This window comes from Thalia democratica, chromosome 4 (genome assembly GCF_965202585.1).
Source record: "Thalia democratica chromosome 4, ktThaDemo2.hap1.1, whole genome shotgun sequence".
NCBI lineage: Eukaryota > Metazoa > Chordata > Thaliacea > Salpida > Salpidae > Thalia > Thalia democratica.
Window position 1 is genome coordinate 35,445,114 of NC_139168.1, and position 72,089 is coordinate 35,517,202.

A 72,089-nucleotide genomic window follows, 5' to 3' on the forward strand; every position below is an offset into this window, starting at 1 on the left:
ACTGTAAAAAAGAAAATAATACAGCAAGTTTATTTTCTAAATGGTATCGACAAAATTTATAATAGTAATATATGTTTTTATTTTTCAATAACATTTCAAAGCAATATTTTGTAAGCATTAAATAAAACATAATTAAAATCGCGAATGGAACAGCTGTTTACCACTTCATATAAAGTTTTTCACGGCAGTAAGTTTTAAATTTAAAAAAATGTTTTTAGCCATTATGTTTGAATTAAAAGTTGTATTTATACAGAATAAAGGACTTTTAACAATTTTTATTTGTTATAAATAGACTATATTTCACTAAAAATAATCAAATATAAAAACTGATTTTTATATATTTTAAATAATGAATTTTTATTAATTCTTTTATTTTAACTGCATTTCTTTTTTTTTAATATCACATTTTTCATCAAGCAAACTATTAATTTAAGTTATAACTTAAGATAACAGTAACAAGCTTTTTTAAAATAAGTATTAAATCTTCAATACATTATAATAAAACAAATATTTAATAAGTATTGATGTAAGTTTTTTTAATTTATTGTAAGAACATAACGATAATAAGTTATAATCCTAAAGATTTTTTTAAGTGTTTAATAAAATTTTTCGGTAAAAGTAGAAAATTATGCCCAAAAGCCTTAATACATTTGTATAAATAAAGGCATACGATTTTTTTACAAGTTTTGCACAGCTAAAAAATACTATAACCAGACAAAGTAATTAGTAAAAAAATTTAAGACAACAAATTTTGTTATTTTAGTTTAAACCTTTTATCGACAATAAAATACGCAAAACATTTTATTTATTATATAAAAAATACAATGCTTTTGAAGAACTCTGTTAAAAGTAAAAGCTAAAAGAACGATTCATAAAACAACTTAAAATCGGGTAATATGAATTATACTATAAATTTGACCGCAAAAAGTTTCGTTGTACAAAATTTCGTTTTCATGACTTCGTACTTGCATTTCGGTCAACAATACCAAACTGTGTGTTTTATTTTTAGCAAAAATTACAAAAGAAAGCTAGAAACTACAAAATCTTAGCATAACTTAACTCTAATAAAAATCTTCTATGTATTCTTAGCAACCACTAAAAATTTTTCTACATGATTTCTTATCACTTTTCAGGCCGATACACAGGCATATGACGGTAAACAGGTCCATAATGCGCTGGGTGATTGTTGGCTAAAAGCATGCGCAAGCGAGACGGGCTTTGCCGGGGATACGGACTGGCATTTTGGCTGAAACGAGGTACTTGATAGTTAAAATACGGTCTGCTCTGATAGCCGTGAAAGCTGTTGCGAGGACCTCCACTGTACATGGGGGTTGGAGGTCGAGTGAAAAATCTACTGCTCATTGGGTTTCCATTGCGAATCAGGTTTTGTCTTCTGATCATGTTTTGTTGTTGCAATATTTCTCTACTAGGATACGGGTTTAAAATTTGATAAGCAGGTTTTGAGCGTGGATAGGCTAAAGGCTGGTGTTGTAGTTGAGTCGTTCTGTTTTTAAAATACTTTTATACTTTTTCAAAGTTATTGTACTTTATTTCTTTCATATAGGTTTTAGTAATTTATAAAATAAAACATAGCAGAGGAATGATTTTATGTATATTTATTTTATTAATAAGCTACACGGTTGAAAAATGTTTATACTTAAAATTAAATAGACAACGTTCAAAGCAAATACTACAGATTACTGTACTGATACAATGTTTTAAATGTTTAAGTGTTGATAAAACTTCGTGAAAAATTATTAACTTTTGTTTGTTATTTTTTAGTAGTACATGAATAACTAAAGTTTGTGTAATGTTATATATTTTTTATTTTATTTTATGCATAGGGCTAAAACTAGTTTAAAGTACAGAGTATATATCATAGTATTTAATATTAAGCTTAAAGCAGTATTTCATGAATCTAGGTAACTTAGCTTACTGGTTTAGATGAGATCGGGTTGTTTGTGCGTAAAAGTTTGCTGGTTCGGGTAAACTGCTAGGATATCTAAAATAACACATACAATGGAAAATTTGAGCTCCGTAAATCATATATAAACTTAAGTTCTGTAGAGCTGTGCTATTACATTTTTTTTTTAATAGTTTAATTGAAATTTTTTATTTGAATTACCTTAAAGCAGTGTTTGGTTTTATTTAAGTATATTTTCTCGGTTTTATTTCTAAAGAATTAAACACTATAAAAACTTTTTAAGCTCCACATCAAAAATTAGTATTATATAATATTTTTTCATGTATATATTCTAGAAAACGTGTTCCGAATTACACTTTCACTTCAATCTTAAACAAAAGAAAAGGCAGTTTTTTTAAAGTATTTGTAAAAAAGTATAGTTGTAAAGAATCTTGCACGTGTTATAAAACTATGTTACAATTTAAACTTCTAAAAACATAACTATTTTTCTTAAAGTTTTGTAAAGCATTCACTAGGTAGGTTGCTCTTTTCAACCATAAAATATTCTTTAAGTTTTGGCTTCACATGCAAACTATAAACAAAAAAATTAAATTGTATAGTACAAAATAACTGCTTAAATATTAAGTTTTTTAGTAGTTTTAATTTTATAGTAAGCTTATTTTTATAACAACTAAAGAAAATGTTTATGTTTAGAGAATTTAACTTAAAAACTAATAGAAAAATTATAATTTAAATCTTTACTTTTTATAATCATAAATATTTGTCTAGACAAGAATTTTTTTATATAAAAATGATATATTTTGATTCAATATTTTAATACCATTTATTGAGTTATTTATTACAAGGATATTAAAAAAAAAACTTATTTGTTAAAAAATTAAATTGAATGTCACAGAGTTTGATATAGTTTATAAATTCTGTATGACTTAAAAAAGTTATAACTTGATAAATGTTATAACTAACGAATTTTGTAGCTTCAACTGCGAACTACTTCTGCTTAGATCAGTGCTAGAAATAAAATTTAGTGAGTATTTTATTTTTAACGTATTAAAAACAAACTTACAAAAATTCCTTGTCGTGATAACCTAAAGCTGTATATGCCTCTTTTAAAGCTTCAGAAATGGGATACAGGCTGTTGGAGTTTGCTTTGTTCAAACTATCATTTTGTATATTTGTGTTGCTTACAATAGATTTGTTAACACTTTTGTTTTCTTTTACTACGTTTTCCTTGGTATTTTCATCCACAGATTTGTTAAATATAATATCCTTTTCGTCCACTTTTTTATTTATTGCATCTTGAACTGTATTCTTGCTTTTTGGAACTTTTTCTATAAAATCAGTTAAACTTGTTTTGTTTAAACTTGCAGAGTCTTCAGTTTGAGGTTTACATGTTTTCAGATTTTTAACTTCTGTTTCACTTGTTTTTTCTTTAGTTTTCATTTTTTTCTGTTTTGTATAATACGATTTGACTAATGCTACTATTTTATCTACTTAGTTTATTTACACAAACTGTTGTCTTTATAAATGATAAACTTTTAAAAACTTTCAAAAAATGCTACAAGTTCGCTATTTAAGATAATTTACAAATCATAATTCGGTCAATACTTTACTAAATACCGTTAAAATATGGTATTTATATTTAAGTATATACTTTCTTTTTTAAATGACATTTAAGTATAAATAAATGACACAATATTTAAGCAAAAAATTAGAAACCGCAAAATAAAATTATACAAATTTAAATAAATGTAATATTAACAAACATAAGTTTTAGTCATAGTACAACGAATATCTTATCATTCATTAAAATTCACATAAAACATGTAAAACATTGTAATTAAAAATAAATATATTTTTATTTACGGAAATAGAGTTGCTTGAGTTTAAATTTACTTTTACATTTATATAACGAAGATAACTGTTCAAAATATAGTTTTAATTGTTTGCTAACAAAAGATCCTAGTAAAGTAACTTCACTGGAATATAAATAAAAACAAATTATACAGTAATATATTATAACGAAATAATTATAACGAAGATATAAAGTCATAATAAGGTACTTCAATTATAAAGAATTAAAAAGTAAATTAAAAACTTTACAGTAAAAGTTAAACTCTAGAACTAAAAACAGTATGAAAAATGAGACTATTAAACTTTAGAATAGAATTTATTTTATAACTCTTTAGAGAAAATATTAAGCATTAGTACTTTAAATATTTTTCTAAACAAAAATATCAAAAAAAAAGAAATTATGTACAACAGTATTTAAAATTTAACACACATAAAGTATATATTGAACTCTACTTTAAAAGGTTAAGTTTTAATCTGAAATATTTTAAAAATAGAAATTTATCAATAATTTTAGCAAATAATTTAACCTTTAATAAATTTTATGATTTGAAAAAAATAAATAAATAAAGAAGATTGAGTTTTAAAAAGTATGTTTAAGAATTTGGACTCTACTATCAACTTATTTTACATTATTAAGAAATAAGTAATAATAAAAAAAGCTATAACATCAAAGTAAATAAAAACAACATAAAGCTTTAATTAAAAAAAAAAAAGCTATAACCTATTTAAAATAAGAGAAAAACTGTGCTTAAACTAAATGAAAAGTATTTAAAATAAGTATATCCTTTTATTTAAAACTATAAGTTTTTACAAATTTGAATAAATATCTAAATCTAAGACTTTAACCAAAGTAAAATACTAATGTAAACAAGCATAAAAACACTTAAAAAGGTGAATTTTTTTTTTGTAAAAATAAAAAAAACTATAATAATCATAAAATAAGTCAACCTATTACCAATTTCAATTTTTATCAATAATTTCAGCTTATAATTTAAATTATAACTTTTTTAACAAGATATATATAGAGATTATATGTTTATTTACACAGGTAAAATTTAGACTACTTATTAAAATTATTTACTACTAAACTGGTAAACTAAAAAAAAAACATATTACAACTTATTACAAACTAGACTGGACCAATGCAATTGAAACCCAATTAATATACTCAAAAAAAATTACTCAACTGAAAAGTAAATACTAATCTACTCCTTATAAATATTAAAAAATATATGTCCCTGTTCATCTTATGTGAACTCTATTAAATTAGTTGATCAGTTAATAAATTATCCTTCAGCTCAACCTGGAACCTTTCAAGATGACTTTTGTCTTTTGAATAAATAGGTAGGTCTGTCGAAAGCTTTTTGAGCTAGTGATTTATGACCATTACTGTTTTTAAATCTTAGTAAAAAAATGTTTTTGAGGACCTTGTTGAATGGCTATGTACTTTAGTTATATTTTTAAAGTAAAACTTGAAATTTACTGGTAATAATTTATTTATAAATTAAAAAAAAAATTTCCAACTCGTATTTGAAAATTTTTTCAATGTTTAATACTTATTTGATATTTTTAAACTACTTACACTCTAGTTGTTCTTTTTAGCTTTTATAGTGAATGCACCTCTGTACATTGATTTCATAAACATTTGTTTAACTAGTTCTGCTCCAGCATAACAGACCATACCATAGCAACTTTTTTTTTTATTTACACATAGATTTTAAAAGTCATAAATCTAATTTTAATATAATTTTTAAATAGTTAATCTACAAAATTAAACTTAGGTACGTTATTCATGATAATTTTTAAAGTATATATGTACTTTTAATTCAGTGAAAAATATTTGGTGTTCTTATTTAAGTCTTATATTTTTAACAAATTGTCTTATTAAAATCAACAAACTTTTTTCTTTTATATTTCATGCTTGTTTTACAAAAAAATAAATACTTTTTTATGATAAACACATTTAATATTGAGTATTCACTATACTTTTCACTGAACCTATTAAAAACAAAAAATTAAATATAGCAGATGTTTGTTAAAAACAAGTTTTGCTAAAAAAAAACTACTGCAATAAAGGCAAAGAAACTAATTTTATTCTAGTTTTGAAACTTAAAAAATAATTTAACAATCATAAAAAAGCTAGGTATAGTAGAAATCTGTATAAAAAATACGTTTTATAGTTGTTTTGATATAAACACATGTTATAACGAATAACAGAAGTTTTATAGCTACTGTATTTTTTATTGTTGTTTTTTTTACTAAATATATACCAGTCAGTAGTATAAGCGCTACAATATTTAGAGGAGTAATTAACTTTATGTTTCGCAAAAAAGCAGTTAAAAACAATATATTTTTGTTATGTTTTAAGAAGTAAATTATTGCAGTATAAAATATGAAGCTGAATAAAAGTAAATGATTAAAAGTGTTACAACAAAAATATTAAGTAGTTAAAAATTAAAGTACTATTAACTTGACTAAGCTGATATGATACTAAAAAAAATAACAACTGTAAATTTTTATAATATTTCAGTTTAAATGTAAACTTTAAGTATAAATGAATGCTTGTCAGAAAAAATATATCTATTCTAATCTAAAAATATATTAGTTTCACTTTTGGTTTAGGAATTTGTTGTACAATACTTTTTAATTTTTTGAAACTTGAAATATATTGTAGTTGTTTTAGTACATTTTTAGGTTTAAATAAATTTCCTTTTTTTTCTTTCAACTTAACATTTAAATCATTTCAAGTTTTTTAAGCGAAATTTACTTGCTCAGTCTATTTAAAAAAATCTTCTTATGAAAATTTAGTTTTGTATAAGTTGAATGTTTTGCACAATACCTACTCTTAAAAACTTTTTTACATACATGTTTACGAAGTTTTTTACAAGTAACTCTTCCTTATTGTACGGCTATGTTTTATGATAATGAGATGATGGGTGCTTTTCTTCTCTAAATTTTTCTAAGACATTAAATAAAACTTTTCTACGTGAAACCTTTATACTTGAAACGACTAAACATTTGAAAAAATAAATAGCTTTTTACAAACGTATATTGTTTTGTTTTAAAAAAATTAATGTACTAGTAAACTAATTGTTTAGAAAAAAAGGTTATAAATTGTTACTATTTTATTTTCTAGACATATTTCTGAAGTTAACTTGAAAATAAAAATACCTTATAAAAAAAACTAAAAGTAAAAATTAAACATGACTGAACTCGAAAGCTTTAAGTAGTGCAGAAAATATATTTTTTAATTACTGAAAACAAATACTAGTTCTTGAAAAACAAGTAATTATTAAAGCACTAGAAAATATAATGTTTTTAAATGCATACAACAGTGGATTTTGACGTTTGAACTTTTAATAAGATTTAAAACTTATAAATATATACTACACATATACTAATTAAAGAAAAAAAATCTTGATTAACTGCTTTGAATTTTAATAATTAGATTTAATCTTTTTTTTTTGTTCTGCACAGCTTAAAAAACAAAATTATAATTTAAAATGATTTCACAAATTAAATGTAATTGTTTTGAACTAATGTTATAAAGTTAAATTGTGTTACTACTTGTTACAAAAAATAAAAGCTAATTAGTACTTAATACAAAAAATACATTTGCTGATTTTAAATAATAAATTTCAACGTATAATAAATCAATTTAATTTAAATTTTTTAAACCTTCTAAAACAAGATACTAAAGTTAAAACTTAGACAATAATACTCGTCATTAGAAGTTTTAAACTTTAATAGTTTAAACTAAAAAGAAAAGTACCTATTATTGTATATAACATTTAATAATGAATTTGAAAATTTATTTAATCTTTAATACAAAAAAAAGCTGTTATTGCTTTCTAGGATGTTTTATGTAACAAAAATAAATAGATAAAATCTCCTATAAAATTAACTTTTTTTTTATTTTTTATTGTTAAGTGGAATATTGAATTACACTGTTTTTAACTACTTAAAACAAATTATAGTTTAAAAAGACGTTTAATTATTGTCTTGACCGTTTATTGCAAAAAAAAAGCAGCTTTACAACTAAAAGCTAAATATTTTACGACTTTTTTTTGCAATGGCATAAAAATACTTTAAGTTTTTTGGCATGAGTTTTGACTTGTTTTCAGTATTTAAATGATATTTAGTTTTATACTACTAAAGTTTTTTAGTCTTCCTACAAAAACAAAAATTTTTTACAAAAACTTTTAGTCTTGGACAAGTCCTTAAACTTTATCAAAGTAGTGTACGACTCGAAAACCGAAAGGTTTTTTCTTACATCAGGTCCTTAGATCAATTATTTCTAATGCTTTTTTTTTTGTCGTTCTATAAACATTCAAAATTATTAAAAAAAGTGTTATTGAAGTATTAAAGTGGTTTTGAAACAGCATATCTAAACTCTTAAAAACTAGGCAAACAAAACAGTCATGTTAACTCTATCACAGAAGTAAAGAAATCAATATACAGTATTTTAGGTAAAAGTTATAGTACTTCTCTATTTTAAGTAGTTAGAAAAGTAGTTAAAAATAACGCTACTGCTAGTTTCATTTTAGACACTGTTTGATATGTGAAAATAACAAACTCTTAAGTTTGTGTCTTATATAAAACTAGTTACAAACTGTTCATTACCTTAGAATTTATTAAAACATTTATTACTTAAAGTATATGTACAATATGTAAGGTTTTAAAATCCGCAACTAACTGCAGTTGTTAGCAGATAACTTTTGTTAAGCTTTTAAAATCAAAAAGTATTTAATCAGAAAAAGTCAATTTGTTTAGAACTAACTTTGTAGTACTATTTTGATTTTTGTTTTCAAGTTTTACATTAGTTCAAAACATCTTTATAACTAATTTTATTACATTCGTAGGTGTATCATATTATTAAGATATATCTTAAGTTTTTTAGCTTCTAAATGACTAAGATGTTGATACATATTATAAAAAAAAAATTTTCAGTAAAGTTTTAAGTCTGTTATATTATATCGTTTAAAAACGAGCGTTAACTTAGCTCGATTAGCATTTTTTGAAAATTTTAAAAAATGTCCTAACTTTAGATCCAATTATTTTTCTTGTGTTTAAGCAGGGTTGCCACTCGTTTTTTCAAAAAAATTTCCAGGTTTTCCAAATTTCATCCAGATTTTTAAAAGTACACATTTTAGGGTCTATTTATAGTTTAGAGTTAACTTAAAGGTGAGAAACTGTGTTAAATAGTATAAAATCAATGAAAAGAAACTGCAAAGTTACTTTAAATATGTTTAAAAAAAAAATTGTTGATGATAAATTTTTTTTATTTATATGATATACTTTTTGAGTCAATTCAAAATTTTACTACTGAACATGTGAAAATTGTTAAAGTTCCAGGTTTTTCCAGTTTTTTTTTTTTGCCTTAATTGTCAAACTCCAGGTATTTCAAGGTTTTTCAAGGTTTTTCCAGGTTTCCAGGTTAAGTGGCAACCCTGGTTTAATGCTAACTAATATTTTTTTTAATTTTAGAGAGCGCTCCATTGACTTTAGTTTAAAAAAAAGTTCATTGGATTTGGGGTTGAATTTCTTATTTGGGTACTACTAGTTTTAAAGTTTCACTGATGAAGGACGGTTGTCAGAAATTAATTTGAAGAAAACGTGCAATAAACTGGTAGATTTTTAAACCATCGTTAATTTATTTTTTGTATTATTTGGGTACCTTAGAATTTATTTTTTTTTTTGGAATTTTTTATTTAACAAATGTTTTTGCCAAAATATATAGGCATTTTTTTATATTCTTACTTTGCTGTGTTCTCAAGAGTCGTTTTTTTTTTTTTAATTTCTTATATTTTAATAATATATAAAAATATGCCCAAATATAAACTTCAAAAACCATCAATTTTCTAACGGTCACTGTAACAAAAACAAAAACTAACTTATTTTAATACTGTTAATTATGACTATTTTAAATGATCCACGCTTTTTTTAATCTGAACTGTTTTTATGTAAGACAAGACCCATGTACGTTTTACTAATACTATCATTATTTGAACATGAAATCCCTCATATTTCTTTTATGAGGGATTTCATGTTCAAATAATGATAATGTTTAATAAACAATCATAAAAAAAGCGTGGACCATTGAAAGTAGTCATGAATAAGTTTTTTTTTTGCTACAGTGACTGTTAGAAAATTAAAGGTTTTTTAAATTTACAATCGGGCATATTTGTATATAAACTAACAAAATATTTTAAATTAAAAAAAAAACAAAAACAACGACCCTCGAGAACACAGCAGAGTAAGAGCATAAAAAAAAAATGAAAATTATATATTTTGGCTAAAACATCCGTTAGAGTAGAAAATCAAAAAAATAAAAAAAATTAAGGGGTCCCAATCAAAAATTCAAACCCAAATCAAATAATTTTTTTTTAATTGATGGCAAAGGAGCGTTCTCTAAAATTAATAAAAAATCTTAGTTAGCTTTAAAGATAAAGAAAATAATTGGATTTTAATTTTTTTTTAGATTGCAAAAAATGCTAATCGAGCTAAGTCAACGCTCGTCGTTTAAAATGTATACTTGTTTAAAACAGTTGTATTGGCTTTGTAGATTAAAAAAATGACTCAAATAAAACATCAGGTATGTAAAACTTTTATCAAACATTTACCCCTAAATAAACAAATGAATTTTTTGTATTGTTGTTCGAAAACAAGTATTTAAGAATTGTTGTATACTATAATAAAACTTAATGAAATCAATAATTAGTCACTGTTTACAAAGAAACGTTCACAACTAATTACTAATATTAGAAAATCAATAATAAATACTTTTAATGTTTTACTTAAGCGTTATTTACTCTGTATAACGTTATATTACTTCGAGCATACCAATATTTAGAAATAACTAGTCAAAATATTATAAAGCTAAATAAATCATTAAAAAAAACACAGTTAACGAAGTCTATCAAAAGTTTTTGATTTCTATAATTGTCATCAAAAGATATAGACAGGAGAAGTTGTTTATTTTGATTATAAAAGTAAATCTTTTGACAAATAAAAACGGTAAAACACCCTTTTTTTTCTAGCAAGAATTTAAGTTTGATAATAGTTCTTATTCTGTTTCGTTTATCACAATAATTATCTTAAAAGGTAAACTGTTAAAACGATTTTTATTTTTATTTTTACAAGTTATTGATAAATTTTTAAAAATAAATTATCTATAACCTTTAACTTTATTGTTTTTTTTCTAACTATTTTTTTGATAATTTATCTTGAAAGTTTGTGCTAATATTTTCATTTTGAAAAGACTAAAGTTTAGTTGGAACTTTCAAAAAAGCTTGCTACATAAATCTATTTTACTTTTACTTAAAATAGTTTATTTTATTGCAAATCGTGCTTTTGAATTGTTTATATTTTTGTATTTTCTTTTTGAAAAGTTATGCTGTTTTTTTGTTATAAGCCTGGTTTTTTTTCTACACCTTTTTTTTTAGAGAAAGTTTTTTTAGCACGCTTTTTTGTGACTGGTGGATACTCAAGGTTAAGTACTATACTTTTTATTCTAATACAATCTCTACTAATAACTTGCAATTTAGAAAAAAATCACTTGTTTGAACTCAAATAATATTTTTTTTAACTACAGATACTTAAATAGTATCAATAGAATTTAGTTTAGTAGTGATAAAAGCGCTACTTTTTTAAAACTTATACCTTTACCTTTTAAATTTATTCATATAAATAGTAAAGTACGTTTTATTTATATAAGTTTCAACAAGCACTTAAAATAGTTTTAGTTAAGTTTTATTTTAGGAGTACGTTAATGAAATACACGTTTTAACAATTTATTGTCTACTAATAGACACTAGTAAACCATTAAAATGTTATCTTATATTTAAATTTACATTTAACCATTTACTGAGCCCAGAATTTTTCTTTTACGGTCTACTTTAACTAATTTTAAAAGAGTAACAGCCAGCTGTCGTAATTTTAATTAAACACATACAAAACTGTAATTAAAGATATATTTTTCTCATGTGGATGGCATTTATCATACTTTGCGTCCCATTTTGCGTAAGTTTTCATCCGTTTTTAAGTCATTGAACCAGATGCAGATAAAAATGTTTATAGCATAGAAATATAACCAAATAGTCACCAAATTAGCACAATTGTTTACTTGCCTTTATATTGGCAGCAGGTATGTATTTATTTTCATTCATGTTCTTTTGCATTATTTCATTTTTAACTACAATAAACTTAAAGGCCACAGATACTCACTAATAGAGAAAGTGTACCTAATTTGTAGTGTACCTCAATCCAGAACATTTTTAGCTATGTAAAAAAAATATGATTATGTCAGAAGCGCGTTTTGACTAGTTTCCTGTGCAACCCCTAAAAAAAATTGAATAAACGTAATAAAATATAGTTTTCCTTTAAAATAGTATACAAGAAATTCATACCTATATGTTAGTAAGTTAGTTTTTTGAAATTAAGTAAAACTCGGTTTGCATTTTTCAATGAATTTCGTCAATACAACGTAGTTTTTAAGATTTTTGTAGGAAAAAAAAAGTATACGTTATATGAAAATGTATAATTACGAACGGAGCACATTTGAAAATAAAACCTGTCATATAAAAAAAAGCCAATGAAAAGAGTTTAAGAAAGCTATTTTGAATTATTTTACACTTCCAAGGGTTTCCTTTTTAATAAGAAAACTTTTAACAAATTCGTTTTCTTTTTTCAATCAGAGAAAACGCAGTTATATAGTTTGTATTTTTTCATCAAGTTGTAAATGATTGTTAATGTCTGCCAATAGTTGTTTGCGAAAATATTTTTTGTTTTTTGTTAAAATTTAATTTTTGGCTAAGCTATTATAACTGCAACTTTTTCACTTAGTAATTTATTTACATATGATTGAAAATATTTTATTTTATTAAGACAAGTTAATTACTAAATATGTTTAGCTCTTCGATTTTAGCTTATCATATATAAAAGATTTCGTAATACATGTTAGCTTTACAGTGTAAGGCAAATTTTAACTTTGTCAATAATAACAGAGCTCAAATTTATGCTTTAATAATTTTTTTTAAAGTTAAAAAAGTGGATTAATGTTCAGATTTCGCATTCTGTTTCACTGGTATTTGTAAATTGTTAAAAGTTTAAACACTTTCATGTTTCGAAAAATTTTAGACGTTTATGTAGTTTTCCAAAGTATATAGTTTCTAAAGTTGTAAAAGCTACTACAAAAATGTTCTGTTATCAATAAAATAAATTGTGCAACTTCACTTAGAAAAGTCTATTCACGCCTCGGATTTAAAGTAATAGTGAAGAAATTAATCTTTAAATGAACTAAATGGTCGGTGGTCTTAAACCTTTTCAAAAGCTGTGCACACTAAACTAGTGGGAAATAAATTTTGTGCACACTAGATCATAAAAATTATGTATTTATTTTAAAGATTATAAGTTTTTTTATTTTCTAAGTGCCTTAGTATATAAACAACTGTTATTATATGCTATAGTTATATTTTTCTCATAGAAATAGACAAAACAAAGGTCATCTAAAAAACCAAATTTTTCAGCTTACTGACTTTTCTGTGCTTAGTATAAAAAAAACTATGCACACTTTGACGACCACTCTGCTAGGTAATAGCGGCTCATATTAATTGTTCCGTTATAAAAACTAAAGGTAAGCAAAGTTTATTCCATTAGTTTTTACAAAATAAGATAGCTAACATAGAAAAGTTTAAACTAAGTTTATACTCGAGTTGGGAAAAACAAAAAAAAAAAAGTTTTTATCAAGTATTTTGGTATATTTGTTTTGTTTAAACACATTGCCATGAAAAACGGTTTTGTTAGACTTAGCAATAGGTGTACTTTCTGGTTTTTTAATTTTATTAGTGTATCATCAACTTTAGCTTAAGAAACGTTTGTTGAAATTAAAATCTTATTTAGTTAACTTTAAGTATGACAAGAACTTTTGAGCTTTTTTTATACATAGAACAAACCAATTGAAATTTTTTTTTTTTTGAAATCGTTTTTTCTAATAATATTATCAAGATAAATACCTTAGCTATATTAACACTAGATATACATTTGACTCAGTAATTGTTTAACTTTGTACTAATCCAGTTTAAAAATATCGCAGAAATTTTAGATTCAAGGTTAAAAATAGAAACTTTAGAGAAATCAGTTAAAGATTAAAACTTTTTACATTTTCTATTGCATATAATGTCAGTAAATTTTTCCACGATCATGTTTTTAGTCATGAATCTTTTTCGATAGTTTCAATTATTATTCTTATCATACGAGATAGCTTGCAACATAACTAGTCTTATAACAAAATACTTTTTCTTTTAACTGATATCTGAAAATCGAAAAAAATAAAAATATTTTTTTAAATAATTTCAGAAATACCCTATCTGTAGCTCGAATTAAACTTTTTGCAGTTATGCTGCAGCCAAGTTTTGTCTACGTTTTGAATTTTTCTAATTTAAAATAGTTCATGCAAGCTAAATTTTATTGACTAAAAAAGATAAACGTTTTCTGTTTTGGTTGCAAATGCTCTTTTTGAGCAACAAAAACGATCTATAACTTTCTATACTAGTTTTTTTTTCAATCATAGTAAAGTGAAATAAGTTATAAACATTTAGTTTATATTTAACTTTATTTCTCGCTTTTGATTTCTTTCTTAGCTTTTAAAGCTCTAACATTCGGATAAGAATTGGCCAACAGAGAAATATATCAGAGGTGAATATTTTTTTTTCAATACAAACAACTTTAATTTTTTCAACTTAAAAAATAATTATAAAATATCAAAGTTACATAGAGATATAAAAAAATATTTTGATATGAGTTAATCATTTTTATGAGTTTATTTTTTAAAACAACTCGTTTAACAAAAAGTATCTGATAAAGTTGCATCACATACCTTCTATTAGCTCTATAGCAGCGGTTCTTAACCTTTTTTCATGTTTTACCCTTTTTTTGAAGGTAATTACTAAATTTACCTTCTATACAAAAATAGTGTTTAATTTATAGAAAAAAGAGGAGAATTTTTTAACTTAAATCTTTTAAAACATAAAAATTTGTAAATTTTAAAGAGTCTGTTAAACTTAAAGAAATTAGAGTTAAATATTAACTAATAAGCAGTAATTTACGTACCTTGTAATAAAGAAAATTTACTCCTAAAATAAGGGAGTTTACCCCCAGGGATAAATTTGCCGAGGTTAATAATCGGTGTTTTAACGTCTTGTCCTGGACAAGACGTTAAAGGTATCAAGTGATGTACGACTCTATATCCGAAAGGTTCTTCGTACACCAGGTTCTAAGACCAAATATTTTGAGCGCTTTTTTTTGTTGTTCAATAATATAATAATGTTTTATAGTATGGAGTATGACCGATGAGTTTTTAGGCTACACCAAAAGTAGGGGCAACGACCTGTCCACACGAAGAGGCAGTTTTCCCGGTTTGAAGGTGGGTGATCGTTGGTGCCTTTGCTCTTTGAGGTGGAAAGAAGCTCATGATGCTGGAAAAGCTCCTTTGGTTGATATGAGTGCTACTAACAAGAAAGTTTTGAACGATGTGGAAAAAGATATATTGAAATTGTATGCTGTGTCATCAAAAAAAGTTGAGTTGTAGATAAATTAAACTGCTAAAACCTGGTTAGAGTAGAATGAAACTTTTAAGTTATCTAGCAGTCTTTCTTAGTGAGCTTGTAAATGTTTAGAATGATGTACATAGTTTTTGTTTACATCTGATAAACTTGTACATGTATCATCAGAGTGTTTTATCAAATTCTTTTTTTTTCAAGTTAGTTAGTTACACCTCTTATTTTCTTAAGTTTGTACAAGTGTATTTTACTTATTCTAGTGAAGCAAAACTTTAGTTAAACATATTTCTACTCAATTTAATTTCTTTATTATTTTAAGACAAAATTATTTATGAAAATTCTAAGTTAGTAACACATTGAAGCCAATATCTTCATTCTTAAGCTAAATGATAAAATATTTCTGTACTGTTTGTTGCTACACAAGATAAACAGCTTAATCTCCTAAGATATATTCTTTGTTCTTTTTGCTAAGTTAGTTCCAGTATATCTTTAAAGTTTTTGCTTTTTTTTTTCACTAGCTAGATAAAAACCCATCATGCTTACAATAAAAAGCTATGATTAAAAATAAATTCCATACTGTCATGTTAATTACATTTAGTACCATTGCTTAAATCAATTTAGATAAGTAAAGTGTAAACATTTATTTTATAGTAGTTAGAATTTCGAAAATAAATAACTTAAAATAATTTATTTTATAATTACAAGTAATGCGACTATAATAATTTGTCTGTCTTAGTATTCAGTTTCCAAATATGGTATTTATTAAATGCGTCAATGCAGATTTTACCAATATAAATAATAATATTTTATAACCAATAGTTTATGCTTACAAATCTACAATATTCCTTATTTTAATTTATAATATTTTTCAAGAATTTTTTGTAGATAAAGTACTAATCGAACACCAAGGTCTTGCCTATACTCTTAAGCTAGTTGTTTTTCTATAAAAAGTGGCAACCCTGATTACGTAGACATTTTTTTTTTATTGTTTAAATTATTACACAAATAACTTCTGTAATTTTTTTACTTTTGCTTATAAAAATATCAAAATGGGCAAACTTCTACTGTTTCTCCTCATCGGAGCGTTGGTGATCTCGGGAGAGTGCAGGTACCGCAGGAGGCGCATGAAGACGCAGCTCAACGTGAACGATCAACCGCTCTCGGTTTGCAGCACCGACCCGATGACCGGCTGGTACAGGAACGGAAAGTGCATGACCGACAGCTACGACAGGGGAACTCACGTCGTCTGCGCGGTCATGACCGACGAGTTTTTGGAGTACACCAAAAGCAGGGGCAACGACCTGTCCACTCCCAGAAGCTACTTTCCCGGCTTGAACGCGGGCGACCGCTGGTGCCTTTGCGCGTTGAGATGGAGGGAGGCTGAGAGGGCGGGCAAAGCTCCGCTGGTTGATATGAGCGCCACCAACAACAAAGCTCTCGTGTACAACAAGAAAAAAGTGTTGGAGTCGTACGATGCATCTCAAAACTAATTACGCTCAAACTTTCCAAAATATTTATTATCTCTATATCCGAAAGGTTCTTCGTACACCAGGTTCTAAGACCAAATATTTTGAGCGCTTTTTTTTGTTGTTCAATAATATAATAATGTTTTATAGTATGGAGTGGAGTCTACCTATACAGAAAAGCAAAAAGCTTTTCTGATAAAGACATTTTATTAAGTTGCAGTTTACCAGTCTGTTTTTGTTTGAAAAATTATATTGCACAAGAGCAAGAAAATTTTCATTGCAGGTATGAGTGCAATTATAGTTACAACAGGTAAAGAAATACAATATGTACCTGCCTGAGGCTTTAGTCTTTCAAAGTGTTGTGCAATTATAGAAGTTTATATAACAATTTTCAAAAGTTAGTTTCAATCATTTGTATAAGCTATTGTGAATAGCAAATGAAATGGTTACATAAAAAAAAATAGCTGTGATAAGTTATTGACAAAAGTGTTGTTCATACTCAAACAACAGTTTTTTTTAAATTATAAAACTTTAAATAATGCATGTTACCTCTAAAACGTAACTAAAATCACTTAACTTAAAAGTAACTGTAACAGGATAGTGCCACAAGACTCAAGATAACTAAATTTAAACTATTTTTTATATTAAACTCAGCCCAACTTCAATGGTCTTCAATCTTATCAAAGTTTAAGTATCAAGTAGTCTTGAATAATTAGAGTGTTGTTAGATCATAATAACTGAACAGATTATGTATATAAACTATCATAGCTGTAAGTGGAGTAATATTGTTTTTTTTTAAGAACTCTACTTTTATCAGAAGTACATTCAACTCAGGCTATTTTGAACTTTTGAGAGGTTTTTTCTTAACCAGGCTAGTTTGCTGTCTGGCTCAGTCTAGTTTGATTTTTATGAGAAGTTTGAACTAGTATTTTTTTTGAAAAGCCTTAAGCTAGTTTTTCTTACCCAATTGTGATTTGGGTGGTCTTCTGATCGGAGTGTATTTAAAAATCAACTTAAAAAGAACTTAACTAATATGAACAAATTGTTTTGTTCAAAAACATTGGGGTTAGTGTAAAACTTTAGTGAAAATTTTAAAGATATTTTATATAAAGCAAAAAAAATCTGCAGAACTGTACAATGTTGGAATTTTTTAGTCTTACATCATACTTACTAAATAGATCAACTTAGTTGTGCAAAATAATTTTTGAGGTATAGCAGGTGAAAAGGCGGAGAGTACAATAGGTTCTTTATGGTAGGCGCAAACTAAAAAGGCAAAAACCAAGACTATTTCAATAATAACATGTTTCCTAATTTTTTTAAAGATAATTATCTTTAACTTTTAAAAAACATTTTTGCAATATTTAGAAAATTCTGTCGCAAAAAACTTTAGAAAAGTTAATGCTTTTATAACAAAAGTAAACAAAAAAAAATGTTTTTAATAATTAAACCATACATTTACAATATGTCTCTAAAGTTCAAAAATTATATTAAAATGGTATTTAGTAAACTCAGGGTTGTTTTTGGTTACTATTGTTTATTGCCAAAAAGAGTTTCAACCCTACGCCTATGGCTTTATTGAAAGTTTCAAATATTTTTATCAAACTGAATGTAACTTACTTTTTTTTTAAAGTTTTTACTATCATTTGTTGGCAGCCTATATTTTGGCGCCTATTTTAAGGAACAGCTGTTGAATATTTTAAGTTTATATAATTTTTAAAAAATTAAAAAAAAAAAAAATTATAAAAAAAATAAACAAAAAAAAGTTTTTTTTTAGTTTTTTATTATAAAATTTTAATTTTTTTTAAATTCTGTTCCAACAGAATTTTCTAAATATATCAAGGAACGTTTCTAAAAGTTTGAGGTAGTTATCTCAAAAAAAGTAGGAGAAGATAGATTTTTAGTGAAATGGTCTATTTTTGCCGTTTTAGTTTGCGCCTCCCATAAGGAACCTATTGTTGCCTCTGACTTTGACCGGCTATATCTCAAAAATTATTTTGAATTTTTAAAATCTGTAAAAAGCATCTTGTAACTTAGTAAAAACTATATAAAATAAGATCAAAAACCAAAAAAGGGTGTTTACCCCCCTATGCCCTTAATTTTCAGAAAAATATTATTTGATTCTTAAAAAGCCTATTACTAATTTGAAATTTTTAAAATTGTTTATATTTCATTGTTACAGGGTTGCCAAAAAACCTGGAAAAGCCTGGAATTTGAAAACTTTTGTAAAAAACCTAAAATTTTTAACAATTTTAACATGTTAAGTAGTAAAATTTTGATTTGACTCAAAAAATCTATCATATAGTTGAAAATTTTTTGTCATCATCAAAATATTTTTTATTAAATACCAAATTTTAAGTAGTATTACAGTATCTTTTCAATATTTTTATACTATTTAACACAGTTTATTACCTTAAACTTAACTTTAAATTAAAAATAGACCCAAAAATGTGTACTTTTAAAAACCTGGAGAAAATTTGCCAAAAAACATTTGGCAACCCTGTTTTTAGTATAATTTTTTTAAGGGCAATTTGAAAGTAAATCAAAATAAGAAAAAAGTGTTATAACTAGATTAATATGATGTGTGTAGAATAAAGTTTTATATTTCTATGATAAAGTGTTTTAATAAATTAATTTTTTACATATCACAATCTAATTATGGTCCTTGTAACAAAAACTATTAGTTTAAAATTTATAAGATTAAATTATACATATTAATTTATTTTGTACTACTAAGGCATTCCAGTCAAATAGTAATATTACCACTTTATTCTCAATAGACTTTTTTAGATCAAAAAATGGAAAAAATCTACTTTTTTCTTTTTTTGTCTCTCCTAATGGCAAAAGGAAATTGTAACCATTGGACAACAAACTGGTGGAAAGAATATGTAAGTAAAATACCAACGCAGTACAACATCAATAATGAACCTCTTACAGTTTGTAGCACTGACCCAATGACCGGTTGGTACAGAAATGGCAAATGCATGACTGGCAAAAGGGACAGAGGAACTCATGTTGTCTGCGCAGTCATGACTCAAGAGTTTTTAGACTACACTGAAAGTAGAGGTAATCCTCTAGCTACACCAACCCGCTCTTTTCCTGGTTTGAAGGTAGGCGATCGTTGGTGTCTTTGCTCTTTAAGATGGAAAGAGGCTGAAGAAGCATTTAAAGCCCCATTGGTGGATATTAGTGCTACTCAAAAAAAAGTTTTGGATGATGTGGATGAAGATGTTCTAAGATCTTATGCTTTGAATGAGAAAGTCATACCAGTTTAAAAATTTTATAAAACTTGATAAATTGGTTTGAGTTTTTTAACTCCTCACATAATGGGCTTCCTTGGTACACTTTTATACATTAAGTAGTAGTAGTAGTTTTTTTTAAATTATATACTTAAAAAACTTTATACTGTTTACATTTTTTGGTTTCTGTTTTGATTGTTTCTCATTAGTGTTTAGTTTCTACTTGTTTAGTCTAAAATAGTTCTTAAACGTATCTATTCATCTTTTTTGTTTGCCTAGAAACTTTTAAAAGAATTAGTTTAAAAAATTTTGAGCGTATACTAAATTTATTAATGTTAAAATTCAAAGCTAAAAAACTTTAATTAAATGCACAGAGAAATTTAAAACTTAAAAATGAACAGTTTTGTTTTTTTTTTCCATAAAAACCTTTGTTTTTATGTACCATTAGTATGTTCTTAAACTATGTTATTTTGCACATTTTATCTAAAAATCATCAAACTTATAGTACCAATACCTACAACTTGCCAAATGAAGTGTTTCGTACTAAGAATATTTAATTTAACAAACATTAACAACTGTATAGAAATTTTAACTTTGTTGTATAATAAAATTATTCACTACGATCTCTTTACTTAAACTAATACTATTAAAAAAATGTAAGTCATAAATAAGTTAACCAAGTTTTTATTAGCTTTATTAAATACATTCAGTAGACTAAACAATATACACTCTTAGAAATTTAAACTATAAGAAGTAAGCTATATACTTCAAAAAGTTATTTTTAAATATTTAGAACAAGTTTTATGCAATTGGATTTTCCCTGAGCCAGTTTATGCAGAATAAGTTTAACAGTTGTTTATGTAGATCAGACTAAATATTCAAGAGTATATAAACTAAGTTATACTTTAAGCTTTGAAACAAAGTTTATTATTGCTTACACAAATTTAGATTTTTTTTGCATATGTTATTATTTCAAGTTTATGTCTTAAACAGTTATGAACAAAGTTAATGCATCTAGTATAAAAATATAATATTTTATCTCTATAAATTTAGTATGTAAAGTTGATCTTATTATAAGTCATTTAAGTTTTTTATAACTTTTAAGTAGTTAAATTTTTATAAGCTAAAAGTATTGCTTTTATACAATAAAAGTGTTTAATTTGCTTAAAAGTTGGTTTTTGCTACTTTAAAAGTTTTTTTTTTTTGGTCATATAAAATATAAGGAAAATAAATGCCACCCTGGTTCTTAAAATTTATATAAAAATGTATTGAGTTGGAAGTTATAAGTAAATAATAGCAATAACACTGCATACACTGCAAATATATATTTGTGCGTTAAAATTCAGGCTAGCTGTGGTTAATTTATTGTTTTCTCAAAAAAACTTTGTTCAAAAAATGTTTGCCTTGAACAGTTAATAGTCCTGGACAAGACATTAAACTGTATCCGTGGTGTATGACCGAAAGGTTTCTTGGTACGTTAGGTTAGACCAAATATTTTGAACCTTTTTTTTTTTGTATTTTAAACATAATGATAATAACAGGGTTGCCAAAATACCTTGTATCCTAAAAAAAAACCTGGAATTCGAGAAATTTTGAAAAGAACCTGGAATTTTAAACAATAAAAACCTGAAATTTTAAACAATTTTTACATTATAAGTAGTAAAATTTCGATTTGACACAAAAAATCTATTGTATAAGTTTTTTTTTTTATCATCCAATTTTTTTAATTGATAAAAACATTTAAACAAGCTTTAAGATATCTTTTCAATGTTTTTATACTATATAACACAGTTTTTTTTACCTTAAACTTACTTATAAACTAAAAATAGACGCTAAATGTGTAATTTTAAAAACCCTAGAAGGTATTTTGAAAACTCGGAGAAAATTTTCCAAAAACATTTGGCAACCCTGTAATAAAATACCATTCTATTAAACAATAAAATTTATATGGACTTCTTTTAGATTCTTTTTGTTACTTCAGTTTCTACCAGAAAATAAAACCGTTTTGTCATAAAGTTTATAAAAATCTTGGTTGTTAATTTTTAAGCAGCTTAGCCAATTTAGGTCCTAAAAATATTGTTCTTTTATTTATAGGTTTATGTTTTTAAACTCCTTACATTTTTTTAATTGAAGCTATATCTTGAGCAGTACATAATATAAATTGAAAAAAAAAAAGATTAATGTTTTAAACCATTCAAATTTCCATTTAACCAATAAACAGTAATAAAGGACAATAGTTATATGAACAGAATATATATCAACAGTTGATTTAATTAAATTAAGATTTAATGCTATATCTTAATTAAAAAGTAAATTTACTTGTTTTACTTTATGAGAAAAGGTGAGTTTTATTTAAACTTTGAGTTTACTACAGATTTTAGAAGTTTATATGAAATGGATAAAGTTTACTTCAGTCTAGTCATTTTGTTCATATTTGGGCGAATAGGAAATTGTGACCAAACCCAGTACAATGTAAACAATCAACCGCTTACAGTTTGCGGCACTAATCCAATGACCGGCTGGTACAGAAACGGAAAGTGTATGACCGACGTCAATGACTGGGGAACTCATGTAGTCTGCGCGGTCATGACCAATGAGTTTTTAGGCTACACCAAAAGTAGGGGCAACGACCTGTCCACACGAAGAGGCAGTTTTCCCGGTTTGAAGGTGGGTGATCGTTGGTGCCTTTGCTCTTTAAGGTGGAAAGAAGCTCATGATGCTGGAAAAGCTCCTTTGGTTGATATGAGTGCTACTAACAAGAAAGTTTTGAACGATGTGGAAAAAGATATATTGAAATTGTATGCTGTGTCATCAAAAAAAGTTGAGTTGTAGATAAATTGAACTGCTAAAACCTGGTTAGAGTAGAATGAAACTTTTAAGTTATCTAGCAGTCTTCCTTAGTGAGCTTGTAAATGTTTAGAATGGTGTACATAGTTTTTGTTTACATCTGATAAACTTGTACATGTATCATCAGAGTGTTTTATCAAATTCTTTTTTTTTCAAGTTAGTTAGTTACACCTCTTATTTTCTTAAGTTTGTACAAGTGTATTTTACTTATTCTAGTGAAGCAAAACTTTAGTTAAACATATTTCTACTCAATTTAATTTCTTTATTATTTTAAGACAAAATTATTTATGAAAATTCTAAGTTAGTAACACATTGAAGCCAATATCTTCATTCTTAAGCTAAATGATAAAATATTTCTGTACTGTTTGTTGCTACACAAGATAAACAGCTTAATCTCCTAAGATATATTCTTTGTTCTTTTTGCTAAGTTAGTTCCAGTATATCTTTAAAGTTTTTGCTTTTTTTTTTCACTAGCTAGATAAAAACCCATCATGCTTACAATAAAAAGCTATGATTAAAAATAAATTCCATACTGTCATGTTAATTACATTTAGTACCATTGCTTAAATCAATTTAGATAAGTAAAGTGTAAACATTTATTTTAAAGTAGTTAGAATTTCGAAAATAAATAACTTAAAATAATTTATTTTATAATTACAAGTAATGCGACTATAATAATTTGTCTGTCTTAGTATTCAGTTTCCAAATATGTTATTTATTAAATGCGTCAATGCAGATTTTACCAATATAAATAATATTTTATAACCAATAGTTTATGCTTACAAATCTACAATATTCCTTATTTTAATTTATAATATTTTTCAAGAATTTTTTGTAGATAAATGTAATATTTTGCCTAAAACTATTTAAAGAAAATAATTTAGGGTTCAACTTTTTTATATATTATTAATCCACTAGAAACTTTCCAAGTCTTAGTTTAGTTTTAGCTAAGGGTTGCCATTTGCTGAATTTAGTTTTTTAAAATTCAAAGCTCGTTACAGTTCTAAAATATTTTAAAAATATATGGTAATTTTAGAGTAACTCTAAAACTATTTCTATACTAACGATAGTACTTTTATTTTTCATGTTTTTTGCACACAAAATAGGTATGATTTTGAAATTATTTATGAATTTAGAAATTTAAAGTACTAGTCGAACACCAAGGTCTTGCCTATACTCTTAGGCTAGTTGTTTTTCTATAAAGAGTGGCAACCCTGATTACGTAGAAATTGTTTTTTTTTTTTTTGTTTAAATTATTACACAAATAACTTTAAATTTTTAACTTTTGCTTATAAAAACATTTTAATAGCATTTTATTACACTATTCGTTTGAAATTCTGCTAACGTTTGTTCAAACTTTAGAGAGCGTAGTTTTATTTAAATTCAAAATGGGCAAACTTCTACTGTTTCTCCTCATCGGAGCGTTGGTGATCTCGGGAGAGTGCAGGTACCGCAGGAGGCGCATGAAGACGCAGCTCAACGTGAACGATCAACCGCTCTCGGTTTGCAGCACCGACCCGATGACCGGCTGGTACAGGAACGGAAAGTGCATGACCGACAGCTACGACAGGGGAACTCACGTCGTCTGCGCGGTCATGACCGACGAGTTTTTGGAGTACACCAAGAGCAGGGGCAACGACCTGTCCACTCCCAGAAGCTACTTTCCCGGCTTGAAGGCGGGCGACCGCTGGTGCCTTTGCGCGTTGAGATGGAGGGAGGCTGAGAGGGCGGGCAAAGCTCCGCTGGTTGATATGAGCGCCACCAACAACAAAGCTCTCGTGTACAACAAGAAAAAAGTGTTGGAGTCGTACGATGCATCATCTCAAAACTGATTACGCTCAAACTTTCCAAAATATTTTTATTTTGACTTGGGTCACTAGGTGTTTGATTCGCCTTTATTATGTTTTGTCTTTTTTGAAGAGGTTCTTCTCTTTTTTTACTGTCACTTTTACTGTAATTTTCATTTAAATCATTAACATTATTTCTTCAAGCATTATGATCGTGTATTTTTTATTATTATTCAAGTTTGTGTTTTTAACAAAAAAACTGCTTATAGTTTTTTTTTTTTTTTTTGAATCTTACGTTTAATTTTTTGTAAAATATGTATAAAAACCAATAACAAACTGTTGCTTTTATTGAGATTTTATAATCGCTTTTTATTAATGTGTGTACATTTCTGCAATAAAAAAAAATTCACATCAGTTTGTTTATTTTAATAAAAAAAACACAGAAAGTTTGAACTAAATAATAGAATACAGCTTCTAATCATAAAACATAGCCTATAGTTTTATCATTGTTGATATATGAAATTTAAATTTTTATAGAAGTAAAAAAAAAAAGTAAATAATGTTCATTGCAAGAGAAACTACTAAAAATAGCCATATTCTATAGTTTCGAAATCTTTTTTTACTCCTAATGAAAAAACCATTGAAAAAAAATTCAAGTAGATCTGATTGATAAAATTAGATAATTGGTCAGAATACGAATGGTTAGAGTTTAAACTATTGTGTTACCTTAATACTGTTAGTTTTAATTGAAAACAAATCAAAAAAGTTGCAAGTATAGACCAAATTGGATATATTTTTAGATTTCTTTAAGTGAAAACATTACTTTTGATTATTTTCAAATTGTGATGTTGTATGAACTTAAAAAATATTTTGTACGGTTTTTAAAATTGTTGTTTATTGAACAATTTTAGAATACTGAATTCTTGAGTTTTTTGTCAAAGTCATAAAAAATAATTAAATCAGTTCTTGATAAATTTTTGTTTATGTTTTGGTATTAAATACTGACAAATATCGGTGTTTTTTTTTCATTTAACATTGTTTAAAAAGAGACCTCAATTTCAACCCGAGCTGAACTCCCACCGAATCAATTCAAAATAAATAAAAACTACGACCAAGAGTTGGAAGTAACAGTGATAATAATAAAAAGTTTCTAGTCGGAGTAGTGAGTATACCGTTTGAAATATCATACAAGCTTTTGTATTGTTGTAGAATGTTTGATAACTGTTTACTTTTAAACAGTTCTCGTAAAACACTTAAAAATTTTTAACAGTTCAAAAGTATTTTGCGTCACCCATGACTGGTTAAAATGATTAAACAGAAACAACTTATTTGAATCACTTAATAAAAATAAAAGTATAATTTTTATAACCCTTAAATAATTACCTCGAAATTTTTACAGTAATCAATATTTTGTCTAAAGCAGAAACTTTTTTGTTACGACTTATACATCATTAACAATGTGCGATAGAATAGTAAAATCTTGAAAACGTAAAAAAAGCTAGAATCCTAGACATGTCTGACAAGTGACAATCTACTTCTCTTAAAAATAACCTGAATGATTAAGTTGTTTTTAAAACTATTTAGGTAACTATTTAAAGAACAAAATTAAATGCATAATAACTGTAAAAGTAGCCAATTTTATATTTATAAAAATATTTTAGTTTTCAAAAATCTATAGATTAAAAAAACCCTGGATTATTGCTATAAAAAAAAACTAACTTTGTTCTGCTTATATGTAGAGTATATTTTAAAATATAGATATTTATTAAACTATAAAGCAGAAAACTCCAGACTGATCGCTAAAATATGTTAGATGAAGTATATTAAGACTTCAAAAACGATTAAATATATTCTATTGTTTTTAACTGAGATTTAAAAGAACAATAGTACTAAAATAGTTGTTCATAATCTAAATAGCAAAATTAACGTTAGGTTATAAAGACGAAATACTCACGATTAGTTTTATTAATATAATAACAGAGTTAAACATATACAGCAAATATCAGAACTACAGGTGTAAATTTAAAAATTTTTATTTTTTGTAAGATAATTTATTAAAATACATGAAGAGATTAACAAACTCATCCAATAATATATATAAAACAACAACCTTCTTATTATATAAATATTTGTTTATTGTACTTAATTTAATTTTAAAGCTTTAGCATTTTTCAGTTTTTTAGCATTTTTACAATTATTTTTTTTTCTAAATATTAATTAACAACCAACTTTGATAGTTAATTTTAATTGTTAAACTGAGTTAAAAAGTTTACTGAAATTGAAAACGAAAAAAAAAGTTAGTTTATGAAGTCATTATGTCACTACTAATTGAGGTAAAATATGTATATCAACAATAAGTAAGGTAATGATTTTGTCTAAAGATTCTATCTAAAAATGTTTGAATTAATTTATTTAACTAAACAAACTTAAAAAGAAAAGCCATTTAAACGACTAAAAGCAGAACTTAAAACTATTTTTGTGTATGTTAAAACTTCATGCAGTTTAAAAATTTTGACTAAACAATTTCAATGTTCAACTACTTTAGAACTAAAAGGTAGTATGGTAGGAGTTATACAAAAATGTTTTTAGTTTTTGAGATTAATTAGTAGTATATTTCTAAAAACTAATACTGAGACTTACAAAATATATCTTGTTTATCTTGTTATGTTTTGGTTATTCTAGAAATTTTACTTAGAGTTTTATGTTTTATTAAATATATTTTACTTTATTATGGTTTGTAAAATTTCTTAACACTGTTAAAGTTTCTTAACATTATGTGTTGATAACACTTAAAATTTATTTCATGTACTAAATGTATTTATAAGTTTTATCACTTATTACAAACTATATGATAAACAATGAACTTCACCGCACGATCAACAACAACAGCATCCGAGACAATCCTACGACCGGTTTCGTCCTAATTAGGACTCATCAGGCAAACGACCGTTTGTGGGTAAAGTCCGAAAAATTGACGCAGTTACAAGTTTTATTAGTACGACCCGCAAAGTACTTATCATTTATTAGCTTAAAAACTAAAAGTATGAAAATATTTGACTATTTTGTAACAAATATTTTGAAATTTGCTCTTAATTTGGTTTTCAGTAAACATTTTGTTTTTAAATTATTATTTCATTTTAATTACGCTATTTTTAAATTACATTGCCCAAGAGGACTTTACTAACAAATTTAAAAACTCGTTTACAACAAAAATTATGTCAGTTGACGCGTAGCCATTTGAAAAGTCTTTGCATAGATTAATTTTTTATATCTTAAAACCATAAAATTAACTCTCAAATAATAAAATAATTAAAAAAAAATTTTAAGAAATTTTTATTTATAGTTTGAACTAGGCAGTTTACCTAGTAGTTTTATAAGTTTAATTAGTAGTTTTATCAAAGTTTTCCAAGTTTTTCGTGTGAAACAAAGTTAATTTTTCACTTTTTTTTCCGTTAATCTAGTAAACATTGAAAGACTAGGGTACTTTACGGGGGTAGGTGTCAAAAATGTACAAAGGAACATTTTTGCATAGGTTGAAACTTTTTATTTCTTTACGTTATTTTTTTTTTTCTATTTTTATTACTATCACTGCAACCCCCAACCCTTAGCCTTTGTCAGTAACTATTTTTTTCTGCTTGCTATTTATTTATTTTTACCCCTAACCCTTGCGGTAATTTTTTTCGTATTTTTATTTATTTTTACTAATGTTTTTATCCATTTCCCTTGTTCGTTTTTTATTTATTTTCTTTTATTATATTTTTTTTACTCTCGTGAGAAAGTGTCACTTGTGCGAAATTGACCCTCCGTGCAAAAAGAACTCATGCAAAAGTGTCTACGTGCATAATTGTCCTCTCGGGCAAAACGAACCCATTTGTACTTTTCGGACAGTTTCGGAATAACTATGTATATACTTTAAAAATATTAGGTTTGTTAGGTTTTAATAAAGTTTTTAAAAAAAAGGCAAATAGTTTTTTAAACTGTTTTAAAGAGTTCTGAGCAAAGTTTTTTTTACTAACCCTATAGTACTTATTTTATAAAGATTAATTGATTAACTTTCGTTGAAAAAATATTTCATCCGTTGCTGTTAATAAGTTAGTCCTGGACAAAACGTTAAAAGGTATTCAAGTGGTGTGCGATTAGATAACCCAAAAGTTTTTTGTGCACCAGGTCCTAGGACCGAATATTTTGAACGTTATAATTACAAATAAGAACGCTTTTCCCACTAAAAATTTGTTGAGCAATGCTTTCAAAATTTAACTAATTTCCTTTTCAAAACAAATTAGTACTTACTAAACTAGTTAATCAAACTAAATACAATTAAACATAAAAAACAGTCAATTGAAAAATAATCAAGTTAATAATAAAAGCTAAAAAAGATAATTAGAACAAAAATGGACTATTAAAAAACGTTAAGTGTAATTCTAGATCCTTTATCAGGACCCAGCTAATAATTAAGTTTTGGTTTGAATTTTTTAATCACAATTGTCTCAACTGCTAATAAACTTCTTCGTTTTTCACAATATTTTGTTACATCATATCAGTTAAAAATATTATCGTAATTTAGACAAAATGAACCTAGTTCAATATATGAAAATACTGCACTACTTGTAGGCCTAGTGTGTTCTTTAATTATGACAAACAGTTGTCGCTCCGTTTCTCCAATATATAAGGTATCCAGGTCACCTGGACATTGAAACCTATAAACGACGCAATTTCTATAACATTTGTCGATTCGATCTTTCGATGAGAAGTTGTTAGCAATTTTTGTTGTTCTAAAGGCTACTTTAATATCAATACTAATTGTCAATATTAATGAGATTGGAAAATTGTAAAAATTAGATGTTCAATCTAAACCAAGCACTAAGAAAAAAAAATTAACAGTCCCTTAAGTTAAAAAATTTTCAGTAATACAAGTATAACAAAATCGTTTGAGACAATTGGTATTGATATTAAAGTAGCCTTCAAAACAACAAAACGTGAAAACTAGTTCTAATTGAAAGATGAAATTAAAATTCATAATTAGATTAAAATTCGAAAGAAAAATATATTTAGTAATATCTTAATACTTTTGATTATTTAACTTTTTGTATAAATTTTTTTTCAAAATATTTTATGATATTTTTTCTAATTAAAAGTCTAACTTAATTAAACAAAATTAAACAAACTGTAATACCTTTGTTTCAAATATTAGATTTTTTACTCAATTTGTAAATCATAATTTTTTTTCATGATTGCTTTAGTTTTAATTTACTACAGTATAATTTACTTTTAAACATAACAACTTTTATCGTACATACTAACTTTTAGGATTGGTTTTTAATTTCTAAGTAGAAAAAAATTGAACACAGCGATGTTCGGCCATAAAGTGCGGCTGTGCGTAACAAATAATGAGTACCTAAGTGGCAGTTACTGTAATCTATTATTGTACAAAAATTTGATCTACCCCGCTTAAAAAGGGAGCGGGTCAGAATGGCACGACGTCACTTTTACACGGCGTCAGTTTAGCACCGAGCATCATTTTTGCACCGTTTGTTCTTCTGTATTTGCTTGGAGCATTTTTTTTTTACTTTTAGTTTTGCACAAACCAAACATTTTTAAACCTTCATTTTGAAAAATTTCGATAACACATATTTAGATGTACTCGTATAGACATTAAAACTAATTATTGGTAATTTAAGTTTTGGTTCTGTTTTAAAAAGTAAAAAATATGCAAACTTAAAACTAAAGTTAAACTTACTTCTGTTATAAAACTTTTTATATGTGATTTTAAGTTTTGATGTTTACTATGTATAAAAAAAGCTTATTTTAATGTTTTAAAATTATAGTAGCTTGATACATTTGTTTTAAATACTAAAAAATTCAAGTTTATAGTACGCAAATAAAAAATCTAAAGTTCCTTCTTTTTTTTTTAATTTCACGGCTTTTCATATTAACATATGTATTGAATAAAAGGCTTATAATGAAATATATAAAGATAAAATTAAAAATGTTATTCAAGAATATACAACTAAAAATAAACGTTGAATAAGCAACTAATTGCTGCAAGATTGTTTAAACTACTTTTTTTTTTTAAATTGAAACATTTTAAGAGATAGAAATGTTGTGTTAGTATGCAACTGTTAACATACTAAATAATAAAATGCAACTGTTAATTTATTTCAAACACATTAAATAAATATTTCGTATTTACTACAATGTTAAAATATACAAGTAAAAGCATGTTTAAAATTTTTAAGATTGCTACATTTATTTCAAAAAGTAACAATATAACTTTACTATACTACTTAACTTTTAAAAAATATTAGTTCAAAATAAAAGAGAGTTGAAAAAAAAGATAAAAAATATAATTTGGAAGTGCTGTGTTAACATCTAATCTAGAGTACATTTTAATCAAAATTAAATTTATGTTACTAGGAATTGTTAAAAAATTATTAAGACTTAAATTTATTTAGAAATATTTCGTTTTAAAGTTAAAAAATGCTTGTTTCAACTGTAGTTTTTCATTAATACAGAGCTAAGCTGCTTTTGTAGTCAACTGGATAGATTTACTAAAAAAAAAGTTTTTCCAAGCAAAAAATTGTTATTTATGTTGTTTATTAAACGATAAAAAACTATCGCTAAAAAATTGCACGACAGAACGTTTTGGTTCACGAGTCGCAGTACACCAGATGCTTTTAAAATCTATTACGAGCTAATAAAAATTTATTTCTTAAATCTAAAATTTTTAAGCTCAACGATCGATAAAACAATAATAAGTTGGACGAGAAGTAGCTAAGTATTATTTTACTTAGAAAGTTGTATTCAAAAACTTGTCTGAAAACATACAAATGAAGATAGGGTCTCAACCTAAGTCTTTGAAAATATTGTTATTCTTTTTTGTGCTAAAGTGTCGCTGTGCTATTCTGACACTTACCCACTGAAAAAAGTTTAGACACGCCCTTCTTAATCAGAAATATTTTGACAAAGCGACTTTATACAGTTTTTTAAGAAGGTTTTTTGAAATCATTTTAAGCTTTTTTTAAGTTATATAAGAAATAATCTTATATATGATTTTATTTAGTCAACATTAGAAGCGTAATTTACACGGAGTGAGTTTTGCACGGTTGACTTTAGTGAATTAGCTTTAAACTTAGTTTTTTAATCACGCAAAACTTTTACTTTATTTAAGTATATTGTAAATTTATTTCAATAATTAAAAACTATAGTAATGTTTTTTATATTAGATTATATTTGTTTACGACTTAGGTTCATGAAACTAAGTTCAACTTAGTTTAATCTATTTAAAAGTTCAGTGTTTAAAAATCAAGTGTGCCAAAACTGATGCCGTGTTAAATAGACCCTTTGTGTATTATTGACACCTACCCATTAAATCAAGAGACTTACTGTAAGTTTTTACTAGAAAAAAAAACTAAGTTAATTTTTGCTTTGCTTGTGCAATTTGCTGACCCCTGGACTATACAATCAGACAATATATTCCATAATATAACGTCAGCATTGGTTTATCATGTTATCTTAGTCAGTATTTTCTATAAAAATAAAGTTTTTTCTCACTTTAAATTTTGTTTTGATTTTTTTTATTTGCTTCACGAAAAAACTGTAATGAATTTCAATATCACATTTTGGAACGTTTTTTCATAAATGTAAACTAAAACTATTTTAAAGGAAAATAAACCTATTTTAATAATTTTTTGTACTAAGACATTACTGCTTGTGGTTAATAATAGTTTTACACTTTGTAATTGATTTTAACTTTTAGTTTTGAACCAAGGACCGTTTAAGTATATATTTTTCAAGTAAATGGTTTTAAAGTCATTGTTGTAGTTTAGATGGCCTAGTAGGTTTATTAGGCTGATATTTTAAGTTACTTCCAACCTTTAAATATACTTAATTTAAAAACTGTTATTCAATAATATATGTCATATACCAGTAATATTTCATTACATTAAATCATGACTGATATTAAAAAAGAAGATTAATAAATTATTACACAGTATCAAAATCCAATTCACATTGCAAGTATAATAAGTATGTAATTTAAATAGATTTGTTTTTAAATCAGTAAAATTTGAAAAAAAAACATAAACGAAATAGTTTTTATTTAGTATGTCTTAAATACCATTTGTTATAATTTTAAACAAACAGGAACTAGATTTTTTGGTAGGTAACATTAATAAAAGACAATTCACAGTGTTTACTCGAAAAATAGAAAGTTTTAATCTCAGAAAAGCATTTAATTTATTAGTTCATTAACAAAAACAACTTAGTGGCAAATATGATGATCATATGGAAGTTTTAAAGTTTGATAGAGAGTATTAATAGTCTAAACACTTATTTAAATGCTCATATTACAATCATTCATGTATAAACTTAATTTAAAATCAAAAATAACATGTTAGTAATTTACTTGTTTTTACATAAAATGCATAACAATGTAATTTCTACAACTTTTCTAAACAAAATTTAATTATAAAAAAACAGAAACATCTTAAAAACAACATTATAGATTAATTGAGATTTTTCTAATTTTAAGTATTTTAATTAAACTGGAAACAATTTGCTCAGAATACAGCAGCAAATTAACAGAAAAAATATAACATTTTAGTTAATTAAGTTTATAAAAAACTTTATTACATTTTAGAAACATAATGTTGCAAAATCAAATTTTGTAAAATTTTAAATCACTTAGACCAAAAAAAAACATAAAACAAACAGGGTTAAATTTTGTTTTTAATACAGTTATCAAAAAAAAAAGTTTTGATAAAACTTAGTTAAACCATTTATCGATGTTTAAGTCGGTTTGAGTTTCGCAAGACAACATGTCTTGTTTGAACATTGTTTGAGTGTATGAACTGGTGAGGTTGTCTTGCCAGTCGTTTTGTGGAATTTCTGTTTGAGTTTCTATGTTGCACAGAAAGTCATCACAGCTTTTTATTGCTCTCTCATTAAACAGTTCAGTTTGCGAACTTGTTGAAAAATTCATTGAAGATGCCTCATTTTGTATTCCAGATGAATCTAATAGATCATTTAACTTTGTCTTATGGCATGGAGAGGGGAGATATATGTTAAGAAATTCTTCTTCAGTCATGTTGCTAGCTTCTTTCTGATCAACGTTTCTGCTCTTACTATTCAAATACTGACTTGCAAAGTCTACAGGGCCTGTTTGTAAATCCTCAAAAATAGTTTGGGTAGAAAAGTCTTTTTGACATTCATAACTTTTGATAGAACAATTAAGATTTTTATTTTTAGTGTCATATTTAGTTTCAATTGTCTGGGTACAACTACTCAGTTGATTTTTGGTAAGCTGATCAGTAAACACATTGTCTATACCAGTAGAAAACTGGGTTTGGCAAGAAAAATTACAAGCCAGTACAGGTTGATTTTGAGAAATTTTATCTGAGTACCAATTTTGCAGAAAACTTTCAGAGTCTAATTGTTCTGTCTGAGTTGAAATTTCTTGAGGTAGTTGTGATATTTGATCAACGGACAAACATGCTTGAGTTGAAATTTCTTGAGGTAGTTGTGATATTTGATCAACAGACAAACTTGTTTGAGTTGAAATTTCTTGAGGTAGTTGTGATATTTGACCAACAGACAAACTTGTTTGAGTTGAAATTTCTTGAGGTAGTTGTGATATTTGATCAACAGACAAACTTGCTTGAGTTGAAATTTCCTGAGGTAGTTGTGATATTTGACCAACAGATAAGTTAGTTTGAGTAGATAAATCTTTAGATAAACATACTTCAGAATTATAGTCAATGTTGTTTAGATTGGAACATGGTAACAAGCTACCATCTTCCATTTGAAGGTACAAACAATTTTCAGATTTATTTTGATTTAGTTGTGATTTATCCGTGGAAAAGTCTAATTGATGAATGTTCTTTTGATGCGAACAGTTACTAATGTGCAAAGGCTTAGTGTTGCACCTTACAATAAAGTTTTTAGAAGGATCTTGGACAATACTAATTGGCTGGTGATCACTTTCAACTTCCATTACAATGGTGAATTTAGACTTGTCTTCTGTTTTAGGTAAGATATGTTGGTAACGCCTTTTTTTATTGATAGTTTCAATTTTTGGATTTGAAACTACATACATTCTTGGTGCAAAATTGATTGAATGCTTGTTTGCAGTTGCATGAGCTTTTAAACTTGAAAAGGTTGGAAATGTACTTTTACATGAACATGAATATTTCACACCACAGTCCTCCATATGTACATTTAATAAATGTTTGGACCTGAAGTTTTTATCACACTTCTTACAAGTAAACTCGTTGTGAAAATCTTTATGTACACTTTTGAAATGTTGCCTTAATAAGGATAGGCTTTTAAAGGGTAAATTTCTATTTTGGTGGCGTAAGCATTTTTCAACAGGGCAAAAATAATGAATTTGATGTTTTTTTGGGTTAAAATTGTGCACAGACTTCAAATGTTTAGTCACTGCAGGCTTATATAGTAGTATTTCACAATCTTTAAAAGGGCATTTAACTCTTTTAGGTGGTTTAATAAGCTCTGTTATATCAGGTGCACATATAACATTATTAGATAATTGATCCATTAGTTTTTTATTATTTTTATCTAATAAAATATTTATTGTTTTTTATTTTTAGTATATAGAAAAACTTCATGTTACTAAACCAACTTTATTTCAAATTTGAAATCAAGTATAAATCTTTTATTTTAACGTTTTCATGGTTTTACATTTTTAAGATTGCAAATCTTTGAGGCAAAGCCAGCCAAGTAATGAAACTTTTTACACTTAACCAGTCTGAATTCATAATAAAATTAAAAAATAATAGCATGAAATAAATACCCTACATGGTTGCCACTCTTTGGTCAAAAAATCTTCCCTTAGTGACTAGAAACTTCCCTGAGTAACCTTAAACTTCCCTGAGTTTTTTTCAAATTTTTAAAACTTTTATTATTTATTAAAAAATTACAATCTTAATTCTAAAAATATTGAAGAACTAGCTAAATGCTTAAAAATTTATAAATAAGCACTTAAAAATAAATAAAATTAACTGTTTTGTAGAAAATTTAGAAACTGGATTAACTAAATCTCATTCTAGATCTAGAAAAAAAATCTCTGTAATTTTTTTTTAATTTCCCGAAAATTTTTAGAAAAAATCATAACTGCCTTGAGTTTCCCTATGTTAAAAAATAAAATCAAAATTCCCTGAGTTTTTCTGAGATTTTTTATAACTTGAAAATTCCTGAGTTTCCCTGAGTGTGTGGCAACCCTGACCCTACTAAAAATTACTGTTAATCACAATTAAAAACCTAAACTATCAAAATGATAACTAGAGAATTTGATAAAAACACAATTGAAAAAAATGTCAAGTCTAAGTACCCAGATATATATGAGAAATATCTAAAGTAGTCGAGTCAACCTAAGTTTTTTAAAAAAAGTTTAACTGTTTAAGTTTAAAAAGTTATCCAGAATAGTTTGAGTTTGTAGCAACCCTATTTATATAATATACATTTTTTTGTGTACAATATACTTACAAAGTAAACATTTTGTTAAAACAGTATCTTAATTTTATATTACAGGGTTCTAATTGAAACTTGAAAAAATCAAGTGTTGAAAAACTACAATCCAGTGTGAATTTTTTAAATAACTTTTTTTGTAACAAATTCAGATTTTTCTGAGATATATTTTTTATCTAAATTTAATTTTTTATACTTTGACAGACTTAAAAAACTATTAAACTTAGTAGGGGTAGGGAGTACTTGGGTGATGTTTGCTGGACTTAGAGTCAATATGATTTGGATGTGTTTTGCTTCATTAAGAAGAATCTAAAAAAAAACATATAATTTTGCAAAAAACAAAGTTGCTGCCCAAAAAACCAAAACCCCACACATACTTTTTGATTTTTTGACATACACAGTAATAAAATCACTTATACATGTCCTAGACTTATAATTTATGTCTTGAATGAAAGCTTATACTTATTGACATACATTTAAAGACATATTAACTACTTTTGATTTATAATGACGTCATAATCACCATAAATGTGCAAAATTTGTCTGTAAAATGTAGGGGCAAGGAGTACAGCAAATTTTTTTTGGTCATATTGTAAAATTCAAATAAGTACATATGATTCGGATGTGTTTTTGCTTAGTTAAAAAGTACCTTAAAAAAATTATATTTTTGCAAAAAAAAAGTTGCTGCCCAAAAAACTGATTTCAACCCCAAAAATCACATATTTTTTGATTTTTTGACTTAAACAATAATAAAATAACTTGTACATATCCTAGACTTAAGATTTATATCTTAAATGAAAGCTTATAATTAAAGGCATAAATTAAAGACATTTCAACTGCTTTTTTTGTATTATGACCTCATTATTACACTAAAAATACAAATTTTGTCTCTAAAATTGTACTTTATTTTCTAATATAAAAAGCCAGTTATTCTGCTGTTAGTTTTTTTATTTAGAATATAAACTATGTCAAGTCAGCTAGGCAGAAAGGTACTACTGATGTAATGTCATTTCAATTGCATGTTGATATATATAAAGTACATTTTAAATCACTTTTGAAGCAAAAATTCATCCTTCTTAATGAAGCAAAAACACATCCAAATCATATTGACTTGAATGAATATTACAATATGACCAAAAAAATGTGCTGTACTCCCTACCCCTAAACTTAGTTTAGTTTTAATTATAAATATTCCTTTACAATTACAATTTTTATAATTAATGTATTTACTTAATAACCTAGCGTACAAACAACTTTTTCTTTAGTTGTCTATTGTGTACCAGGTACTTAAGACTTTGAGAACTACTTTAAAGCATCCTATTATACAATTTCACACCTACCTAACATTTTTGCAAAAAAAAAAGGGTTGCCACTTTTTGAGTTATAAAACTGCCTTGATAGACCTTAAGCTGCCCTGATTCATCCTTGGTTTATTTTTAATCCTTAAAGTATGTTTTTTTTACCGTTGGTGCAAACTACTTATACCTCACATTTATTATTCTTTTTAATAAATAAAAGGAATGTTGTATGTGTATACTTCCGCACTAGATGTTCACTAAACTTATGAGAAATACTGCTTTTGAAGATTCAACGTAAAGAGTTTAAATCAATTGATATTAAAAAAAAATTGTGGATAATTTTATGTAACCATTTTAGTTAACTTTATACATAATAGAGAATAGTTTGTTTTTTTCTTTGACATTTCAATTGACTAACTTTAATCTTAAGACATAAAGTACTCACTTAAAGGCATATTTATTAACTTCAATTTATGTCTTTATTAAGGGCATAGGGGGGGGGGGGGGGTAAACACCCTTTTTTGGTTTTTGATTGTATTTTATACAGTTTTTACTAAGCTACAAGATGCTTTTTACAGATTTTAAAAATTCAAAATATTTTTTGAGATATAGTAGGTCAAAGTCGGAGGCAACAATAGGATCCTTATGGGAGGCGCAAACTAAAACAGCAAAAATAGACTATTTCACTAAAAATCTATCTTCTCCTACGTTTTTTTAGATAACTACCTCAAACTTTCAGGAAATGTTTCTTGATATATTTAGAAAATTCTGTCGGAAGGAATTTTTGAAAAATTAAAAAATTAAAATTTTATATAAAAAATAAACAGATAAAACAGTTAATTTTTTGTTTTTTTGTTATAAAATTTTTATTTTTTAATTTTTTTAAAATCTGTTCCAACAGAATTTTTTAAATATTGGAAAACTTCCTGAAAATTTGAGGTAGTTATCTCAAAAAACGTAGGAGAAGATAGATTTTTAGTGATTTCTAGTTATTTGCTGTTTTAGTTTGCGCCTCCCATAAGGATCCTATTGTTGTCTCCGACTTTGACCGGCTATATCTCAAAATTTATTTTGAATTTTTTAAATCTGTAAAAAGCATCTTGTAGCTTAGTAAAAACTATATAAAATAAGATCAAAAACCAAAAAAGGGTGTTATCATGAGTATTCTGAGTACAAACCCTAAAAAAAATAAAAAATAAACTAATTGATAAACTAATTAAAAATTCAAACAAACATCAATTATTTAGTTTGTTTGGTAGTTATTTATCATGTTACAGCTACTTTTATTTTCTAGCTTGCAGTTTATAGGGTTGCAATTGTCTTTTTTAGAAAATTTTCATGTTTTCTGATTTCAATTTTTAGGTAAAATATATATTGTTTTTTTTAGTAGAAAATAAAGTTAATATTTAAAAGGTACCTGTAGTAGTTTAAAATTTCTTAAAAGATTTTGTATAGCTTTTTAAATGTATTTTATTCCATTGCAACCAACCTAAATTAACTTGTAAATTTTTTAAAGTCATTATCTAAATTTTGTTAATCTTTAGCACTGAAACAACATTTAATAGTTTTTAACCAAATTTGATTTAAAGTTAGTTTATGTTAGTTTTACATATAGACAACTCAATAGAAACTTTTGATGCTATTTTTTTAATTTTGATGAAACTCAAACTAAAAAATAATAGTTTGAAATTCCAAGGTTGTTTACAATTTTTTCATGAAGTATCAAATATTATGATTGCAGGTTTATTGGTTACTTATTGGATAAAAATATCACAGTTGTACTTTTTTTACATTCTAGTGAGAAATAAAAAAATTATTTATTGCAGCTAGTAGCTTATATTTAATGTTATAAACTTTATAATTTATTTATTTCACATTAGAATGCAAAAAAGTACTTTTTTTTTATTCAAAAATATTAGATTTAGGGTAAACTTAATGCAGGGGTATAAAAGAGCAGGTCAAAAAAAATAACCCTTAAAAAATGGATATAACAACCTATTCTTTTTGGTTTAAAATATAATGGGATGATAACTTTCAATCTAGGGTTCCCACTTACCCTGGATTTTATTTATGGTAGAAAAACATAAGACTTACTCTTCCACAACAATAAACGTTTTTTGAAGATCAAGCAAGCAATTTGTCATCACCTGTAACTCTACCTAAATTTTCTCTAATAAACATAGTTTTACGAAAAATCAACAAGGTCTGTATTTAAAAAATCATTAAATACACTGGATTTCTCTAAAATTTACTTATTTTGATAGTTTTGAACCATTTTTTAATTGTAAATACAACTGTTTGAAATAAATTATATTCATTTTGTAATAAAGTATATTATTTTGAAGTCCAAAAATTTTAAGTGTATTTTAAAAATAATCATTTTTTGACTTACATGAAAACTTAGTCAGTTTTTATAAAACCAAAAAAACCTTATTTAGTTTTTGAGATTTAACCAACTTTTTATCAACTATTTTAAAACTAAATTCTTGCTTTTTAACAGTACGTCTAAAAAATGTGACTTTAAAGTAAATATAAATGGATTAAGTATTGAACAGAGTGAAAGTATAAAGTATTTAGGTGGGGTTTTAAATAAAAAACTGAATTGGAGGGCTCACTTAAGATCTCTCAAATCAAAGCTGTCTATAAGTTGTTTTGTGTTGTCAAAAATGAGGTACTTTTAGGATGTGAGTACACTTAAAATGGTGTATTATTGTTTGTTTTATCCACACATTCAATACTGTATATCTGTTTGGGGTGGTGCTGCTGAACGTTATTTGAAACAAAAAAGAATAGTGAGGTATGTTTGCTGTGTTTTTGAAAACTTGTCTGCTGAAATTAAATGATGTTTTTAAATTGCAGGTTTGTAAATTAATGCAGAACGGTATGGCTGGATTTGATGTTGAGCGCAAAAGTTTTACTCTTGCTAGTTCTCTTCACTCACACAATACAAGGTTAAACTAGTTTTACAAAATAGTAAATTTCATAACTGAAAGACCTAGAACAAGACTTAGCCTAAACTTTTTTAGGTATTTGTGTCCAAGGTTTTAGTCTAGTGTCCCAGAATATTTAAAAAATAAAAAAAGATAAATTTAAATGCTGTTATAAAAATTTTCTATTAACTAGCTACAAGAAGTAAAACTTGAGTGCTTTTAATCATATGTCTGAGTATATTGTTTTATTGTCTTATACTTTTCTGCATTTGTGTATAAACTAGATTAATTGTATATTTTGTTTCTCTTTTTAATTTTCTGTAAATTTAAGTTTGAATATTTTATGTTATTTCTTTTATTTTATTATATAAAGGTACATTTCTGCTGAGATGTTATACTTTTGATAATAAAATTTTGTTATGAGAGAAACAATTTATCAAGTTTTTAAATATTGATCAAGATTTGTATTAATTTATTGCTAGCAAAAAAATACATTAGTTTTTATTTTAGAAATGTGTTGTTTTATATTTATTTGTTTATAATATATACTGCTTACTGGTATTTGCTACTTAAATTTTCAAAAGTTAATTTTGGAATAACTTTGGTGGCAGTAATATCATAATAGGATTGATTTTTTGTTCAGACTGCAGCAGCACTTGATTGGGGATTTGAGCATCAGGATTTTTCCACACTATGTAGTTTTTAATGCTGAGATTTTAACCTGGTGAGTGTTTGCCAAACGACGTGTCACCACGGGTTATTTTTAAATAAAAAGTTAGAATTAGTTTTTATTTTGGTTACTTGAAAATAAAATTTATGTTTTTTTTTTTTGTTTATAGATAGGTTTATTTTATTTTTAAATTAAAAGGTAATTTTATTCTTGATAAATTTAAAGATAAAATGAGGTCATAATTTGAAACTCAAACTAGATATTCTGGAGTTGATGATGAAGAGCAACAACAAAAAAAGGCAGCTTTGTAAATTACTTTAGATATTATGCAGTTCCTGATAGAGAGCAAAAAAAAAGGTCTATGTTGTTTATAATAGTATTTTTTTTGAGATAAATAAAAAATCTTGTCGGAGGGGACCATTGTTTTTTTATTTCTTTAAAGGGAGCCTTTTGATAAAAGTTTAAGAAACCCTGCAAGACCTGCACTACACCATTAGGTTGTGAAAATAAAAATATCTAAGAAATAAAAACTAATATTACCTACCATGGTACTAGTTTATACTAGTATCACCAGGGACAAAATACAACTTTTTCAGAAAAACTTAAACTAGTTTTAAAAAGTAAACTACTTGTGGTCTACCAACTAGTTTTCGAAAGAAACATCTCAATCTGTAAGTATAATTGAAAAATAAAAGTTTTTATTCACTCTCACTATTCTGAATAAAACTTTCAAAATAAAAGAGATATTTAGAAAAATCATCTTTAAAACAGCAACACAGGTTAACAATAAAAATCAATATTTGTTAACATAAAAATAAAAGTACTCGTATTTTAGCTAGCCGCAGTAATAAGTAATTTTATAAGAAAAAAATTAAAACTAATATAAAATGAATTTTTGCAATCATAAAGTAGTTAAAGTTTAATTTAGTCAATCGCAGAAATCCTTTTAAATTAAATTTTTTAACTGTTTTCTTTTTAATTAAATCAATATCTTAACTAAAATAATTTCTTATTAAAAAACATAAACACAGTTTTAATACTGTTTCTTAAATAAATAAAAAATAAGTGGTTTAATCCTACTATTTTAAGATATTAAAACGCTTAGTTTTTTTTTACTAGTACAACTAAAAAACAAAATTTTTATTTTTATTTGTTCGTATAAGTTAATTCAATTTAATTTTTTCATAAATAAGATACACTTGAATATGTTAAGATTAAACTATGGTGTAAAATTTCAGTGTCTTGAATTTTGATGGTATATTTAGCCTATATTTAGTATTGCTTTTAGTTTGAATTTTTACTTAATCAGTTAACTTAATTTCAAGTTTATTTTTCGTAAGTATGTTGTTAGATCTTTATTCGTTTTGTGGAGTATGGATAAAATTTATTTCTTAGAACATTGAGAGTTAAGTTGTATTTTACAGATTTGTTTAAAAAAAAATTATGTTTAGTAAAACAAATTGTATTCTGTCTTAGCAAAAAGTAAAAAGATTTGATTAAAAAAAGTTATTGACAAAATACAAAACTAATTTGCAGAATATTATCGATCTAAGTCGTTAAGAAAAAATTCATCATTTAGTTAAAAAATTAGAATGTTCTGAAAACTTTACTACTTTATTTTACTTAAAGAGATCGCAATTTTTTGTTACCGAAACCTGGTTGTAAATAAAATGTTTAATTTGCACATCTTTACTTGAATGTTCGGACAACTAAAATTTAAATGGTTTTAATATAATATCGAAAGGGTTAATAACTATTATATTATTACAGTTGTTTACATTTTTTTTTGTGTAATTTGTATCACTGAATATTTGTAACTGCTACTTAGTTAATTGAAACACTTTTATTTTCATTACAGCTATAATAAACTCAATATCAAAAACTGATGACGAGCGTGGCAAAAAGTACTTCTGTTAAGTTGAATTGTGCTGAAAACTGTATTATATGAAAAATAATAAATTAAAAGCATATAGTACTTAGTAATTTGTTTAAATAGAATTGCAAAACTTAGGGGATCTTTTTTTTTTAATAAAACTTAAAAACAGAAATTGCTTTGTAATTCAAATTACTAATATTTTGAAGAAAATTAAATGATTAAATAGGATTACAAAACAGTTTACCCCATTAAAAATACAAACGTAGACTACATTAAACAATAAAGTTTTGTTAGAAATCTTTCAGCTGTATTAAAGTCCAAAAAAATAAGTTGGCTCAATGTAAAAAACAGATTATAACAATACGAAATCTATTCTATATAAAGTTTATAGGTTTTTTTTATTTGTTGAAGATTTTAAAGAATTCAAGAGTGCCTAAAAGTTATATCATAAACTTTAAAAGAAATTACATTTAAACTGACCGATCATTATGTGTTTGAAAATTTTCGGGATTAGGTTAAAAAAATATTTTAAGTAAAAAACATTTTAGTGAGGAACTAAAATTGTAAAGCTCAATCATGAGTATCTTTTATTATTATGTATATTGCTCTATAAACTTTGTTGTTTTTGAATGAGAAACCAAACTGATTAACGAAAATAAATATTTCATTTAAAGTCTTTTTATTTATTTCTAATATTATCAATTTATAAAAAATACAATAAAAGAAATATTTATAAATGAACTTCTAGTGGTAGGTCTTAATTTAACTTATATACTTTACTTAAATTATACTTTTGATATAGTTTTCAGTATTTTCAATTAAAAAGTTAGATAAATTTACTATTACTAATATTTAAAAATCATTTGCATTTTCTCTAAAATAAAATTCTTTTATCGTTCATTAAAACAAAAATAATTTAGCTTACTTTTTTTTCACAAACTTTAGATTTTTTGTATCAAAATGAAAGTTCGTTTCTCTTTGACCAAAATAACTTAAAGTCATAACATACTGCTAACTTATACATCCTAAACATAGTTAACCTCAGCAAACTTTTGAACTTACTGATTAGTTTTATCAGCTAAATTCCCTAATATAAACAAAATAATTAGCAATTTGTATATGAATGCAGAAGAACAAAACTTGTAAATTGTTGAACAATGTAACAAGCAAACATCTGCCTGAAACTATTTTAAAAGAGTTAGAATTGATTAATTAGATTAAATTTAACGTACTTTAAACTTATGTTATATATATATATATATATATAGTTTATTGAACGAAAATAAATACGCTTAAAATAATTGGTCTAAGGACATGGTGCACGAAGAACCTTTCGTTTATGGAGTTGCCACAAATACCTTTTAACATTTTGTCCAAGAAGTTTTTGGAAGTTACTCTTTTTAATTTTTGCCCAAATAAAAAGTTCTAGTTAGTACTTAAAAAGTACAAAAAAAAAGTTTAGAATAAAATGAGAAAATATTTTTTTTTGAAAACGTTGTTTGCCAGTTTAAAGCAAGGAAAAGTAACAAAAGAAACCTGTTTTTCTTTTTTGTTGTTTTCTAAGACAAACTCTTTGCTTACTAACTAATTTTACGGTTTAGTTCTTGCTTTTTTTTTCATTATTTGTCAAACTAGTTTAGATTTTATAATATAAGAGAGAAGCTACATCTATAAAGTTTCTAAATTTTAAACTAGAAAATAGAACTAATAAGTGTTTTAGTGGTTATTTATAGAAATAATATTTAAAGTACACTATGTTGTTATTGAATATTATTGTGGAACTTTTTTTTTTTTACTTCAACCTAGTGGCGTATCTAGACATTTTTAAAAGGGGGTTCAGCATTTTTTTCTGTTCTTAATTTGCCGCTTGAGTAAGCACTTCTTAGGTATGCACTGTCAGCTAAGTACGCAATATTTAGCCGAAAAACTCTGTGTTTAAAATGTTTTTTCTGCTTAGAAATAAAAATATATAAGTAGCAACAGAAAATATTATTATTTTTTATACTGTATTAAACTCGGATAAATTAAAACTAAAACAACCAGAAAAAAGTTATGAACTTACAAATTGTATATCAAAATTCAAATCCGTTATTTAAAACAAATATATTACATACAGTTTATTTAATTAATATTACTTTATTAAGAGAATTTAAATTTTGATATAAATGTTAGTATAGATGGAGTTCTTACAAATTTTTCTTTTAAATTTTAAACTCTTTACATTTATATATCTATTTATAATAAAGATATTTTTTTCAAGTAATTTAATCTATAAATATTGAAATTTTACTAAAAGAAATGTTTAGACTTATAAAATTAAAATATCTTTAAATTATAATTAAATTTTAGCCTGATGGTCCAGGGATTCTAATGATGGTTTTGAAATCTTTCTGATTTGAAAATTTCAAAAATTTAAGAATTAACTTTTTGGCCAACAGATATACAAAATAAAACTTAAATAAAATATTAAAATACCATTAAATGATATAAGAATAAATTGTCAAGTGGTGTAGTGGTCTAATAATTATTTTGAAAACTCTCTGAATTGAACTTTTCAAGGTTTAAACCCAGTTGGTTGACACATAAACAAAAAATATAAATGTTAAAGTAACAAAGCTTCACACAACATTATTATATACAATCAACTAAGTAAAATAAAACTTTAGTGATTATATTGCACATTTTTTAAGTAAAATTGTACTTACTAAATCAAAAACAATACTTAATTAAAATTTATTTACACTAAGTAACAATTTATAATGGGAACTAAGAGCATCTTAGTAAAAAGATTTCCAGAAAAAAAAGCTACTTTAAAAATTTTACCTATTATGACATCATGATTAAAATTTTATTTAAAATCTATTTCTGCTGGGCAAAAACGAGCATTTTTTTTTACTGCAACTTATAATCTTTCAGCCTTATAAATTCAACATTAATTATTCAAAGTTTATCATATGACCGAAACAAAGTCAATAAACAATCTTTTTAGTGATACTCTAAGAATCTTTATTTTATTTTTTTTCAGGGGGTTCACAGGAAACCAGTCAAAACACGTCCCTGCTTCAACCGTTCAAAGTTCGATAGTTGCATTAAAGTCCTTGACTAAAAGATTTTTTAACTGAAATTTTTCTTCTAACAAACGTTTTTATTTCTATGAAGAAAAAGGTTATAATTTCTTAAAAATGTAATGATTAAGATAAAATAAATACATGTAAAACAAAGTTACCTAGTCAAGAACATTGTTTTAAAGTAAGACTATAAGAGTTTATTAAGAAAAGGAAAACAAAGAGATTAAAAAGCGCTCTTATTTTAGCAAGATCGTAATATTAAAGTTGAATTGAATTATTGTCTTTTTCTTCTTATATTAAATATAAAAGCAATCAGAGCATTAAATAGATTATAATTGAGCAACTTTTAAGTGGAACTCTGACGCTTGAATGTCATGGCCATTCAAATTTTATAAACAAATATAAAAGCTCCACGAAGAAAAGGACATCTAGTTTTAGTCAACTCCTCATATAAAGAAAAAGTTCTCAAGACCCAATTATCTTATGTTAAACAACCTGTGACTTGACTGATCACTACTATTCGTTATTTTCTTTACTGCACTTAAACGATTGAAATGCCTCGTAAAGCTCGTTTATCTGTCGCGCCGATTGCGACCTCAACTTGATTTAGCCAACGACTCTAAAATTCTGTACCAGTGACGAGCAGGAACAGAACTGCAAGAATTTCGGAATTGGTGGTCTGCAAAAGAAGCGTTTTCGAAGAAATTTCCTATTTTTATGCACGCTAACGTTATTCTGTGGTCTGCAGTTTTATTGTATAACAAAGTACAGTTATTTTATAATTTACATCTTATTCAAATTATTTAATTAACATATATTTTATATTTATTAAAAAAGTGCTTAGCTTAAAGAGCCTCGTACCCGGTTGCAGACCGAGCGATTAACCATCAATCAAGATTATCCCGGACAGTTCCAATTCTTGACGAAGCTGCCTATAAAATAGAGGCAGTTTATTGAACGACAAAACAGACACTCAAAATAAATGGTCCTAAGACCTGGTGCACGAAAAACCTTTCGACAATCGAGTCGCACACCACGGATACATTTTAACGTCCTGTCCAGGACAGTTTCTTAGGAAAATTGAGACGTTTAAAGTTTGGATAGCAATATTATAACTTGTTGAATTACTGTTTTAGTTTCTTTTGTTGTATCATATTGTTATACACATTATTTAAAAAACTTTGTTTTTGTAAAGTCTTTGCTTTTTAATTTAGAATAAATTTAAATACAAAATCCGATTCTTATCGTTTTAAGATCAAAATTGGAAAATATTAGTACAACCAGGTAGAGTTCACTAGAAAACGAAATATTTAGAAAAACAAATCCTTTTTTCGTGAGATGGCTGCTAACTTTTTAGAATAAGTGTTGTATAAATTATTATGTCTTTGTTGCCATAAAATTTTGTGAGAAGAAAAATACTTTATATAGTACATAATAACAAAGTGTACCATATATTAGTTTGAACACATTTTTTTGTTTCAAATATAGTTTTTGTCAACAGTAAATAACAGTTTAAAGAAAGTGTCTCTCGAGAAAGTAAAGATGTTGGTAATAGCTTTATAAACTAGTATTTGTTGAGAAGTAATATATTTGTTATGATTATATGTTTATCAACTTTTTTAGTTGTGTACTAGTTGTGCTCAGTTCTAAATAGTTTGAGAGTTAGTGCCAGACAAATTATAATATTTATTCAAAAAATATAGTATGTACTTATAGATTATTACGTCATTATGTGTTACAAAATTATTTGTTGTTTAGAAAAATTTCTCAAGTTGAATTTTAAAACATTAAAAAGCTTCTGAACTGAATTAAAAGGTTTGTTTTATACTATTGTTAATTAGATTGAAAATGTTTCATATATTTTAAATAAAAATATATTGATTGAATATCAATACTTATAATTCATATTAGGTTTTAAAATAAACTATAATAAGTATAAAATTATTTTTGGTTTATATATATGAGCTTGTAAATTTAATTTTGTTTTTCCTGATGTTTAGTTATACTTATAATAAATATTAAGTTTTTATTACTACTTATAATCAACAAAAATAGTGTTTTACTTAAAAAATTAGAAAATGTAAATTTAAACATCTTTATTACTTCAAATTAAATATGTAGCAGTTATATTGTATACTTTATTACATTATTATATTGTATGTTTTAAAAGTGTTTACTTAAAAAAAAAAATAGTTCTTATTGTTATAAAAAAAAAGTTTAAACATTGACCTTAGTTGAAGTTAGTAGTAATTTATTCCATACTTTACAACAACTTTGATTTTAGCAGCTTGAAAATTAGTTTACCTAGAAAAGTCAAAATACATACAGAGTACACACATTACCCTTCTGGACTTTTCAGATAAAAAGCAGTTTAGTAAAAGAACATTGCTTTGCATTATATAAGGCACTTTTTAATTTACAAAAAGATTTTACTACTATTAAAAGTTTAAAAATGATATTTTCCATCTATTAACAGTAAGTGTTATAGTTGTAGTAATATTTAAAAAAACCTATCAACCCAGCTATTTTAACGATTTATTTTTCAAAAGTATGCTAGCTAATTAGATGTTTATAAAAAGAAAATTATATAGTCCTTAAAAATTTAGTTGATTACAAATAGTTTATTATTAAAGCCTGAACATAAATGAAAAGTGTTTGTTATTATTGTTTTATCACACAATTTGATTATTGTTTTTTAAAACTTATTAATAGTTTGTAAGAATTTAGGGTTTGTAGTAAAGTTGAACATGTCTAACTGAAAACATAAATATATTTTTGAACATGTCTAGTTGGTCCTTATAAAATTAAATATTTAATAGGATTGTCACACACTCAGGACAACTCTGGCTCTTTTGAAGTTTTATTTACCAAAATTCTAGTTAGTTATAATTAATTGGAAATATAAAAAAAAAACAAAGAAGACATCTTACATTTTGTTATTGTTATGAAATTTAAGTACTCCAGCTTAACAGAACTTTTTTGGTAAATTTTTTGTTGTTGCTATCTCATAATAGCTTGATTTAACTCAAGCTATTTTTTTGGTAGTTTCAGGATATTTTGAAAATTTTTAAATTCTCGCAATAACTTTTTATAATAGTAATAATATGTTTTTTTTTTTTATCAAGCTGATATAAAATTGTTATGTTTTTGTTTTTAACAAACTCCAACTACTTTTTTAAAGTAAATTTTCAATTTAAGAGTAAATTTTCAAAAAATCTCAGGACATATTTTTTTCTAAATCTTGAATAAGATTTAGTTGACCCAGTTTTAATATTTATATCATATAATAATATTAATTAAAACATCAAATATAGAAGCATATACAATAATTTTTCTTTCTAGTTTATTGAACGACAAAAAAGCGCTCAAAATATTTGGTCCTGGGACCTGGACCATTCGTTATTGAGTCGCACACTACTACCGATACCTTTTAACGTCTTGTCCAGGACTATTACTTAAGAAAAATTAACACAAGGTGTAGTAGTTTGTGCCAGAGACAACTTATTTTTAAAGGAATTTTTAAAAATCTGGATGACTAATGATAGTTTAAGGTCACTCAGGTCAGTTTTTTCACTCTAAGATTAGCAAGGCGGTTATTAAGCTAATTTTTTTTTTACCAGTGGCACTCAACACTAAAACTACCGAAAAGTTTTAATTTAAAAATTATTATTGCCTAATAAAATAATACTTTGTTGTTGCAAATGTTTTTAGTTTGTTAAAATGTTTTTGCTCATTGCAATAATATGTTGTTTATTAAGGCTATAGGTGAGGGTAAGGCATATAGAGTTGGTGCTATTTTTGAAATCTTCTATTCAATTAGCAATTGATTTTTCAAATTTAAGTTATATTTTGAGATATAGGCAATCAAAAAGTTTAACAGGCTATTTATAAAAGGACCAAATTAAGTTTGCAAAAAAAAAAAAAATTTAGTCTTATTTTCTACAGTTTTTATGCAATAGTTCACCAACATAATCAGTCTTATCTTAAACTTTAAAAACAATCCTATTTTATTAAGGAAACAGGGGAGTAAAGGTCCTTTTTCACAAAATTCAACATTTACCCTTATATTACTTATATTAAAGTATAAACTATAAGTCAGTTTTCATAGAATAAAAAAATAATACTTTTGGAATATAGTCACTATTTTAAAATATTTTTAAAACAAAAATACGGAACTCTTTTTTTTACTGCCAATTTACTCAGAATTTTTAATTATACTCAATCTATTTTATTCTTCTTTATATTACAAGCTGTAAATTTCAAATTTTAAGGAAACTTTTCTTCCATAAAACAAGTTTTCCTTTGTAATAAATAATAATAAAAAATTAAAAGAATAAAAATAAACATTACTGTTTTATCAAAAACGAAATTAATCAAAAAAAAAATCCGCAAAAAGATAGTTTTTAGTTAAGATAAAATGAGAAAGTTTGAGAAATTTTTATTCAAAACTGTAGGAGAAGATAGATTTTTAATGAAATAATCTCTTCTGCCTTTTTAACTTCACCCTTCTATAAAGATCCTATCAAACTCATCAATTCTATCCCCTCATATCTCAAAATATATTTATTATTTTAGGAAACAGTAAAAGGTAAATGTTAGCAAATTTAAAGATGTTTAAAATAAGATAGATTTGTAAAAAAAAGTGCCTTACCCCCTTTGCAATATTTGGGTGAAACTACTTTTTTTAGTAAATTGAATTTTAAGAATTAGGTACTTTTAAACATTGGCCATAAAATGCTAATAAAAAAATTGTTACAATACATTTTTTACCATGCAAGGAAAACTTACTAAAGATTTTTAAAAAAGTTGTAAATTTTTTTTTATAATTCTAGAAAATTCAAGCATAATAAATTTATTTTCCTTGTTTTTGTATTTTAAATTTTTTTACTTTATTAGCTATATCTCAAAGCTTAAATTAAGGTTTTGTGTTGTATAAATATGATATTTAATTTATTAGATAAGCTTTCAAGTAAAAGCAATGTTAAATTTTGGTCAAATCTAGTTGTAGTGTACCAAAATATTTTATAAATCACAATACTGTTTATCAGTTACTGTTACATAATTTTAAAATATACTCCTAATTTAATGTTTCATCAAATAAATAAATAAAGAATATTAGTATAAGTGTATTGAAATGTGTGATTTCTTTCAGCATACATTTTTAATGGACGAAGAGTTAATTGATAAAGTTTTTAGACTCATTAGAAGCCATTCATTGTCAAAAAAGTTCAAGATCCTTGAGTTTAAATACAACACTACAAAGTATGAGTTCACAGTTCGCAATTTGTTTCAGAAAAATTGGCTTAAGCAATTAGAAAAACCCACTCATAAAGTATTTTACTATAACTTTGAAGACAGTTCCAAGAAAATTTATAATAAGAAGGAACTCAAGATGTACATAAAAAAACCTAAGGTAGCTGAAACTGTTAGTAGTTATATCAACAAGGAAAATTCTAACACAGATGATAACTTACAAAACACCGCGCCACAACAAAAGCTGCATAGAAGTTGTCTATTAGAAACTTCAACCCAAACTGTAGTATCACATGAAAAAATTATATCAAACCAACTTCCATGTGAACTTGTTAATGATTGTAGTGTTCGAGAAAAATCTGAACAAAGTGAAGGTTATCACAACACTGCACAACAACAAAAACTGTCAGAAAAAGTTGCAATTGATTATTCCTCTCATAGTTCAGTATCAAATAGTAAAAAAGTAGCAAGTGAAACTTCTAGTGATGATAGTTCTTCTGATGAAGATAATGTCAATTCTATTATGAAGAAGCGCAAAAAGTCTTTACTGTTTCAACAAAACAATTCAGCAAAACTAAAACATATTTGTGATACATTAACAACTTTCATTCCCAAAGAAATAAAAACTGTCTCACGCACAAAGCCAAGACTAAACAAAACATTGCCTTGTCGTACATATGAAACTAGAAGAAGGAAATCTGTCTACAAAAATTCAGATTCAGATACTGACTATGAACCTGAATATATTTCAAGAAAACCTAAAGTTAGAAGGTCTGCAAAGTCCGGTGAAGGGTCTACGTGTCATCAGTGCAGACAAAAAACTCTTGTTCCAAAGACCTGGTGTGAGAAGTGCAGAACCCTAAAGGGTCAGTTTTGTGGGAAATGCCTTTTGAACAGGTATGGAGAGACCATCAGTCAAAGCAAACAACCTGATTGGTCATGTCCAGTTTGTAAGGGAGTCTGCAACTGCTCTTTTTGTCGTGCAAAGAAAGGTAAACGACCAACTGGACAGATGGTGTCTATTGCTCGCAGAAAAGGTTATGATAGTGTGAAAACTCTTTTGGAGGAAAAGGGCTTGTAAATTATGATGATATTATAATTGGAGTCTGGATTGAATTTTAATTGTCTGAATGTTTGTATAAGTTAATATTATATTATTATAAATGGATCATGTTATAAAGAAATAAAATTTTAAGTGAAAAGTTTAAGCATCTGTTGTTACTTTATGAAATGTTCGTGTATGTAATTTGTTTTCATGTATTTAACCATAGTTATATTAAATGTTTACAGTTTTAATTTGTTTATCATTTGTAGAAAAATAGTTTATAAGTTTTATTTGTATGATAACTCCCAATTGTCTTCTGCTGTTAAAATACAAAGAAAATAATTTTCTGTAACTTTGAATATATATCTTAAATTATGCTTAACTTCCAGTTGTCTTATGCTGTTATTTTATGAGGAAACATTTTTCTGTAACTTATATTTCTTGATTTATATATTTGTAGTTTATTTTTAGCACCTAACTAATCATATATTAGCCAGTATAATCTGAATTAAACTTAAATACAATTATATGTTTACTTGTTAATAAGCTTGAGCTATTTGTGAATATTGTATAATAAATTTTATTAGACAACTGTTAAAGTTTTTGTATAAATATCAGTATAATATTGTTAAAACGTAAGTTTTTGGTATTCAACTACTTAAATAATTAATGCTAAAGATAACTTCAAATGTTGTAGTAGCAAAATAATACTTATACTGTTAATGTTTGAAACTATATTATTCTGCCATACTTTCTGACTTTACAATACTGTTTAAACTTACACTAATTGCCAAAAAACAATTAATTAATAATACATTGTTTATTGTGCAATGGGACTCCGGCATCAATCAGGACACAGAATGAGAATAATGAAAAAAAAACATTTATATTCAACAAAAAATAAACATGAACAAAACATCAAACATAGTCAAAATTATAAAAACTCATTAACAAGTTTAAACTTATTTGATTGACATAAAAGTCGATAAAGAAAGACTTAAAAAAATTACTTCTATAAAAATGTTAAAAATAAATTTATAAACTGTCAGGGGGAGGCGTATGGAAATTAAGATAATTGTTTTTACAACTATAAATATGAAGAAATCTGTAGCTAATTTAAATGGGATAAATATTATACAATTCTATATTTATTTGTATTTTGTTTGATATTTCTACTATTTAAATTAAATCTTTTTAGTTTTAATCTAAAATATTCCACCCTCTCACACGATACTACGCTCTGGTATCTTCTTCCAAATAGTCTCTGCTCTGAAAAATGACTGACTGTTGTTAAAACTATTTTTACATTTAATTTTTTGTTATTTCCTTATTTATTATTGGAAAAACTAATAAATAAAAGGCCTTATATTTGCCATTAATTATTTCGTAAAGCATAAATAAATCTAATTCCCGTCTTCTATACTCTAAAGACCTCAATCCAAGTTTAATCAATCTATCATTATATGATGAATGGGATATGTTACAACGACTGCATATCAACCGGGTAAAGTTCTCTGCACAGACTCAATTTTGTAAATGTCTTATTTTAAAAAGTGTTACCAAATTTTTGTATTATTCAAGCTTTGAACGCACGTATATTTTAAATAGTTTTGTTAGAATAGTAGTTGAATTAGTTTTAAAACTGTGTAAAATTTAATAGGATGAAACTTGTGCAACATTATATAAATAGTTTATGTGTTCGTTCCATTTTAAGTTTTCGAAGGTATATATTTCAAATCATTAAAAACTTTAACTATTGGTATCTTAGTTTTATTGATAAAAAAGGTCAAACGGTTTGTTTTTCTTAATTGTTAGAACTTACATTTAGTAGGATTCAAATCGAGTTTTCTTGTTTTTAACCATTTGTAGATATTATCTAGAGTAGGTTGTAAATAGATATTTAACTAACTAAAAATATTTCTATCGTCTGCAAATAAACTCACATAACTTTTAATATCAATGTTTAAACTAATGTCATTAATGTAAATTAGAAAATGGTGGGGACCAATTACACCACCTTATGATACTCTACTGTATATAGGTAAAGGGTCTGACAGCGTATTATTAATGACCACTTTTTGTGCTCTCCCAATTAAAAAATTATTGAACCCGTTCACTAAGAATTTATGTAGTCCATACTGACTCAGTATTTTTAATAATCGTTTGTGATTGTTCTTAATGATATTCATATTAGATCAACCTGAAGAACTATGATTAAAAGTGTCACTTTATAAAATCATTCTGAACACAGTATGTCCTAATATTCAATATGAAACTAAAAACCACAAACTGTTTTTCAAGTATAATAAACACCTGATTCAATTTAAACAGATCTTCGTAATAAGTACTTCTATATTAAATTATAGATATGCTAAAATCCTTTAAAAATTCACTTAATAAGTTTCGAACAATAAAATAAAAAAATTTCGAAAACTAGACAGATTTAAAATATATCTGTAGCTTTTCCTTAGAGTTTTGCAGTCTTGTCTTGTTTAATGTGTTAACAGAATTTGTAGCTGCAATTAACTTTGGTTATGTAAAAATTGCTAACTCTAGCGACACACCACCGTATTTTGATGCTTTAGTGATTCAGAATTAATGTCGTCATACATTAGTATTAAAAGTTTTTTCTCAAAATAATGTAGCAAACAGCTTATTATCTAAATATATTATATGATAAAAGCTAAATGTTGTACACGCAGTTAAAGTTTGATTTTTAAATCTCAACGCTTTACAGAAGTTATGACTAATTTAAGTGTTTTCCAAATAACTTAAGTGTTTTTGAGTGCTCAAACTTCTTAGTTTTAATAAATGTAATCAGTACTTCAAAATTTTCGAATATTACCCAATACTTGTCCGAAGTATAATGATAGTTTTAAGTTCTGTTTTTGAGTACCTTTTTTAAAAAGAGTGAAATGAAACTTTTTATATAAAAAATTTTTGACTTTTTTTCAATTAGTTGTGCTCGTTCTAAATTACTCGTTCTAAATTGTGTACAAATAAATTAACATATGTTAATTCTGACTCATTTAAAAAAAGAACCCGCTGTAAAATGAAATATTTCAAATGATTCTAGTATAAAAAGGTGAATGATAATTAGAGTTTTGACAGTTTAAATTTGAATAACTAAAATAATAACTTTCTATCTAAAAAACGCAATAATAATTTTACCTAAATGATGTATTGTTTTATTTTGATAATTTACTTTATAAGATAAGCCAAATTAACTTATGAAGTATAGTAGATTTCATAATAAGAATTTTCCCTTTTTATGAATATATAATTTTTTTTTTGTTAATTAGACAAACATGTGCATTTTTCATTCAAAACTGGTTATTTTTTGAGACGTGGCTCTTTTAAAATTTTAATAAAAAAATTAAATTGTCATATAACATGTACAAAACTAGAATTTTTTTTTTTAATTATAGATTTTGATTACCAATACAAGTGTTTATAATTGAAAAAATACTATTTAATTTTATTTGAATTCATACAAATGTTAAAGAACAATGCCATTATATATATTTTTTTATTATAAAGGCTTCAACTTGCTCGATCTGATTTTGTCTTCAATGAAAATAAGTGTTTAATTTTGCATAGGTGCAAAACTATTCAAATTCTAATAATTATATTTCGACAATTTAACTTTCGCAATTTTAACTCCAAAAATTAAAATTCGATAAAATAAAATTTTGTCAAGTTAAACTAAGAAAATTTAGATTCAGACAATTCAAACTCTTAAAATTCAAGTTTAATATTTAAATTTATCAATTTGTTTTATTTATATATATTGTTAAAGTTTTTAGGTTGAACTAAAACAAATGTATAGTCTTGATTAAGATTTTTTGAATTTTTGGTTCATATTGACAATTTTCGTTTTAATTTATAACACTTTATAAATACTATTAAGAAATTAATCGTCGGTTAAACAATACGGCTACTTATTTTGAAAAGAGCGAGATTTTAAACAATATAATTTACATTTATCATTTGATTACACTAATACAGTAATAAAAAATAAGTTCAGAAAAGTTTTTTAATGAAAATTCTAAGGATATATGATTTTTACTTCAAATTTCTACTGTATGAATACATTATTTAAAGTTTTATCTTTGTTTTTATTAGAATATAGTAATCTCATCAGTATTGTTTATTGAACAATAAAAAAAGCGCTCAAAATATTTGGTCAATAACCTGGTATACAATATCATAAACTGCCTTTAACTGTATAAAAAATACAAAAAACTAAGATGAACTATGTAAAAATAAAATTTTTCTACATCTCTTTAGCTTTCTGTGAACTGTAAAATAATTAAGAATAATACTGGGCGCAACAACTTTCTACCCATTATCTATTTTAAATAATTTGAAAATAGATTTTTCATGAATTAATTTAAAATCAAGTTGTAAATCATTTAGATTTAAATATTCATAAACTTTTTTGTTTATACATACATGCTACCTAAAAGCCATTCCAAAAATAAAAACTTTTTAATTTCCTATTTACATTTATAGTTATTTTAGTACTTTTTATAAAGAAGCTAAAAACATATAAGCCAAAAAAACTCTTAACATTTTTAGTATACAATCTTAATTTGATAATATACTCTATAAAATTTCAAAAACGTTTTTTTTGAATTATTTAACTTATACTCTTTTGAAATTAAATGACTAGTATATATCAATATACTAACCTAAAATAAAACAAAATAAAACTATTTCTACTACTGACTAGAAAAAACTCCGTTATAAATGTAAGCTATAATGTTTTTAATAAAAAATAACATCTATTATTCATACAGAAAGTTGGATGCAAAACTGTTACTTTTCACACACATGCTTATAAATTTAAAAACAAATATTATTGTAAGATATAAAATATAATTGCTTAAAATAAAACTTTTTAATATGTTAGAAAATGTTTATATAGAATTAAATGGGAACAGGTCAAATATGCACGATAATATGACATTTTTGCACGGGAAGTCACTTTTGCACGAGAGTAAATAAAAAGAACAAAAAAGAAAAATATATAGCATAAAAACAAAAACAAAATAAATTAATAAAAAAAAGAAGAAAAAAAGTTACCGACCGAGGGTAAGGGGTAACAGTGATAGAAAATAAAAAACAATATTAAGTTGTAAAAATTATAAAAAAAACAATTGATTAATAAACAGCAAAATAAAAAGTTACCAACCGGACAAAGGGTTAGGGTTAACATTGATGGTAAAAATTAAATAATTTGAAAAAAATATGAAAAAATCTTACTTGTACAAAAGCTTCTTTGTGCGAAACTGACGCCGTGCAAAGTTGTCCCTTTGTAGAAAAGTGGCTTTCGTGCAAAAGCGTTTCTTCGTGCATATTTGACATCTACCCTAATTAAGTATACAATATTTAAAAACAGTTAAACTTTTAATTGTTTTTTAGTTTATTTACTTTTATCAAACTTTATTTAAAACTTTTAAAGTATAGAGTCAATATTATTCTTTTGTAATTATCGATAAATTTATTAATCTTATATAATATTTTAAGTTGTATATAGAGCACTTAAAACTATGACTTTAATAAACTTTTTTCTATAAATACATGTGACAAAGTTTCACTCTAACAAATATCTCAAATAAGCATTGCATTTAAAAATAGATTTTTTATTAGTTTCTTATCGCGGCCCGCTTAACTTTTTCCGCTGATGTTATAATAACGTCTAAAATAACTTGCATCATGAAATAACCGTGTTTGACCAAAATTAGTTGAAGTGAATGATTTTTTTTTCAGTTATGCTAAAACTTCGACACACATGTTTTGAACATTACTCATAACAACTTTGCATCCGTTGAAGACTTGTTTGCTTTTACGATTAATAATTTTTTAAATTTTGCTAAAATATGAAAGTATACAAATAGTATCTTGAACTTGCGAAATTTAACGGAAGCTTGATTTATAAAAATAATTTGATATGTCTGTGAAGTTGAGTTCAAGTATTAAAACAGTAGTTTCGTAGTATTTGCAACCTAGCTCAGAAGGGGCAATGTAATGGTCTGTTAAGATAATTTTTAGCAGTGAAACTGCTGTAAAAACTATTTTATTTATTGATTAAAAACTGTTATGTAAATTAATATCTGGCCTATTCAACTTCAGGTGTTTTAGTTATACTGCTTATTTATATATTCAGTCGCCTTTCAAAAAATATCTCCAATAAATTATATGTTTGTTTAAATATCTACAAAATGAGTTTAATTGTACAAACTAAATTTTTTATATGTTTTGGTAACAAAGATTTGTTTCTTCGTGTAAACTTTTTAAAGAATCGTCAATACTTTTATATTAAGTAAGACAAAAGTTACAGTACCTTATTCGCAATGTTTACTAAAACTTTTAGTTTAGAAATTACGCAATAGTTTTGTAAGTTCTTATTATAAGTAAATTAAAAACTTGAAAAAAAATTATCTACTTAAAAATCCTTTTAACCATTAATGACAGACATGAGCCATAATTGCCTTGCAGCATTAACTTTTAATAATATATGTCTACATAACTACTAAAATTGTCGATACAATAAATAGTCAATCAGTAAGTTGCTAAGAGTATGCTGACATATGTATTATAGTGAGATATGTACTCAATCAATCTTGTAGTATAAAATAAACAATCTTTTTTTTATGAAGGCATTGTTGATAAAAAAAAAAAATTCAGCACCATAGCTGCTTTACTATACGCTTTTTTGATTAAAGTTTTTATTTTATTTATGTCATTACGAATGTGATAATGTACAATTTGTAAACTTTTGTTCTAAATAAACCACTATTACTTATTATTAATAGTCGATGGCTACAAATAAGGCTTCAAATTATTTTTTCAAAAATAACATTCTAAAAAATATAAATATTCTCTAATGAATTTTCAAATATTTTTAAAAGTTTTTATTTGGCACTAAATCATGTATATATATATCTATCTTAATTTTTATTTTTAATAATACTCTCTGCATGTTAAATATCTTTTATTTAATCAGTTAACTATAATAATGTTCATTTAAAAGTCTTGCAAAATAGTAAAACACAAAAGTATTTAATAAAAAATGCATTTGTTAGATACTTGCCTACTAAATACTCTTCTAAAAGCTTGAAAAGTAGAATCATAGTTATAAAACTTAAAGGAAGAACGTATACTGAAGTATAAAATAATCAAATAGTTTCACTACTTTAAATCTATATAAGAATTTACTTAAAAAGACAATAAATCAAAAGATTTTAAAAGTTTACACAGTTTTTTAAAAGCTAAAAAATAATAAGATTTTATAAATTTTCGCATTAATTGTTTTTCCTTCTGTGTAAATCTAGAATCGTTTTACTTATTTAACTTATCTATATTACAAAAATTATTTAAAATTTTTACTAAAACTATATAAATATACTTTAAATTACTAGCCTTTTATTTAATATATGTTTTTACTGTATAAACTATTATGGGAACCGCTCAGTTCCAACCCGCGATCAAATCCGAGAATTGCTTAACGACCAAGGTTAGTGGTAACAGTAGTAGAAAAAAAAAACATAAATTATTTAAGAAGATAAAAATAGTTTTGGTGGAAATTGTGGAAGCGGGTCACTTTGGCAAGGCATCACTTTATCACTGTGGGTCACTTTTGAATCGTTTTTATTTATTTTCTGTATATGCTGGCATCGTCTTTTTTTAACAGTTTTCTTTTTCGCACGGATCTTCTTTAAAGATTTTTTAACAGAATTTTTTTTAATAATTATTTAGAACTCTGCAATCTACAAAAAATGTGTTTTAAATCTAAATTTAAAAAAATTAAGTTAAACACGCAGTAAATTCGTACAAATTTAAAGCTTAATTTAGAATTTTTTAGATTACAACAATTTAGATTTACAACAGTTTTAGAAAAGTTTTCACATAAATGGCTTTTCTTAGTTTTACTAAACTTTTTTGACTAAAAATAAATTAAAACTGTAGTGCAAATATTATAATGTCTTAAGGAATAAAGAAACAAAAAGTATTAAATATAAATTACAAAATAAGTCAATGATAATCTACTAAAACTATCTAAAACCAGACTTTAACTTGTTTTCGTACAATTTTGCTGCTTTGTATTCTTGAGTTTTTTTACAAAGTTTAAAAAAGTTTCAGTTTTATTTTTAAGTTATAAAATTGAAATTGTATTGAATAGTTATTATTAAGGTAGTTTGAAATGTATACAACTATTAAATTACAAACTTTAACATTTTTAGCTTTGATTTTAAATAGTGTTAAAATAAAGCTATAATATACTTAAAAAAAGTTAAAAATAAATGTCATTACATAGTTGTTAAGAAAATTAGGTTTTCATTAACAAAACAATATATTAAATAATAACTGTTCGAAATATATATTTAATCGTTTGCTAACAAAAGATCCTAGTGAAACAAGTTCACTGGAATATAAATAAAAACAAATTATACAGTAATCTTCCTTTATTCTACCAACATATGTTTCTGTGTGTTAACTAATCAACACACAGAAACATATGTTGATACAGTTAAGGAAGATTACTGTATAATTTGTTTTGATTAACTTTTATATATAATTTTTTAACAAAGTTTTAATTCAAGCTTAAACTTCATACAAAAAAAGATTTTTTATATTTATTTCATTTTTATTATATCATTTTTATCAGTTTTTAATCAGTTGAATAAAGAATTTCATATTTCTTTTTACTTTAAAAAACACTTTGAAAAGCTTTAGTTCATGCTAAAATGAAATTTCGTGCTAAAGTGACGATGTGCAAAAACCATCGTGCTAAAATAACGCACCGTGCTGAAGTGATGCAGTGCAAAAGTGACGCACCAGGCAAAAATGCCTTTCCGTGGTTAAACGACGCCGTGCAAAAGTGACGCACCGTACAAAAGTGATGTACCGTTCTAAAAAGCAGCTGTGCTATTCTGACTCCCTACCGGAATTGTGCGCGGTGTGAATTTAAGTATACCACTAATATATAAGTAAAATAATCGGTAAAAGACTTCTAGTCCTTACTTTTTAATTTTTTCACTAATGTTAAACGAAATTATGTTTATAGCGTTTTTTACCATATTTTTACGATAAAACTATTCAAAAAATTAAACAAAATTTTGTATGTGTAAGCAGTAAATGTTATCAAGTAATTGTTTGTACAACTTAAAAAACTTTTAAACACTAATAAACGAAGTGTGAAAAGTAAGAAAAGTTTAAAACTATGTTTAAAGAATAAATATATAAGGAAATATAGTTAAATTTATTGTAAAACTATGTTTTGTTTAGATATACTTAGCAGTTACTTTTTTTCTAACAAACAAATTCAGTTCAAGAAGTTGAATTTTTACTTTTTTATTAACTATCTTAAAATAGACTAATTCGATAATATAACCTAATAAATAACAAAACAATAATTTCTTATTCACACATCGTAACTAAAAAAATAGATTTACAAAAAAGCATCATGCAATTTAGTATGCTTTTTAACAATCTTATTTTTCATTTTTAACAATTTACTATCAAGATAAAAATGTCTTTTTAAAACAAAAATATTTTATAAATTTATCAAAAAAAAAAACTCCGTCTGATTAAAACTAAAACAATTTGAAGCGATCCCTGCTCTACAACTTCATTTGGACATTGTGGCGTTTTTCGTTTGTGGAGTTGAGGACAACTTCAAAGCTTGCAGCAGCTTGTCCTTCTCGGCGAAGTAGCTGTGGAACCACGCGATGTGCTGCCGCTTCTCGGCAACTGACAGGTGCGGGTTGAGCGACAGGGCGGCTGCAACCCCCTCGATGAAGCTCTTTACCGCCCCCACCGGTCGCCACCCGAGCTCGCCGTACACGTAGTCGTGCAGGAAGACGTGCTCGTGGAAGGGGGTTTCCCTTTCGGACTCGCTCACGCCTGTTGGTGGAAGTTGTGGTTGGTAAACACTTTTAACAATTTTTTGTTGATGCAGCTGCTAATTGAGTTTGACATATTTTTAATAAAAGTTCTTTAACAATGGGTGTGATTTAATAAAAAGTATTTCTAAAAATTTATATTAAAGAAGTTGCAGAAAAAAAAAAAAGATAATCATTTTGCGTTTCTCCTTTTTAGTAAGACCACATGTACAAGCTAAAAATTTAGATTTTAGTTAGCAAAAAATGTATTTGTATCGAGCTGTTCTTATTGAATTATGTTTTAATTTCAGATATTGATATGTATCATTGGCAAAGAACTAATATTTAATAGTTTAAGTGTATGTCTATTTTATTCAGCTATATCAAAAGCAATAAGTTAATAAACAAAAAATAGAACTAAAAAAGACTAAAACTATGCATTATTAAATTGAAAACACTGATTAATTTTACGCAGGCTAAGTCATAAACCAAGTAGACATATAGTATTAAGTACATATAATATATAATATTAAACTACAAAAAGCTAGTTAGTAAATAGCACTTAGGTTTATTGCATACTAGTCTCGCTAAGTAGAATAATTAAAATATCAAAACATATCATAAATTTACAATATAAATATTTCAAACATCACCAACGAACCTTCCTCGTTGTCAACAGGGAACGTCCACAGTTTTCCCTCCTCCGTCCACACTATCTGCTCCTGGAAAGCGTTGCTGGGGTACGGCATGTCGTAGCAACGGTCGTTGACCTCGTCCTCAAGCTCGTTGTACCAGTCGGTCGCCGTCCAAGCTGATTGGTCCACTGGTCGTTTCCGCTGTTGGTCGTTGGTTGGAATAAACGTGGCGAGATTGGTTGGAAGTTATTTAAATTTTGGTTTAGGGAGAGTTTAAACGGAATTAATAATTTTAAAATTAAATTTTAAACGGATTAAAATTAAAAACAAATAAAACGGATAAAATTAAAAAAAAATTTTAAACGGAGTTTATAATGCCAGAACTATTAATCAATTTTCTTATCCCTATTTCTAGTTTTAACACTAATCACATTTATTATATAAGAATAAAAAATCTCGGATGTTTTATTCGTACAAAATAATTAAAAAAATTCTAATTAAAGTTTAGTTGTGATCTTGTTTCCACTTATCATAGAAGGTTTTTAGCTATTATGCATAAATATTATCTTAAGGCGAATTTTTAAACAAAACTAATTAAAGATATTTTTTTTAACATCAAATTATCTTTGTAAAGCTATGTAGAGCTTATTGTATCGTATTTTATTATCTACTGTTATGTTAACAGATCGTTCGTTTTTCAATACTAAATATGTTCAATGTAGAAGATCCGATACTGGACAAGGAATATCTAGTCGTCAATATGTAAGAAGTTAAAGAGGACAAGTGCCTCCTAAACATTGATGACAGCTGTCTGTTAGAGAAATTCATTTACACTACCAACACTAGTCCTAACTTTGCTCACAGCAACACCAGTTAAGTTGTAGTAAAAAAAAACATTTTCAAGGTTTGTCTAATGTGATACTTGCGGAATAGATTACAGGTATTGTAAATTGTTTGATTTACGTCATTAACTCTTTTCACTTCAGAATAAATGAGTCCGCATATAAAAAGGGTGTGGCCAGCAGAATTATGGACATAAAGTAATTGTTGAACGTAAATAAGCTCAAAGAGGTCATGTCCTACATGCAAGGCCAGGAAAGAAGTCCTTAATGTATTGTATACTGATACTCATAAAGAAGCATAAAGTTGTTTGCAGAAAAAATTGGATGGAAGGTCACAAGAGAAGGCACACCGGAGAAAGGTATTTAGACCATTTTTAATGTTGCAGCGTGTAAACTGGCTAACAAAACAAAGCATCAAACCAAATTTGAACATGTCATAGGTTGAATGGGTCAAAAGATCATCATGTTGAGAAATTTCAAGTTCAATTTGCACTGGTGACAGAAAAACTTCTCACCAAATGAAATATGAGAAATGTTTCAGTCTTCTCGCCGCCGAGGCTACAAACTATTGAGTTCTCCACACTACAGGGACGGCAGATGCTCACAGGGTTGCCAAATATTTTCTCCAGGTTTTCAAAATTTCCTCGAGGTTTTAAAAGTACACATTTTTGGGTCTATTCTTAGTTTGAAATTAAGTTTAAGGCAAAAAACTGTATTAAATAGTATTAAAACATTTAAAAGATACTGTAAAGCTATGTGTAAAGCTAAATGTGTTTTTTAATAAAAAAAGTTTTCGACCATGACAATTTATTTTTATATATATGGTAGATTTTTTGCGTCAAATCAAAATTTTTCTACTTAAGATGTAATTTTTTTTAAATTCCAGGTATTTCAAGGTCTTATAGTGATTCTTGTTCAAAATTTCAAATTTTTCCAGGTTTCCAAGATTTTGGCAACCCTGTGCTCAAAACCTTCCCGCTGAAATCATCAATCGTCCTCATCCAGGGACATAAGCCAAAATCCAATGCGCGATAGCAAGGAGTATTTATTATCAATCTAGCAGATATAAAATTGATAATTAAACATAAAAATCAGGTACAATGGTTGTCACACGTTCCATGGTAGCTATGGATATCTAAACAGCCATGGATTTTATGACTCCCTGGATGATTTTAATGACTAAACGGAGACACTAAAAGTCGAGTAGAAGGAGAGTACGTTTATGCTTTGGTGGTTTTGAGAAGAATTTACGTGCTACTTGCCTAAGGACCAAATGCGCAAGGGTGGCTTGAACGTAAATTAAACAGTACAAGAAAGTTGATGAGCTTTCCTGATTAACAAGGATGGAGTTAGCATGGACTTCTAGATATTTTTTTGTGCGCACTTTTATAGGTTTATAATGAAGTTAATTATTTTTTTTAATAAAAAAAATTATATCACATAACTTTTCTAGGGTCTATTTCGGTATTATGAGATTTGATACTTTGTCAACCCCTTTTAAATAAAGATTTTAGTGGTTTGAAAAAGTTTGGGGCAATGTAGAGTTTTTAGCTCAAATAATTCATTATCTAATGCTATATTTAAAGACTTTTAATTATTTAAAATTTAACAAACTAAATAAGGAGGTATTCTCTTATCCTAACTGTGAATCTTTGCTGAGGTATAACGCATAAATATAAAACTTATATTAGGCAGTTTTGAAAAGATGACTTAAAGATTTTACATATGTTGTATTGAAATAAAATAAATCAAGATACAAAACTAGTTTCTTTATAATCAAAAAGTGTAGTCAAAACAAATAAAAACAATATTTTAACTTACAAAGGTTATTGCATCAACTGAGTTCTCATTTAATTTGAATATGTTCAGCCTGTTTAAATCATTATAAATGAGCCGAAAAATTTATAAACAATAGTATAACTGTTCAAAATATAGTTTTAATTGTTTGCTAACAAAAGATCCTAGTGAAGTAACTTCACTTGAACATAAATAAAAACAAATTATACAGTAATCTTCCTTTATTCTACCAACATAAGTTTCTGTGTGTCAACGAATCAACACACTTCAACTGGGTTGTTATCTTTCCTATTAACAACCCAGTTGAAGTGTGTTGATTCGTTGACACACAGAAACATATTTTAGTAGAATAAAGGAAGATTACTGTATAATTTGTTTTTATAAACAATAGTATAGTGAGAAGAAAATTTTTTTTAATGCTTTAAGACAACATACACATCTCAATCGAAGAAACTTTTAAAATTGTAAAAAAAAATTCACAGTACAAGCATTCTATATTTTTACATAAGCAAAACTTCAACTTATTTTTGTAAAGAAAATGAATACTTGTACAAAATAATTCTTATGTATTTTTCAAGAATAGAACAAGTACATAAGTGTAAAATTAAAAATACTCTTTAATTAAAATCAACAGTCATTTCATAAATTACTCAAATCAAAAAAACTACTACTTTTAATAAAATAATAGCTTAAGGAAACTAACAAATACATACTATATATATTTTTTTTAATTAATTGTAGTAAAAAATACTAGAATACCATAACTTTCTAATAAAAAAACTATTTTACCTCTCATTAACTCCAACTTTCCTAGCTGAATTAGCCCTGAAAAAATATTTACATATGAGACTTTTATACTTTTCAGTTACATCTGCTTTTTAATTTTTTTAATACAACTTCTAATGTTTATAATTTTTAAAGTTTAAAGTGAATACATAAAATTATTTAATAACTTATAAGCAGTTAAACATATGTTAAGAAACAACTAATAAGTTTAATGTTGTAACAAAAACGTTATTAGATACAACTGAATTAAACTATCTCAGTTATTCATAATTTTTTTTATATTGTATTGAAGAAAAAAAAAATTAAGGCTATATTGGGGCTTAAAACTTAGTTTTTACAATACAGTGTTCTTTTGTAGATATTTAGCTAACTTATGAGTTGTTTTAAAGCATTTAAATAAATTTAAAATAAAGTTGAGCTATAATAGTTTAATTCATAAGAATCAATTTGGCTTACAATGAAAAGCAAAAACTAAACAGGGAAAAATAAATACCATTTATTTAAAATGTTATCGTATTAAATAATAATTACAGCAAATGCTTCCAGAGTCTATTATTTACTTGAAAACTAAAACACAAATTCTCGTATGAGATTTTGAAATTTATATAAATACATACTTTTTAAGATTTAACATAGTTTTTACAATTTTCTTAGAAAAAAATTCTTTAAATAATGGAAGAAACAGTTTAAAAAAACTTGAGGTATCTAGAAAGAGATATAACTTGTATGATTCTTTTTTAATTTTTATAAATTTGGAATAAATTTTTTCATCCATAAGTTTTCACAGAAACACTCAAAAAAAAAGTATATGTAAATGTTTTAATACTTTTTTTTACTATAAAAGCATTTCATGTTTATAGTGTTTGCTTTTGAATGATATGTTGTGCCAAAGGTATGAATTATTCTTTAGTTTTTAGAAAGAATTTATAATACAACAAAAAATAAATATTTTGTGAAGTTTTCAAAGACAAAACACCAAATAAATAAAGTATCATAAGGAGTTGCATATTTTTATTGCGTATAAAACGTTGACTGACTTGCGAAAACGCACACTTCGTAGTAAACTGAAATCAACACGTTTAATGACGTGAAAGAGATATTTACGAAAACTATTTATATCACTCCGCAAGAAGGGAACATTTAAGAATCGCAAAATAGTCAGCAAACTGTAAGAAACGAAGCTGTTAGTTACTATTGCATGCATCTTATTATTACAGATTACCTATTTATTATTTGATACAGTTCCTTTCTTGAGATTTAATAAATTATTATTTTATCAATGAAGTACTTAACTTTAGTTCTAAATGTGTGATAGTTTATAACTTAGGAACATAATTTACTTTATGTAAGACACATTATTTGTAGCTTTAGCTTTGTAAGCTACTCGTAAGTAAGGCAGTTAATTTAGCTTGAGCGTTTAGAGACCACATATCAAACATAAGATCTCAGTACTATTTAAACCCATATACATAACCAGTATTGTATTAAATACAACTGTGTTTATAATGTAACTTTAAATTGAAAATACATGCACTCCTTATGTCTTCAAATGAAAAAATTAATGAGTAAGTAAATAATAAACAAAACTCAAATATCTGTCAAACCGAGGTTTTTTGAAATCTTCAAACTTTTTTTCGATTTTCTTTGAAGACTCCTTCATTGCCACAAGCTGGCTTATGATGTCCATTTCCACTTCTTCTTGCATTTTCTTGTCTGCACTCATTTCCAAACTCACTTCCTATACGTTGATATAACTTTGTATCATTCAATTTACCCAATTAAAGAACTTAAAATTAGTAAAATTATAAATATCTTAGTTGTATTTGATTTATTATGTTTAGTGAGTTTTTTTATTAATAATTTTGTTTAAAAAGGTAGTGATTACGTTTTTACACTTAAATCTATACTCAGTTTAAAGACTGATCTTCAATTTTGACGTTTCTTTAACTAATTATTTATACTTAAAAACATTACTATAATTTTTCTAGTTAAATAAATGTAAAAAACAAAGTAACTTTACCAAGATATTATTTTCAAACTTAATTTTCATCAGTTTATACACTTACATAAAAAATACTTTATTTTGTAGGTTTTGAAGAGAAAATTAACTGAAAACTTCAACTAACCTTTGCAAGAACTTCAAGATTTTTGGAATTTTTTTTCTTTCTATTTCTCTGTAAAAATTATTAATTTAAACACTATTTTACTAATTCAATTAAATTTAGTAAATAAGCAAAAGAGCAGTGTGGTCTTAATGTATAGTTAACTTAATTGAATAAAATAAAGAAGTCTCAGTGTGGTAAATAAATATCATAAGAGAACAAGTAAAACAAAAAATTAATAAACATATTTATGCAATCTATTACATTTTAAGTTTGAATAAAAGTTTTATAATAATTTTTAACTAAGACTTTATCTATCATAAATACCTTTTTTCTTTTTTTGACGATTGTGTTCTTTACAGATGAAGTTTTTATTTCAACATTCTCAACACCTTCTTCACTTAACTAAATATTAGATTGCTAAACTCATTTTAAAACAATGAATTTAAAAATAAATATCCATAACTAAGAGTTTTTAAAGTTATTACGTTAAAAACAACAAACTAAATGTAATTCAACAAAACTTTTTAAACTTTAGGCTTAAGACATTTATTAGTTCAAAACTAAGATGGAGTTAATCTAATGACTTCAACTAGAAACAAAACAAAGTGAACTAAAGAAAACATAAAATAGTTATTTACAAGTGAAAAATTGAAAATAATAACCTGTTTTGGATTGTCTACTTTTGTTTTTTTCACAGATACCTCCTTAATAACTTCAGAGTTGATTTTATCTACCTAAAAATGGTTGACATAGTTTCAAATAAAAAAACTGAAAAGTACAAAAAAGAGACTGGTGATAGTTTATTTTAGCTATTCCAAAAAACTAAAAATAATAAAAGACTACTAAATTAAATTTTGCTTATAAGGTTACTTTCAAACTTTATTGACATGTAAAAAACATTAAAAAAAACCATCAGCATAATCAACTTATTTAATTGAAAAAATGCTTGAAAATTATATGTATATAGAGGCTTCTTTTATTTTGCCTAGTATTTACAACTTACAGCATTGGTAATTTCAGACTCATCTTTTTTCCATAAAAACGAGCTTGTATGAATACTTCTACCAAGTGCAAGGGTGCACTTATCAACTTTTTGAAATGGCAGATTATGTAAAGAATTTTTTGTTGGACATGATACAGCTGCAAATGATCTGTAGTTGAACTTTTTTAACAATGATATGTATCTATTTGACATGTTTTTGATCTAAAATAGTATTTAAATTTGCTGTAAAATAAGACAGTGCAAAATATCAAATTAAATATTTCTAAACACAAAATTGCCACTATCGACTATATTTCGTATGACTTTTCATTACATTGAATTTTCAGACATAATGTTTAAAAGAAAAGTTTTTAAAGGTTAACTAATAGAATAGTAAGTATTATTTTTTCATACAAATAAAAACTTTAAAATAGGTTTTGAAACATTTTCAAAAAATATTTTTAGAAGTTAAATTTGTAGGGTTAGTATTTATTAAATTGCAATAGAGAATACTCAAATTGTATACAGTTTGTTACAATACATAAACTATTTTTAACTTTATTAAAAGTTTTCTAATTCTCTAAATATTTTATTTCAAAAACAAAATTACTTCTTCAAATATAAAAAAATTACTTTTCAAAACATAAATTTAAACATAACAATATAATTTTTTTTAACTTTGTTAAGAAATATATCAAATGTTGCAGCCGGTATAATAAATATCCTAAAAACATCCATACAAAAACAATTAGTCAATTGAACAAAAATGAATAAATAGTCTAAGAACTTGAAGATTTACTTCAATTTAATAAGCTTACATTGGATAGGGCGCATACACATAGTTAAAAATAATTTAGCACAATAACAAAACTTTTTCTAGGCTAAGATAGGGTTGCCACTCTTTGAGTCAAAAAACAACTACCCTGAGTGACCTTAAACAATCGTGAGTCACCCTGAGTTTTTTTTCTAGTCCTTAAAAAAATACTTTTGCCTCTGGCGCAAACTACTTATACCTCATGTTCACCTCATGTTCATTCTTCTTCTTGATAATCTAAAGGATTGTTGTATGTGTATGCTTCCACATTAGATGTTTTTTAAACTTATGAGATATACTGTTTTTGAAGATTAGACAGCACTAAACTATACCCATTTTTTAGCTATTTTCTTACTGAAAACTAATATCAATAAATTATATCAAACAACTTCATCTATGAATTAAGCACATTTAAAACAACATAATTTTACTTAATTATATATATATATAACTAAAACTTTTCAATGCATAGTTAAACTTTTATATCTCTAAACTGTTTTTGTTTAACGTAAATTCAAATCATAATAAATATCTATTTCAGATTTAAAACAAAAACTACACTGTTATTTCTAAGAATAGTGAAGAGCTTTAAAAAAATTAAAAAAGCCTTTCAAAAAAAGTAGAAACCATGTTTTTGAACAAAATTGGGTCTACAAAATAACAAAATATTGAAACTAGATTTACTAAATCTCATTATAGATATAGAAAAAAATCTGCCCTGCAATTTTTAAGAAGTCTTTAAAATGTCCTGAGACTTTTATAAAAAATCAAAACTGACCTGAGTCATCCTGAGTTTAGAAGAAAATTGAAATATTCTGAGTTACCCTGAGATATCAAAACTAAATCCACTACATTTCTTACAAGATATAGAAAAAAAAAACCATTCCTGAGATTTTTGAAAAATCTTAAAACTAATCTAACTTTTTGTAAAAAACAAAATCTATCCTGAGTCAGTCTGAGATAAAAAAAAAATTCAAAATATCCTGAGTGTGTGGCAACCCTGTTTCTCCTTTGTTTGGACTTTTCATTGTTACTAGCTGCTTACTAATTAGCACGTTTTTGCTTAACTTTCGGTAACAGACGCTTAAATTTATATTTTGAATAGTTATATTTTTATACAGTCATTCATCAGTTTTCCTAAACTCCATATTTATAACAATATTTACATGGTCAGAATAACTCATGGAATCATCATCTGCAAACATTTAAAATTAAATCTTTGTAGTTAACAATATGTCATTGATATACACAAGAAACAACAATTGACCCAAACAAGAAGCCTGAGGTGTTCCAACATTCAAAATTTCATGCTCAGAAGCAACATTGTTTGTAACAGTAGATTGACTTTTTTCTTTAAAAATAACTTTTTATCAACTTTATTACTTGTCATAATATTATTATGTACACTTAAACTTTGTGCTTAAATTTTATGAGTGACCTTTGCAAGACTCAAAGTCTTTTTTTTTTACCGGCCTTAATTAATTCCTAAACAAACTAGTTTAGTGTTAACAAAGTCATACTATTTGTTTCTCAACTTATACTGTTTACAATGTAGTAATTTCTTTGTCAGATAATAAACACAAATAACTTCTCAGTCTTTCACACACTATCTACTCAAAAATTTTGGAAAACAAGGAAATAAATAAATAGGTCTATAATCATTTACATCACAACTTTTTATAAATTTGCACCACTTTAGCATGTTAAAAAGACCCCAGTACAAGTCACACTCAACACATTTATTATATAATAATGAAAGATTCTTCAAAGTAATATTTCCAGTAAGCTTAACAAAATGCACACTCTTATTAGAGTTCATACTTTTAACATAAATTTAAGGGCATAGGGGGGTTAAAACACTTTTTCACAATTTACTCTTATTTCATATAGTTTTTACTAAGCTACAAGATGCCTTTTACAGATTAAATAAATTCAAAATAATTTTTGA

The 72,089-nt window shown here is 25.6% G+C and overlaps 6 protein-coding genes across 7 annotated transcripts; 4 read left to right on the forward strand and 2 right to left on the reverse strand.

Moving 5' to 3' along the window:
• The first annotated feature begins 16,382 nt into the window (after positions 1 to 16,382).
• On the forward strand, positions 16,383 to 16,825 carry LOC145833310 (uncharacterized). Its single transcript, XM_082940495.1, has one exon. It carries the CDS (start codon positions 16,383 to 16,385, stop codon positions 16,821 to 16,823), a length of 441 nt encoding a protein of 146 aa, XP_082796621.1. The 3' UTR covers positions 16,824 to 16,825.
• Positions 16,826 to 19,633: 2,808 nt separating this feature from the next.
• Positions 19,634 to 20,071, forward strand: LOC145833311 (uncharacterized). The gene has a single exon (XM_082940496.1). The coding sequence runs from the start codon at positions 19,634 to 19,636 to the stop codon at positions 20,069 to 20,071; it is 438 nt and encodes a 145-aa protein (XP_082796622.1).
• Positions 20,072 to 22,429: 2,358 nt separating this feature from the next.
• LOC145833313 (uncharacterized) lies at positions 22,430 to 22,867 on the forward strand. Its single transcript, XM_082940497.1, has one exon. The coding sequence runs from the start codon at positions 22,430 to 22,432 to the stop codon at positions 22,865 to 22,867; it is 438 nt and encodes a 145-aa protein (XP_082796623.1).
• A 1,291-nt stretch (positions 22,868 to 24,158) lies between these two features.
• On the forward strand, positions 24,159 to 25,083 carry LOC145834060 (uncharacterized). Its single transcript, XM_082941393.1, has one exon. The coding sequence runs from the start codon at positions 24,271 to 24,273 to the stop codon at positions 24,712 to 24,714; it is 444 nt and encodes a 147-aa protein (XP_082797519.1). The 5' UTR covers positions 24,159 to 24,270; the 3' UTR covers positions 24,715 to 25,083.
• An 8,281-nt stretch (positions 25,084 to 33,364) lies between these two features.
• On the reverse strand, positions 33,365 to 35,232 carry LOC145834656 (uncharacterized). The gene has a single exon (XM_082942141.1). The coding sequence runs from the start codon at positions 35,219 to 35,221 to the stop codon at positions 33,434 to 33,436; it is 1,788 nt and encodes a 595-aa protein (XP_082798267.1). The 5' UTR covers positions 35,222 to 35,232; the 3' UTR covers positions 33,365 to 33,433.
• A 26,398-nt stretch (positions 35,233 to 61,630) lies between these two features.
• LOC145834455 (uncharacterized) lies at positions 61,631 to 69,565 on the reverse strand. 2 transcript variants are annotated; one of them, XM_082941890.1, is made up of 9 exons: positions 69,349 to 69,565; positions 69,008 to 69,079; positions 68,670 to 68,747; positions 68,367 to 68,414; positions 67,845 to 67,978; positions 66,244 to 66,279; positions 65,479 to 65,527; positions 62,842 to 63,016; positions 61,631 to 62,202 (listed from the first exon to the last, which is right to left on the reverse strand). In XM_082941890.1, the coding sequence occupies exons 1-9, from the start codon at positions 69,538 to 69,540 to the stop codon at positions 61,928 to 61,930; spliced, it is 1,059 nt and encodes a 352-aa protein (XP_082798016.1). In that variant the 5' UTR covers positions 69,541 to 69,565; the 3' UTR covers positions 61,631 to 61,927. The 2 variants fall into 2 exon arrangements, with proteins under 2 accessions (XP_082798016.1, XP_082798015.1); XM_082941889.1 differs by having other exon boundaries at positions 67,836 to 67,978.
• Between the last annotated feature and the right edge of the window lie 2,524 nt (positions 69,566 to 72,089).

Bases quoted from the DNA above. Each gene is read 5' to 3' on its own strand.
- LOC145833313 (XM_082940497.1), top strand. From the start codon at position 22,430: ATGGATAAAGTTTACTTCAGTCTAGTCATTTTGTTCATATTTGGGCGA.
- LOC145834656 (XM_082942141.1), bottom strand. From the start codon at position 35,221: ATGGATCAATTATCTAATAATGTTATATGTGCACCTGATATAACAGAG.
- LOC145833310 (XM_082940495.1), top strand. From the start codon at position 16,383: ATGGGCAAACTTCTACTGTTTCTCCTCATCGGAGCGTTGGTGATCTCG.
- LOC145834060 (XM_082941393.1), top strand. From the start codon at position 24,271: ATGGGCAAACTTCTACTGTTTCTCCTCATCGGAGCGTTGGTGATCTCG.
- LOC145833311 (XM_082940496.1), top strand. From the start codon at position 19,634: ATGGCAAAAGGAAATTGTAACCATTGGACAACAAACTGGTGGAAAGAA.
- LOC145834455 (XM_082941889.1), bottom strand. From the start codon at position 69,540: ATGTCAAATAGATACATATCATTGTTAAAAAAGTTCAACTACAGATCA. The intron at 67,979-68,366 runs GTTAGTTGAAGT...ATCAACGTATAG, and splicing joins ATCTTGAAGTTCTTGCAAAG to GAAGTGAGTTTGGAAATGAG. The intron at 63,017-65,478 runs GTAAGTTAAAAT...AACGACCAACAG, and splicing joins CAGTTGATGCAATAACCTTT to CGGAAACGACCAGTGGACCA.